Source organism: Vigna angularis, chromosome 5 (assembly GCF_016808095.1).
Source record: "Vigna angularis cultivar LongXiaoDou No.4 chromosome 5, ASM1680809v1, whole genome shotgun sequence".
Taxonomy (NCBI): Eukaryota; Viridiplantae; Streptophyta; class Magnoliopsida; order Fabales; family Fabaceae; genus Vigna; species Vigna angularis.
The window spans coordinates 4155720-4225712 of NC_068974.1; the positions used below are offsets into that span (position 1 = coordinate 4155720).

Here is a 69993-nt window from a genome sequence, read left to right on the forward strand (position 1 = left end):
TTTTTTACTTTTACTATTTTACTATTTTAATTTATTTCAAACCTAATTTTCCTACTTTACTCCCTGCACCCTATCATCTTCCATTTCCGTTTAACAATCTGTCTTTCGTCTTCCATTTTACTGCAACCCTCTTCTCCGTTTCACTTCTCTTCCTCCATTTCTTTCTTCTTCATTTTCCTTAGTGTGGAGGACCGTTTGGTGTGGAGCAGCCGTTGGTGCGGAGGAGGTCGTTCATCTGGCGTGGAGGAGCGTGGATCTGCGGCGTCCAGGTTGGTTCTCCGTTCACCATTCTCGTTTACGTGTTGTGCTTGAGTGGTTGTCGCGCGACTGAACAGTGCCCACGAAAGGCCAAAACGGATGTGGGACATCCGTTGGCCTTCTACGGATGTGAGATATCCGTTGAAGGCCAATCGGATATCCCACATCTGTTTTGGCTCTCGGGATGCTGTATTTTTTTTCTTTAATATTTTAATTATTTTTAGAATTATTATAATTGGAATATATATTTGATATATTTTTTGTTAATTTTTTTTAAATATAGTTATTTGATATATATATATATATATATATATATATATATATATTTTTAGATTTTCTTTAACCTTTTAGATTATTATTTGAATATTTTATAAATTTTTCTATTTGTAGTTTCTAAATGAATTGATTAAGTTTGAATTAGATACGTAAACTTTTATATATTTAAATTATTTTTATTTCTTGAAATAAATATTATTAATTTAATTGTATTTAATATTAGTAAATTTGTATTTGTATTTAATTTATTTATAGTAAATTTGTATTTGTAATAATAATTAATTTAATAATAATTAAATGGAAATGTATTTAAATATATTTTTTTAATTAGTTAGCTAATTGTTTCTTTTGTTTAATTTTTGTTGTAGTTAATAAATTAATTATTATTAGTTTAATTTATTTTGAATTGCATTTTTATAGTTTATTTATGATATTTAAAACAATAATTTTCTTAAGTTTTGAAATTAAACAAACAAATTATTGTTAGAAATGGCAAGAACACGTGGTGCATCTTTTAGTTCTCGAGGTGAGAGTTCTCGAGGAGAGAGTTCGTCGCAGGGCGAAGCTCGGAGAAGACCTACCGTTTCTGCTCGTAGAAGTCGTGCAGCTCCTATCCAGGATGACCCCATAGCTGAGGAGCGAGCCGTTGAGGACCAAACATATGAGGCGTATGAGACTCATGGCGAGGAGAATGCATTTGAGGCCCCTAACGACGATGACGATGAGGAGGAGCACGCGGATGTTCATGACATACAAGAGGATGTCGGTGGATTTCCTAGAGGTCCACGTGATGATTCATTGCTGACGCACTATGTTCAGCATGTAGCTTATACTATTTCACAAAGTCGGGTGAGTGCAAAAATAAAATTTATTTTATTATTTTTTTAATAGAAATTTTATTAAATATTGATGTGTAGGATCGAGGGGACCATGCCACGAGGGAATTCAACACATTGTGTTGAATTCCAGTTTGATGCCTCTTACAGGGATTTGTTATGATTACGTTGATAAGGGGTTACTCCTCGGATTCATAGAGAGGTGGCATTTTGAGACCAGTAGTTTCCCTCTCCCTATAGGGGAGATGTCGATTACTCTTGATGACGTCTCAACATTACTTCACCTGCCCGTGATGGGACAAATGTGTGATTTAGAGGAGTTGGAGTTTGAGGAGGCTCGTACAGCCCTTGTGCAATTGCTCGGCGTTGATGGTGGCACAGTAGGTGCTGAGATGGAGGACGCACGTGGTCCGAAAGTCAGACTCAACTGGCTTAGAGAGATATATGTTCAGAGGTGTGAGTCGCAGCATTGGGACTATGCTGTTATAGCATATTTGTTGCATCTAGTAGGATGCACGATTTTTGCAAATAAGAGTACCAGTTCTATACGCGTGTCTTACTTATTGTTATTTAGAGACGTACACACGTATGGCAGATATGCCTGGGGTGTTGCTGCACTCGCCTATTTGTACGAGCAGCTCGGGAATGCGAGTCTCGCCTCCACGAAGCAGATGGCTGGATATTTGACTCTATTTCAGGTACAATTATAACTTTGACATTTATTTCATGTATTTATTTCCATGTTCGAAGATGGATGAAATTTAATTGAATAATTATTTTTTTAGAGTTGGATATACGAACATTTCCCTAGCATGGGGAGGAGGCGGTTGGTGACTTCTTACGATGATACCACACCACGTGCCATGAGGTGGCAGAGCCCTAGGCAGAGTTCCACTCTCGTAGAGATTCGGTCACAGTTGGATGCGCTGACATACAGTGGAGTTATATGGCATCCGTATGAGGGGCATCGGGACATTCGGCCATTCTTCGGCATCTGTATGTATTCTGGATGGATTCGGATTGGTGACACCCTTTGTCGTCATTTGCCTGAGCGTGTGCTGAGGCAATTTGGGTTTCAGCAAGACATTCCACGATCACCGACTACGGTTCCAGATGTAGATTTAGTGGTCATTGATCATGTTTGGTTGCACTTCAGAGCTCACGTTGTGAGTAATGTCAGACATGCAGCATCCCCTTCTGATTGTGTCGATGGGTACATTCAGTGGTTCAGGAGGGTTTCACATCCTTATATTATTGTTGCTGCAAATGACGCGCGACCGGCTCTTGCGCCTAGACAGCGCCCCGATGTTCCACATGAGGCACGACCCCATTGTAGATCGTCTCCACCTTCACCATCTGGCGCCCTGGTATGTTATTTTTCATTGCTTATATTATTAAATTTTGATCACCTTGTTTATTTAATTGTTTGATATAATTGTAATGCAGGCTAGATTTAGGCGAATGGCGAGAATGTTACAGTCCTTGATATCATGTCGTCATGTGACCGAGGGTACTATTGCACATCAGGTGTCAGTGGACCTGCTTCAGATTGCTAATGAGGGCATCGACGAATATTCCCCGACTAGGAGTGGGCAGAGGCATGTGCGTGGTAGACGGTCGACGTCTAATTGATTGAGTATTTCATTATGTATTACAGGACTTTATATTTCCTTTTTCTCATTATGTATTATTTGACATCATATTTTCTTTGTATTTGTAATAGACATTTATAATTTCTTATAATTTCAATGTTTTCATTTTGAGTTACATGTTCTTTTATATTGGTTATATGGATGATCAAATATTTATATGTTTAAGTGGAAAAAAATAAGAACTTAAATAACAACAACTAATATAAATATCACGAATACTAATAATATAAATATCTTCATACATAAATAAATACTACATAAATATCTTCATACATAAATAATAATATAAATATCACGAATACTGACAATAAGTACTTAAATAACAAAATATAATAGTGTATTTTTACATATCTTCATACATAATATAAATATCACGAATCACCTAAGTCAACATAAGATGTTGTTATGTCCATCAACTGTTCAAATGCGGCATCCTACTAGTATAAATAGATGATCACGCTCGTGCCTCAGGATAATAGTGGGTTGAAGATATGATATTCACCATGGGCAACAGACAACCTTCTTGTAGCTTAACCTGCATTATACAAATTACAATAATTAATTGAGTGATAAGTAATTTTAAAATGAAATCATAAAAAAATGTACTTACCTGTACAAAATGACATCCATGAACATGTCCTATACAAATTAAGCGATGTTGAGTTATATCAGAAGGTGGTGTGGAACATAGTGGGAAGATAGTATAATTTTGAGAGTATGACAAACACACTAAGATAACGTTATATCGGTTAGCAATTGCATAACCAATGTCTGGTAATGTCATCCACTTGTTCATGTTAGCCTGTTATGAATAAAAGAAGTTGTTAGAAAAAAAACAAATGTAATAAATAAACTACATAAAACGGGAAACACTTACCGCCGACAGTGATTGCACCGACAGTGATTGCACCAACAAAGAGTTCCTCCGTTCTTCTAGTCTATCATAGCCTCCTACTAGGCTTGCATATTCATCACGTCATGCACTGAGTTCTTTGTACAACTCATTCCTGATAACGGGCCATGAATCTTCTCCAAGTCCCAACAACGCAACAATGCATCTATACCCACAGTGACCATCAGCCACAACATCAACAACGTCTACAATGAAGGGGTGAGTAGTAGAATGAAACTGGTCTATCATTGGAACTCTCCTTTTCTTCATTGCTTTTGGCTTTGATTGTAATTTACTTCTCACAGATGAAGATTCTATGGTTGAATGAAAGGCGTCCACATACTCAAAATATGATGGATCCCGCGTAGTAGACCTTTCACTTCGTTTAACTTTACTTTTTTGTGCACCCTTTGTCTTGACTTTATGTAATGGAGGGACCATTGATGTCAATGTAGGACAAACAATCTCAAGTAACTTCTGCTTGATGGTGACTTTACCGCCAATGTTAACCTCATTGAATCGTTCTTCTATTTGTTTCAACTCATCTTTAATGGATAACTGAGGCTCGGTTTCATTTAATTCAACATTTGAGAAATGCAATCTTCGCCACATGATATGAAATTCACCTATGGGGATCATCCTAGGATTATATCGTGCTAATTCACATGCACATGGGACACTAAATGTACGTCTCAATACGCATCCACACTTTGAGGAGTCCAATCCTATCTGCTGCACTATTTTCAATTCCTTAGCAATGAGATCCAATGCATATCGAGACACACGCCCAATAAGTTCTCTATATCTGCAGCCTTTAAAATGGTCACTCGTAAGCAACAAACTACTTTCAAATGACGCCTTAATCTTGTTGTGTTGTAGGATAATGACGTTATGAATATTATCCCAACAAGAACACAAATCACCCATACTATTGCCCAGAACTTTCTTCAGGCTCCAATGAGCAGATTCAGCCCTGAAACAAAAAAAAAACCTTCAACAAGTGCAAATAAATATTTATCTACAAAACAAATAAATAAAATAACATTACAACATACCTATTTGTGGTTGTGTTCCCTAAATGCATTACTTTGTTCGCCCAGAACTTTACAAAGTATGTGCTGTACGGAATAATCCAAGTCTGATTCACATATTCAAAGAACAAAGGTCATGAACTGCTTGCGTATTGAAAACCATTCACATACTCAGCAAACAAGCTTTCATCAGCACAATCCATCACATTTTCCCATGCATCCATCAACACTTCCCAAACCTCAGTAGAATGAACTAATATTTTGCATTTAGCTTTAACATTTTTAAGGATGTGGAACCGACATAACATCTGATATGACTCAGGGAATACATTTGCAATGACATTCATCAAAGCCAAGTCTCGGTCAGTGACAATGACTTTAGGACCACCCTCAGATGTTAAAAATAAACATTTCAGCTTTTCCAAAGCCCATGTGAAATTACTCTGCCTTTCAGTAGACAAGAAAGCAAATGTTGTTGAGAAGGTTAACCCTGTAGACGTCATACCCACAATCTCAAGCAACGAAAGTCTATATCTATTTGTTTTATATGTGGAATCCATCAAAAATACAACATTAAATGAGTTTAACAATTTGACCGCATCAGGATGTGTCCAAAACAAGTCAGTAACAACCTCTAAATCATCAGCACACCTACTCTAGTGAATGTACTTATCCCGATCCAACAACATCATAAGTTGTTGTAGTTCAGTTCTGGACCCTCTTAATGATCGTTTATATGCATGCCTTGCGTTGTAGATTTGTTTAATCGTTGTGACATTTCGATCATTATTTTGTTTGAGTGTTAATAAAATATTTGCATGTGTAACTTTACTCTTTGTCATATCAACCAGTAATGACTTCTCACTCGTATTTAACCTGCCAGCATAATGGTGACCAACTAAAGTTTCAGCCAACTCATGGTTGTGATGTCCACACATCACCTTCAACACCCATCCGGCCCCATCTAAACATGGTTTATCCTTTAATCTAAATGGACATTCACATTTACGAGTGCCATATACACTAGCTACTGCATCAGCTTTGTATTTCCTATATTTTCCCCCTCTTTCACATCCAAGTATGACGAACGTTTTTCTTCCCTGTACACCAGTAGCTATGTCAGATCTTACTATTACCACAACAAATCCTAAATCATAAGTCATCCCTCTTACCCATTGAATTAAGTGCTCCCGTGAACGAAATATTTCATTTGTTGTAAATTTATTTGTTAAATCTCTCTATACAACTTTGCTAATTGATGAAGACAAATCAGATTTCAAACTACAACCAATTTGAGAATCCATATGAAGATATTCATCCATTTTAAATAATAATCACCTACAAAATTATAATGAGCCTTATTAACATAATTAATAATTAATCAAACAAATATAAAAATATTAATATAATTAAATTATATATTTGATATAAATAAAGTAATAAGTAATTTTTTATATAATTATAAAATTGTTAAAGAATTAAAGATACAAAAATCATGTATAAAAAATATATATTTTACAAAATTATTACGTTTAAAAACTAATTATATATAACATCCAAAATTAAAAATTAAAATATAAACTAATATAAATATACATTATTAAAATACATTAAAAATATATTCAAAAATAATAAATCAAAATATTTAAATTAAATTATTAAAATATTTAATAAAATAATAAAACAAACCCTAAAATAAAAACGAAACCTTTAACGGATGACATCCTTCAACGGATGTCAACATCCGTTTAAGGTAAAACAATCCAGATTGAAGCTGAGTATAGTATTTGGTGTGAGATGTATCAGAGTTTTTACTTGTAAGACCTTGAGGAATAGGAGAAATATGTCCTTACTAAGATGGTAGGACTACTCCCGATAAGGGTATAGTTACGAGAATTATTAGAGCATTGAGGGAATCTTGATAGGGAATGGTTATATGTATGGTTGATTACTTATTATTTCATGTAATGATTGTTTTATTTGATTACTTAGCTCACCCATACATTTGTTTGCTTTGTTTGTGTTTGTGGCGATGATCATATAATGTATGTGTTATATTGGAGCACAGATAGGGATGCAGATGTTGTTAGAGCTATGTGATTGATGAGAGAAAGGATTTGAATTGGGAGTTCTGAATAAAGTTTATTTTAAGCATCGAATTAGGAATTTTTAATAAAATATTTATTTTTCTTATTGGATTTGGATATTTAATATTTCAAGTTGTAATAAATCTTTTTATTTCGAAAAAAAATTAATTATGTTGTGAAATTTTGTAGTCTTTGATAACCTTAAGTGACTCTTAGACTTGGGACATTACAACTACTTTCCCAATGAAGGATAACCTTATTGCTCTTTACTTTGGAAGGCAAAGCTTCTTATGTTGACTTAAGGTCAACTCTCCCAAAGGTGCCTTTTCTCTCTCCTTCTCTATCGCGAAAATCCTACGCTACATGACCCATAATACAAGGTCCAAATAGAAATCCAAGACTACTTGGCCCATAATAAAAGGCCCAAAATAATCTACTCTAATTTATTAAAGCCCAAAATAATAAAATTTTGGATCCACCTTCCACAGATAACTCCTATTCTTCTTGAATATTTTTTGCAATACTTTTTATGATTGGTCCCTTGGCCAGGAGCTTGCCATCAGTTTCCATGTCTACTAGTGTGAATAAGATGAACACATATTTTAAAAAAGATACAAGCAAATCTTGGAAGATTAAAGACAAGATACATTAAATAAGTTTTTGAGAGATAATAAATTTTATGAAATAAAATTTGAATAGCTAATTTTTTTCTATTTGTAAGTATTTTTAAATTAACTAATAAAATAGGGTTACATATGTTTTTGGTCCGTTAACTTTTAGTGAAAATTGGAAATAATCCTTCTTCTAAACTTTGGCCCAATTTAGTTTTCCAACTTTATAAATGCGTGAATTTAGTCTTTTAACTAAATTTTGTTAGATTTATTTGATGTTTCGAACACGTTTCATGATATCATTTGAGTTGTTTTTCATCCTTTAACACATTACTACTCTAATGTTAACTGAAAAACGCATTTGAAACATTATATAAACTTAACAAAATTTGGTTAGAAAGATTGAATTCATGTCATTCTAAAGATGGAAGACTAAATTGATTCAAAGTTTCGAAAATAAACTAATTCTAATTTTCACAAGTTAAAAGAATAAAAACATATTAAATATATATTTAATACCATTTAAATTATTTCTATTATTAGACACCACGTAAATAACTAAAATTAATTCTAGCGATGACAAAAAAATAAATTAAATTTTAATAGCATATAAAAGATGAAAACTTCATTCAAATGCTTAATTTTAACTTATTTATATATTAAGAATGAATTTCAGCCGTTCAATGATCAAATATATGGTTCTTGCTCCGTAAAATGAGTTTAATTGAGTAAAGTGGGATACCTGAATTGAGTGTTATAATCTGTGGAAGGTCGTCCTTATTGGAAGCCAACACATTGCTTGTGCTGTAACGTGGAAGTCACGATGATGCTAAATAGGGGTTACCTATGATTAACAGAAAGATAATGACTCCACTTAATCCGTCAAATAATGGCAAAAAAAGACAAGAAAACAATCTCGGACGAATCGACTAATTAAATACCACCTTCAATTCCCTCACCATGCATGCTTCTTTCTAGCCTGTATTGCTATTTCATCAATTTTTGCAGTGCCATTGCCTACTAGCATTCATTAATAAGTTCAATTTGGATTATATTAATGTTTTCTCTTTCCAAAACAATTTAGATTATATGAATGATAAAATGAGTCAATTTGATTTATACAAGTTCACTCACCACAAGTTGAACTTACCACAAGTTGAACTTACCACAAGTTGAGTTAAAACAAGTCAACTTAATCTAATTTACTTTTTAGTGAGATAAAAATTTTGTAATATAATTCGACCTACCACAAATTAGTGTTAATGGAATGAGTATATTATGATTGTTTTGTTTCTAAATTTTTTTTATTGTAGTATAATAAAAATATATTAACTCTACTCATTTCTTTATGATAGTCAAATTAAAGTGTTTATCTAATTATCTAAATATTTCACTAGTACAAAATGTGCTTTTAAACTCGCACAATAGATCTCGGTTTACACCAAATCGCTGTCTATTCAGACACGGTGGCAGTTTTGTAATTAACGAGACCTTAAAGGCCTCGGTTCAGACTTGACCGGTGCCAAAAAGGGTTACCACTTCGGTTGTAAAAGCAACCGGTGCCTAATGAGTGGTTTCTGACACGGTTTATGACGCGGTTAAGAGAAACCCGAGGTAAAAGGAGTATACTGCACCGGTTGATAAGAAGAACCGAGGCGTATAAGCCTCTACTACCTCAGGCCCAAAACGACCGAGGCATATAAGCCTCTTATTTCTCCCCAGACATTTTCCCCAAATACGAAGACCTAGCCCCTTCACCCCTCGCGCTCGCCTCCCTCCCCTCACTCTCGCCTCCCTCGCTCTCGCCTCCCTCCCCTCAGTCTCGCCTCCCTCGCTCTGGCCTCCCTCCCCTCGGTCTCGCCTCCCTCGGTCTCGCCTCCCCTCGGTCTCGCCTCCCTCCCCTCGGTCTCGGTCTCGCCTCCCTCGGTCTCGGTCTCGGTCTCGGTCTCGCCTCCCTTGGTCTCGGTCTCGGTCTCGGTCTCGCCTCCCTCGCTCTCGCCTCCCTCCCCTCGCTCTCGCCTCCCTCCCCTCGCTCTAGCCTCCTTCGCTGTCGCCTCCCGTCGCTGTCGCCTCCCTTCGCTCTCGCCTCCCCTCTCTCGGTCTCGCTCCGTCGCTCTCTCGGTCTCGCTCCGTCGCTCTCTCGGTCTCGCTCTCTCCTGCGAGTGCGTCGCCTCTGGAGGGAAGAGCATGCGGTGGTGGTGCGTCAATGGTGGCGGCGGTGATAGTGGTGGTGGTGGTGGTGGTGCTAATCTGAGATTAGGGTTAGATTGGGGTCAGATTAGGGTTTTGCGAATCTGCAAAAGGTAAATGTGTTAATTTGCTTGTGTTAATTTGCCCGAGGCACCAAAATTAAATTCCTGTGTTAATTTGCCATCATTTTCTAAGCAGGCTAATGCGCTCAGATCTGCAAAAGGGGTGAGGGTTGTGGAGAAAAATGAAGAACTCCATGGTTTTGCTGAATCCAGTTCTCTGTTTTTTATTTGTCTGTCTCCTTGATCAAATTCTCTGATTTGTGTAATTTGCAACTGTAAATTCTCTGATTTGTGTAATTTGCAACTGTAAATTCTTCTCTGATTTGTGTAATTTGCAACTGGAAATTCCTTGGGCAAGTTTGTGTGTAATTTGTTAATGAAAATTAACTAGATTATTTGTGTGCATGTTCTCTGGGCAAGTTTGTGTGTAATTTGTTTGAGCATAACGTTTGAGCATAATAACGCTTGCCACTGTAACACGCTTGCCACTGCCAGAATACTAGGAAAATTATAACGAAAAAAAAAGACCCTACTGCCTCGGTTCAGCCTCCAACCGAGGCAGTAGAGGGAGAAGTACAATCTCGGTCCTGTTAACCGAGGCATAAAGTGTATCACCTTTTACATTGGCTGAATATGCCTCGGTTCATGAACCGGTGCCTATTAGTGAAAATAACCGGTGCCATTTCTTTTATTTGTACTAGTGTTTACTAGTAAAAAAAGGAGTTACGAAGGCGCCATATATGCCTCGGTTATGCCAAAACCGAAGCGTAAAAAATTATACGCATCTGTTATATTGTAACCCGTGGTGGAAGGGTGATATTGTCTCGGCTCACATAAGAACCGAAGCCTATACTCTTGCTTCGTGCACCGCAACTCAGACTGACAACTTTTTTAGAAGGCTTTATTGCCTCGGGTGGCCAGCAACCGATGCTTAAAGACATTTGCAAGTCAGAAACTGCTCTGCAAGTTAGGTTGTGTTGGTGACAGCTCTCTAATGCCTCGGTTAGCTAAGCAACCAAAGCCTATACCGTATGGTTGTATTAGCTCGGATTTTTTTGTTCAACCGGTGCCATATATAAATTTCACCTAATGTTCTTCTCTATACTGCATCCAAGATCCAAAAAAGGTTAAAGGTCTCCACTTTCTTCTCTTTGCTGCACGGTTAAAGTCTCCACTTTCTTCTCTCTCACTGCATCCAGATCCAAAAAAGTTCTCCACTTTTCTTCTCTCTCGCCCCTCTCCCTCAACTCCAGCATTCCCTGACCAACCTCTTCTCCTCCGCCATGACAAAGAGAGAGCTCGCGACGGTGCGGCGAGGCAAGGCAAGACAGCTCGCGACGGTGCGGCGAGGCGAGGCGAGACAGCTCGCGACGGTGCGACGAGGCGAGGCGAGATAGCTCGCGACGGTGCGGTGAGAGAGTCCGCGACGGTGCAGCGAGAGCTCGCGACGGTGCGGCAAGACAGCCTGTGACGGTGCAACGAGAGCCCGCGATAGCGGCTGCGATGGCGACTGCGATGGCGGAAACCCTATTCTCATGGAGCAGAAGGGAGGCGGCAGCGGCGAGGATGCGGCGGCGGCATGGTGGCGGAAACCCTTTTTGGTTCTGTTTCTGTGCAGGTGGATGGTGAAACGGATATCTGATTTTGGTTTCTGGTTTGGATCTGTGAGTTTGGTTTTTGGTTTGGATACTAATTCTCTGGTTTTTGGTTTGGATATTGTGTTTCTCTGAAGCTTTGATTGCTTGCTCCGTCAGGGAATAAAGCCTCCTCCTCCTCTCTTCCACCTCCAGTGTCGTGTGCTCTTTCCCCGCTTCCTGTTTCCCTTTCTTAGATTGGAGCAATCATCTAAGTTTGTCAAAGTAATTTTGCCCCAAAAACATGGATGAAAAAAATTGCAAGAAACCAAAACCAACACTGATCTCGGTTGGATGAAAAAAATTGCAGATAATAGAACGAGAAACCAAAACCAACACTGATCTCGGTTGAGAATAAAAGAATTAAAAAATTCTACTGCCTCGGTTGACTGTGAATAGAGGCAGAATCTGAACTCTTCTAATTCGGTCCAGAACCGAGTCAAAAAAACCTACCTTTTTATTTCGGCTGTATATAACCCAATCGCAGAACCGGTGTCTATACTTAAAAATAACCGAGGCCGTTTACATTAATTGCACTAGTGATTATTACAAAGATGGTAGTAAAAAATGAGAGTACTAATGTATATAAATATTTAAATTATTCAAATATTATTGAACAATATTTTAGTACTTAAAAGGATTAAACTGTGAACCTATATAATTAAAAATAGTAAATAATTTTTAAAAAAACTTATAAAAAATGGTAAAAGTACTAATAAGTTGTTGTTAGTAAAGTTATGAGTCATTCAACTTTCAATTTAATTCAAACTCATTTAACTCAGGAGTTAAATAAGACATACTCACTTTAATCCACATATAAAAAAAATAGAAATGTTTTCAATTCAACTCAATTCAAATATATGATAAGTCATATTAGCTGACGAATTAAAATTGATTCTAACATATTTAAAATGAACCTAACTTCACATAATAGATCAACTGATATAATTTAATTTTAAGTTACAATTTTAGTGAAATTTAAACCCTTAACATTAATCTTATTAATATATATATATATATATATATATATATATAACCTTGTGTCCTTTCGTGAGTGTTTGGTAACAAATTACTTTTGATAAATATTCATTTACTTCCTTTGTCTCTTTACAGAGTGTTTTTGAGAAATTTGTTTGTTCAATGCACAATTTTCAAATTATCTTTTGTTTTTTTTCTTTTTTTTTTACTAAAGTACGCTTAATCGTCTCACAATTTTGTAAATGATTAAGATATATTCTTTCACTGGTAAAGTTAGAGAAGATGACTAGCACGAATTAATGACACAAAAATTGTATGACCATTATTCTCTCTATATATTAATTAATTAGAAGCAACGGTAAAAGAAGCAAGATAACTTGTGCCAATAACGTTACGAATAATTTTAAAAAATAACTAAATTTTTTAATAACTTTATTTTTATAGACTAAATTAAAAAAAAATGCCTTATTTATGACTTAGTTAAAAGGGTCTAGTATAAGGATGACTATAGTATTTTTATAATAAAAAGAAGATAAAAAAAAATTATTACTTATTTTTCAATTAGTTTAATATACGCTTATCATTTTAAAATTTGTACAAATTTTTAAGTTGTGGGGACATATATGCCCATGCTTAGGTAAATTGTGAAAAAAGTAAATGAAATATGAGGTCACAATGAAGTAAGCTTGAGGTGTGCAAAATATAACGAATAGATAAAAGAGAAATGATAGGGTAAGACATGTGTGAAGGAAGACACAAATTAGTGTGTGATGACCTCCCCCACATGAGTGTGATCACAAAAAAGAGAGAACCGAAGGAGGGGGACAAAGCCACACGAGAGAGTGAAGAATTATTAAGAAAGAAAGAATACAAAAAAAGGTGAACTACAAACCCAACGATTTTGGATTCTCTCTTTCGTGAAAGCACAAACAAATTAAACAAGAAAAAAAGATACAATAGTGGAAGAAGATTAAGACAAGATGTTAAATTTGATTGGTTGAGGTTCAAATGTCCAATGGTCCATGTGTTTTTCTTAATCCGGCAACGTGTTTGACTTGTTTTGTCTCCATGTCATCTCCAACATACATATTTTAAGCTTTTTCTATTTGAATTTTGCAAAGTCAGCGCAAAATTAACATGCGGTAAATAAGGTATACATTGAAATTGAATAAAGCTAAGATGGAACAAGCACAGTTTCTTGCACGCCAAAGACTTTTCATGATTTGGTTTACTTCTAAATTGAACATCATCATCAAACTCTGTTAACTAGATAACAGATCGGTTAAGGAACCTAATTTGGACACATGTTCTTTAGTTAATAATTTATTAAGTGTTGACTAATTGGGGGTTAAGTTGTTTCAAGTTTCTGTGTTGTGTGCCAGATATTTTCATTGAAATGGAAGGAATTAAGTGTAGGTTGATGTGATAGAATCTTTGTAGTAGTGCTCTTCCAATGGGTCATGATCTCTCATTGTTTGATAAACGTTCAGTCATAAGTCAACATAAAATATTGTACTATAGTACTAACGATTTTGCATAATCCAAGTGACATAATTTCAGAGTTTGACTAACGTTGAGGCGAAGCTTCGCGATCAAAATGGGTGGCCAAGAATCAAAGCCTTTGCCTTCAATTAACTATTATGAATTTTGAAAAATTAAAGCCTTTCTTTCTCAATAAATCCAACAAGAAATACCATTTTATGTTGCATGAATAGTAGAAAATGTGATGATATTTTCAAATATAGATTTATATACTATAAAAAATATGTTATCAATGTATAACAGTTATATTGTATATGAATATTATAATGACACTAATTAGCATAATTATATTATTAGTTATATCATTAGTTGAGAATAAGCATAAAGAAACATATTAGTTTCCAATTCTTTGTGAGAAAATTGTAATTAAATTTTTGGAATATATATAAAACTTATGATCTATACTATGTATATCTAACTAATTACTATTTTTTAAACAAACCATACTACTGTCACTATTGTACATTTTTCTCATCTGAACTATTATCTACTCGCGTATAACATATGATTATAGTCGGTGGATGAACTACAATGACAAAGAATATGGTAAGCTAATGCATTTATCATAAATTAGTTATATAAAATTTCAATCTCAACAAAACATTTTCTTCTTCTAAACTACTCATTCAAGTTCTTAGGGGTGGGCAAACTACACTGTAGTGCACTGTCCTATAGAAGTTTATAGTTAACTATAAACTAGTTCAGGAAAACTGTACTGAACTAAAAAATAGTTCAGAGTAATTGAACTGGACTATTTTCTAGTTAAGAGTAACTGAACTAAAAACCCCAATACAAAACCACATCAATTCTTCTCCCTTGCTAGTGACTTTCAATATCCTTTCCCATGCCCATCTGTTCACATCCCATTCATCAGTTCTGAAATGAATTTCACTAATATAAAAATTCAGTAATCACACACTCCAGAACAGAAAAAAAAAGTCACCAAACTTCCAAAATCAGAAAACTCTGGTGTCCCATTAGCTAAATAGTCACCAATGAGTATATACTACAGTCAGAATAGAGATGAATTCCATGAGTGAAACCATAACTTGACCTCTGATAAAGCAAAAGTCAGAATTATCAAATGCTCATAGAAAAAGTGGGTCAGAATTATTCATCTTTCCATTACCTAACATCACTGCACAAAGAATTGATACTAGACACAAGCTTCTAATCATGGGTCAGATTTTCCTAAAAGCATGATATAGAGTTCATACAATCAAGCAACATTGATTTAATCATTTTTCAATAATTACCCATGAAGAAACATACAATTTTCTATAATAAACTATAATCCCGTTCATATATCAATGTTCACGTTTTCAAACATACTTAGATGCAGAGCTAACATGTTTGGACAGAGTATAACAAAATTAGAATGCTCACAGGTTCTTTTCACATTTACTATAGAACTATCATGCTTCTAAAGTAAAATTCCTGATTCGATACATACAAACCACATTGTTATACTATTTAATCTATTTGGTTATTTTAGATAACATTTTATTTATCATTAGTAGATTGCTCAGACCCACAAATATCTTCAGAAAATCCAACAACCAACAAAATTAGATTTTACCCGAACAATGACAGTTATAATTTTTAATAGAACCCAATATATTTTTAATAAGCCGAATATATCAACATTCCAGTTCCTAACATTCATCAAATTACAACTAATTCAACACAGTTTTCAAAACTTCCCAAGAGTATATAAATAAACTTCTCCTTTTGAACGAAGATTTGAAGAATTTTAGATGAAAAAGGATAACAAACCATGACACTTATAGTTGAAGAAAAATCTACATATTGAAACAAATATTTAGTCTATACATGAAAATATAACTTCAACATAAATGTAAAATATTAATTGTTACCCAATAAATACAAGATGAAGAGAGCACAAATAAGTCCATTTCCAAGAAAGAAACAAATTCCCTTTTTATCCTGGAAAGCAAAACCACACTAGTGCAGAAAAGACTTTTAACGTTTGTTATTTAGGGATTTTAACGTCTGATCACTCCCCGACGTCTTATTGGGAGACGTCAATGGGACGTCAAACCCCACGGTCAGACGTCTATATAGACATCAGACTGTATAAGTCAGACTTCTATGTAGACGTCAGACTGTACAAGTCGGACGTCTATATAGACATCACCGAACGTCTATATAGACGTCACCGGACGTCTATATAGACGTCTGTTTGTGGGGCAGCCGACGTCTCATCCCTTGGTACGAATTTTGCCACTGTAATCCATTAGACGTCTGCATGTGCACTAACAGACGTTAATAAACATCGGGCAGTACCATAACAGACGTCTACTAGTGTTTTTTTTTTCAAAATTAATTTACTTTTACAATAAAAGCACACCTGAGAAACAAAAATTTGTCCCAGAACAGGATAATATAATATATGTTATGCGTTTCAAGTTAACAAAGTACTAAAAAACAATCCAAAACCTAAATTATCAAAAGTTAAAGTTAAACTAAATGTAAATGTTGAACAACAATAGCAAATCTTCCTATGTCCATCTTTGGAGAAGATAAGTTGTCCACTCTTGTCTTATCTTCTTAATTGCGTCCTCTGGTATAGAAGATGTACTCTTGAAGCGCTAGAAATGAAGAAAGATTAATTATGTTTGCATATGTTCAAAGATAAATTTGATTTGTAATGTATTGAAATTAAGCATCATTACCTCAATCCAGTCATCTGTAATGGCAGCTCGAATGATGGTCTTAATCCAAGACATGACATAGTAGCCACTTTCCCATGAATATAGATGCTTGTTACACTAAAATGACAAACTAAATAGTCAAGCATTTATATCACTCAATAACATAGAAAATGAATTAGAACTATAAATGACTTATAATCTTTGGATACAGGATTTGAACTAGCTGACCTCAGACTTTACCCACAACTCTATGTACATTGAAAACTCAAGGTAATATTAATATAAGTATATTTATCATAAAAATTGAAGGTCAACATGAATTTGAAACATAAAAAGAGAAACACTTACCATTGAAGCATGTTTTTCAAGTTAGTTTTCATCTTCATGTGTAGCAATATAATTTTGCATTGTCTGGGAATGATGACCATCAGCTGCCAGTGAGAGCTATCATGAATCATAAATATTTAGTAAACTAATTAAGTAAACTTTAATGAACTTTTACATAAAACAACCAATACCCATCAATGTATGGCACAAAGTATACGTCTCTATTTGACTTAGTCATCCATGTTTGCAAATAATTTTGTTTGCTCTCAATTGTGTTACCAGAAGGTTGAATGGTCTGAGGTTCAACAAATTCGTACATGGAAGACCGACCTTGGTTCACAATGACTATCTCCATGTACCTAAAACAACAAAGTTAAGTTGTTAGAAATTAAGAATCTAAATATAACTAATATGGAAGACAAAATTAACTATCTTACATGCACCACAGTTGAAGGATGGAAATATTCAACATCATGTCTCCCCCAATGACCTCCAGTGCATCATTGGATGTGATATATACTGGCACATCGCAAGGGAGGTCAAATACTCTCAAATTCAGTGCATTTCTACTAGTCCTCTAGACAACCTGGGTAATTTTGTCATGATCTTTGCTAGAGGATCATCCTCCGCTTCAGCCATCTCATCATCTTCATCTATGATTGGCTCATGCATCGGCTGCTTCTAAGGACGTATGAACTAAAGATAAAATTTTCAAAGTTATCAATCAATGTTTGTAAATTTAACATAGAAATATTAATAATAAAATATTATACATGTGGTGTAGCAATGTGTGACATGATCAATGCTCTAGGCCAGGTTATAAATGTTCCTATGGCCTCCTCTCAAACTAAATTTCTGAAGTGGGTACAGGCACCTGAGCCTAGGGATCTCGAACCTCATCCGAATAATCTGGCCTTCCTCAAGTACTCGTCCGACAGCCACAATGCGTGGAGGATTCCCATCAACCAACAACTCATATTGATCACTATACTCAGTAGGGTCTACAACAGAGCATGATCCTCTAGTGCTGACTCGAGGTGTTGTGGGAGCTTCAGTGGGCAATCCTATGGTGCTCTGTGTCATTGAATGCAGCTTCTCTTCAAGCGCTCTTTGGATTTCTTTTTGTTCTCGGAGCTGCTTCATAGATCTCATGCTTTGGTTGAGTCTTTCCTCCCACTAAAGATCCATCTTCCTCATTGCCTCCTGACTCATGGATTGAGTGCTTTTTTGTGTAGGACCAAAGTAGTCACGAAGACCAATCGCCCCACCAATTCCACGTACACGTCCTAAGTGTTCGAGCTTTCCAATAGTCGTTGTTAGAATGTCGTCCCTACCTTGGCCGAGAAATGTTCCCTGAGTCTGCTGCTCAACTAACTCATCCTGCATATAAAAAACTTTGTTACATAAAATACATGCGATGATATATACACAATCAAACAATGTTTAGAATTTGAACTTACAATTCTTTATGAGATCAAGGCAGTTGAGGAAGATGTCATGTTCCCATCAGACTTAGTCCGAGCAGCCTTCCACATCTCGTACCTAGCAGGTGCAAGTGCTAGGTCAGGGGACTCAAGTCCTAAGGCCTCCGCTCGACTCTTTCTCATCTTCTTCTCAAGTAATGCATAACCACCTCGTGATAACACGTATGGTGCATCATTTAGCCTTTGTCTTTCTTGGGCGGCTAACCTTTTACCCTATGAAACCATGTATATTCATAAGTGTAAAATCATAATAAAATGCATTAATTAACTAAAGAAATATGTTAAGAAACAAACCTGTCAGTCCTCAGACTCTCTAGATGCACGAAACTACATCCACTCCTCCTCTATTATTTTGTACTTATCACATAGAGACTCATGTTGTCTATCTCCAAAGACATATAGACGTGTCAGTCTTGTCTTGAAATCCCTCCATCTGATCGCTACATGGGATAACATTTTCCTTCTAATTTGACCAGTGTTTGGAATATCATAATGTTGATGTTGAAAACAAAGAACATGTTAATGACATAATAAGAACAAAGAAAAAAGTATATCAAATTTCTTTTAAGTAAACATACATGAATGTCCTGCCATAAGCGGTTCTTGTCGACCTCTGGGACGTCATCTCAAGATGCAAGAACGATAAAAACATGGGTTTTTGCTAACACACCCAAATAACTCCTAAATCTATCAGCATTTGGCCTTGAAGGCAAACCTGATCTCGAGTCAATGTCAACATGTATCCTCTCCTCCGCAACGTGTCGGGATGTCACATCGGGCAATAGTGTGACAGATCGACCACGTCCAGTGTTTCCTGATGTTGAGGTCCACATACCTGAAAAATATATACAAGGTTAGTACTACATCAAATATCATAAATAAAACAACATTTAAAGTCACTAAAAAAAATATCACAAAACCTATTAAGATATTGTTTTCTCTCAGATCCATTCATTGTGATCACTCCGAATTGCGTGGATGTCATTGGCTACGCCATCAACCTTGTCATCAATGGGTCTTGATGCAAAAGGTGTTGTCTCAAGTATATCAAGAGAATCTTCATCATCATATCCGTGCATGTTTTTTCCTTCCAATACCACTGACCATTTTTTATTTGATGGATCATTTATGTAGAATATTTGTCTTGCTTGACTAGCCATAATAAATGGTTCATCAGTGTAATTCATCTTGTTAAGGTCCACCAATGTGAAACCAAAGTCATTTGTCTTGACACCGGAATTTATATCAACCCATTTACACTTGAAACAGGAACTCTAAAACTGACATAATCGACTTCCCATATTTCTTTTATTATTCCAAAATAACTCATGGATGTTGTGATTGGATTTTTGTCTTTAGAACTAGAAAACTACATAGTCTTAGCTTGTAGTGTAACCCCATTATTTTGAACTCTACTTTTGTCATCTTCTAGCTTTGTCTGAAAAGAAATATTCTTTATATAGTACACACCATATGTAATCACATACGTGTTCGGCCCACGAGATAGCCTCAATAGACTTTCAGAAACATTTGGAGTCGCATAAATCTTTTTCTTAAACCATTGTAAGAAGATTTTTATATGTTGATTAAAAGTCCATTTTTTACTCATTCTTGGGTGTGCTGCCTTTATTTCATTAATGTGTTCAGAAATGTAAAGAATCACATCAATAGTGTTGTTTAAGACGTACAAATGAGCTTAATCAACTTCTTTTCTACTAACACTTTCAATTTTCACACCTCGAAGACCCTTACCTTCACATTTTCCTTCATGTTTGCTCTTAGGAAGTCCCACTGATTCACAACTTGGCATATAACTTGACCAAAATTCAATGGCTTCTTCTACAATGTATTGCTCTATGATTGAAGCTTCTGGTCGATACTGATTCTTGACATATCCCTTTAAGATCTTCATGTATCTCTAATAGGGTACATCCACCTTAAGAAATTCGGCCTACATATTCCAATTTTCTCTAACTAGATGAACAATCAAATGAACCATGATATCAAAAAAAGAAGGTTTAAAATACATCTCCAATTCACACAGTAGTCTTATTCCTTCATTTTCCAATTGATCTAAAACTCGAGGGTCAACAACTTTCTTGGAAATGACATTAAAGAAAAAACTCAGATGTGTCAGAATACCTCTAACAGAAGCAGGTAATATACCTCGAATAACAACTGGTAACAATTGTTGCATCAATACATGACAATCGTGAGACTTTAAACCAACTAACTTGAACTCTTGCATAGAAACACAGTTACTAATATTTGAAGAATAACCTCTTAAAGACTTACAAAAACTTTGTTTTTCTTTTTTAGAAAGAGTGTGACAAGCTGGGGGTAGATAGGTGCGTCTTCCAATTGACTGTGGATGTATCTCAGAACAGATTCCCATGTCAGCCAAATCTTGTCGTGCTTTTATTCCGTCTTTGGTCTTTCCTTTCACGTTTAATAAAGTTTCGATGACACTGTCACAAATATTTTCTCAACGTGCATCACATCTATACAATGTCGTACATCAAGTTTACACCAGTATGGAAGATTAAAAAATATTAATTGTTTCATCCAAATGTTTGTCGCAAAAGGTCTTTCTCTAATGTTTTCCGAAGACAATGTCAATGTTTTTGACTTCGTTGTACACTTTTTCACCATTGCTTGGTCTGGAAACAACCTCATCCTCAGCACTTCCATTAAATGCTGTTTTCAATCTATGGTAATGGTGATTACGAGGAAGAAATTTTCGATGTCTTGTATATACCGTCTTTTGACCATGCTTCAATTGAAGGTAACTAGTATTTTCTTCACAAATGGAACATGCAAAATGACCTTTAACACTATAACCGCTCAAGTTTCCATATGCTGGGAAATCATTTATAGTGAAAAACAACATTTCACGCAAACGGAAAGTTTCTTGAACATCTGAATCGAACACTTTGACCCCTGCTTCCCACAACATTTTCAAATAATCAATTAAAGGTTTCAAGTAAACATCAATGTCATTTCTAGGTTGTCTAGGACCCGATATCATCATGGACAACATCACATATTTTCTCTTCATGCACAACAAAGGAGAAAGATTGTATATCATCAACATAACTGGCCATGAACTATGTTTGCTACTTAAGTTCCCATAAGGATTCATACCATCAGTTGCAAGTACAAGTCTTAAATTTCTTAGATCTACACCAAATTCTGGAAATGTTTCATCAATCTTCTTCCATTGTGGTGAATCAGCTGAGTGTCGAAGAAGATTATCGCACTTTCTTCCTACAACGTGTCATTTAAGGTTCTTTGCATCTTCTTTAACAAAAAACATATGTTTCAACCTAGGTATTATAGGCAAATACCACATCACCTTAGTAGGTGCACCATCATTACCTTCATCACCAATGTTTCTGTCATTTTTCTTTTTAAACCATGATAAACCACATGTTGGACAATACTTTAGCGAAGCAAATTCCTTTATGTACAAAACACAATCGTTCGGACAAGCATGTATCTTTCGATATTCGAGACCCATTGGACATAAAATTTTCTTTGCCTCGTAATTACGAATAGGTAGAGTATTATTTTCTAGAAACATCTCTTTCAACAATTCCAATAACTTAGTGAAACTTTTGTCGGTCCATCTATTCCTTGTTTTTAAACTAAACAACTTCAAAGTTGTAGATAGATGTGTAAAGTTCGAGCATCCTAGGTACAACGGTTGCTCTGAATCTTTTATAAGAGAATCATAAAAATTAGCTCTTCTAAAATTATCTTCAGCAACATCACGTATCATGTCCTCTAAATGATAACTCAATCATTCTTCCACATACTCCGTTCCTCGTGACGTGGTAGGCTGGTCCAGTACTTCTCCATGCAAGTCCAAACAGTATAAGTTCTCATTATGCCGAACATGAATAAATGGTCACACATATTGCCTAAGTCTTGGAGTATTTGATTAAGACAACGAACACAAGGACAAAAATATGTCTCGTTCACAGACTTTGCATTTTGTTCAACATATTGCAACAACTCTGAAACACCATTTTCATTTTCTTCACTGATGCGACGTTCATTCATCCAGCTTCGATCCATACTATGTTCGTAACATACTTCATCAGTTTCAATTTTTGAACTCTCACAAAGTTAGGCTCTACCCATTCAGAAAAATTATTTTTCATAATTTGCTAAGACACGTGCAAAGAAGTGTAACATGATAAATTTGATAAGATTTCGAAAGCATTGGTCTCCGAAATACATGAAATGAGAGTGGTTAGGGATGACCACAATCAAATATCCATTCGGAGAACATAAATAATCTGAACCGAAATTTTATCAATCTTATCCATAAACTCCAACGTACATGTTATTGCAAATTATGAAAAATAATTTTCCCAAAATTTCCAATCGGACAATTCAAAATTTAATACAGACAATTAAAAGATTAATCATTTGTCTTAAATTTTAAACGGGAACTAAGTTTCACTCAATGATTTGATACTTATAATCTAACATACCAATCATAATAACACAACAAACTTTATCACATGCATATTCAAAAGCCAATAACATGCATACCCAAAAGCTAATAACATGCATACCCAAAAGCCAATAACATGCATACCCAAAAGCCAATAACATGCATACACAAAAAGTTTTCAACAAGAAAGCTAACCTTCTTAGAAGATTAGAAACTCACTGGAGGGAAATGGAGGAGTGCAAGTTCAAAAACGCAAGAATTCTCAGGCCAAAAACGGTCAAAATCGCCGCTCAATAACACGTGAGAAATTACATCAAAACGCAATGAAAACACATTTTAATCGGTTCAAATGGAAGATAATTCATCAAAAAGTAATTTAATCGAAGTAAAACTAAGTTTAAACGGTCCAAAAGAGAGAAAACGCACTTGAAAATGTAAAGCCGTAGAGAGAAAACACGAGGAGGAAGATGATGAACAGTGCACGTAACTGCCCCCGAGTTCGCGGTTTGGGTAATAAACGAAATTTAAAAATCCAACGTGTAATTTCGTTTACACATCGGGGCCCCTACCAAGCCGACGTGTAAATCATTTAAAAAGTTAATTTTGGCAGAGCCTTTTGGCGTCCGACCTTAGGAGGGCCGACGTCTAAGGGCTATTTAGACGTCAGGGTTGACAAGCCAACATATAAAGGCAATGGAACAATCACTTTTTACCTACCTCTGCAAGTCATTTGGCGTTCGACATGAGGGGGGCCGACGTCTAAATACGAATTAGACATCGGGGTGGCGGGATCGGACGTCTAAATGGCGTCAAAAAATGACTTTTGAGATTCTAGAGCGACCATTTTGGCGTCCAATGGGGTAATCTGACTTCTAAATAGCCCTTAGACATCGAGGGCTCTCAAGTCTACCTCTAAGACCAATAAAAAATTATTTTTTGGCGTCCATTAGGGGGAGCAGACGAGTTCGTGAGTATAAACGTCGGTGTCCTCCTCAATCTGACGTCTGAATAGTTATTTTATTTATGGAAATTGCACCGGTCATTTTTGACGTTGGATATTTGGGTAGCCAACATTTAATAGGTGATGTTAAAGACCTTTTCTGCACTAGTTCCAATTCCCTTCAGGTAATTCCTAGAAAACAACACTGGTTAACAATTACATGTATTAATTAAAACAAACATATAAATAAACTAGAGAAGAAAACAAGTATACAACACTTCTATGTTCATTTTGGAATGAACAAGTATAAAACATTTAATTCATCGAGAGTATTTAATAACAAGTATTCAATCCATATATTAGCCAATAGTGGAATGAAAATTCAGCAAACAAATGTGAGGTGTGTAAACACTACAACTAACCATCTTTCGAAATCATCCGAAAGAAAAAGTACATCTGATATTGCACATGCTCTCGGCTATAGAATAATGTCATGGCTTATGGCTTTAACTTCTTCAATGTATTTCAAGAAAGAAAAGTGAATAAACAGAAACTTGAAAGTGATTACAGAAGAAACTACAGAGTTTATACAAACTAGAGAAAAAATTCTCGGCATCAACTATGATTCATACTGAAATGGTGAGACAGGGAAGTAATAAGTTTATACAAAATTAATGTGGATGAGAATATAAACAAACCAAAATAAATAACTTCCTTGGGGTGAATTGAATTTAAAATTAAAGTATTGAACAAAAAATTGAAATGAAGACCCACTTGAAACAAAGACCAAGAGATTGCTCCTCATCGTCAAAAACATGCTTAAAAGAGTCCTTGAAGACTGAATGACCAAAAATTTCAGAAAGGACAACAAGGCCACCAGTTTTTTCAACTACAACTTTGATTTCTGCTACTCCAACCTATTAATTCAAATTTCAAAACAATAATGTCCATCAAACAAAAGAAGATGGAAACGAGCAGACTTTATAATCCCTCACAAAAATATAAATTCCTTTTACCCCATTTGAAATAAAATCTATTATCACCAATGACCCTATTTGAAAGCAATATAGCGAAGAACATAAATTCATTTACCGAATTAGGTCCTTCAGTGTAGGGACCACCAACCAAAGCAATGATCCTAGCCCTAATCTTGGGATTACAAGCACGTAGCAACTGTTGCATCGCTCAATGCCACGCCGGTACACTGTGCAGGGCACTTCTCGATCGAAATCGGTCACTAGTTAACTATACTAAAAATATAATAGGTTTAGTTTTTTTAAACTGAACTAAAAATATAATATTTAGTTTTTAGTAAAAATAGATTAGGTTTTTTTAAGTATAATACACTATAGTTAACTATAATTCAGTATAGTACAATTATTTTTGCCCAGCCCTACAAGTTCTCATTAATATATCATCATCATAACTGATTTAACACATCAATAATCAATCTTCACGATTCAACAATCACTACAAGAAAAATGTCAATTACCTATTATCGAAATTTGAAGGTTATGACCAAAATTTGTAGGTAAATTGAAGTTACCTACGAATTACCTACACTAGTGCATAGAAGGATTTTGGCACTAGTTTTTTTTTTGACATTATACTTCAGTTTTGATGGAAAACTCATAGCCAAGGGTCCTGTCACTAGAAGTATGGCCAAGCTCCTACAAGAAGAATCATCATTAGAAGGAGAAACAAAGCTTTGCTTCACTTGGGCCATCATGGAGGATGAAGGAGTAGCATAGGAGCTTCTTCATAATAAAGATGATTGTTAGATTTGAGGACAAATCTTTTTCAAGAGGGAGGGATTGATGGAATACTGTTCAGAAAACCTTCCTTAACATCCTTTATTTGAATTTTTTTATCTTCTTTGTATGATATTTTTAGCTTGCATGGAGTATGGGTTACTAGAAATACTCAGCTCCACCACTGTATTGTCACTTTTAAGAATAATGATAATTGAATTTTTAAAACCCAGAATCAATTCCCCCTTGAAAGTCAAGGCTAGAGAATCCTAGAGATCCTCCTCTAGCCACCTTCCAAGCACACTTCATCACTTTCATTTTTCCATTATGCTCCGTAGAATTTTCTCTCTCCTCTACGACACATTCCATCATCAATCCACATAAGCTTCTCGTGCTTACATAAGCTCTTTACTAGCCACATCTTCATCCTGTGTAGCTTACGTCATTGCATCATCAACCACATCTTCGAGCCATTTCTCTCTCGAAGCATCATTCTCGAGTTTTCCTCATTCGCTAAACCACATCTCATTTTCTCCCAAGGCTTCACATTTCGCAAGCCTCATTTTTGCCTTCGACATCTCCTAATTAGGTTTTGTACCTCACAAAGTAACATTATCCTCTCAAATCTTCATTTCTTCCTTCTATTTCACTTTTATACACCGAACCACCTCCAAATCTTAGGGTTTCTTCCTCCTTGCCCCTTTTCCTTCCATTTTGACCGATTAAATCCACCTCTGCTTCAATTAAACCTCTTTCAACAATCATTCTCGTATTTCAACTGTTTAATCAATTCACCTAGAGTTTTCTTCATGATCTAGGGTTTCCGTGAGTTCGATCTTAGGTTTTGGTACGTTCACCCTCGGTTTCGTATTTCTCCTTTGATCCGCACATTGTTTCACATCTTCGTCTTCAATAATATCCATTTAAGTTGCATTCATTGTCGAGAAAGTTCGAAATTCTTAAGTTCAGTCACTTCCTCAATCATGCTTCCATCACCCACTCTAAAAAAGCAAGTGGATTGTGTTGAAGTGGTATTGCGCAACGAAACATTTAAAGAGCGTGAAATTGGACACAAACCAAGAGGGGAGGGATGAATTGGTTCTTTTCAAAATTTAACTTTCTTTTAAAAGTTTCTTCGAACAATTTATAACAAAGAAATCCAGAGATAGAGAAAAGCACACACAAAATTTTTATCCTGGTTCGAATCAAAAGATTGTACGTCCAACTGTTAATCACTATAAAAGAGTGACTAACTTTTCACTAAAAATACCTTTAAGATTACAATATGAGTAATGAAATAATAAGAGCAGAAAACACCTTCCTTCGACAAACGAGGGAATGTACACCAGCTTAATCAACTTGGTAAAGAACCACTTGAACCTTTAGACACACTAAAATCAAGCTTCTCCTTTTTCAAGACTTTGATCAAGCTCACACTTAAACTTAAGAACTTCCTTAGAACCAATTATGTGCTCTCATAGTTTAGGTAACCTTAAAAAGGTTTAGGAGACTTCTATTTATAGGCCAAAGGTCACAAAATGAAAAGATAACTCCCAACTGCCAGAGATAATCGATTATGAAAACTGATAATCGATTATTTCAAGCAGTTATGGGTTTTGAAACACGCGATAATCGATTATCTTTAGTGATAATTGATTGTTGCCAAACCCTAGACAATTTAAAACTTATAGAGATAATCGATTATCCCCTATAATAATCGATTATTACCGAGACGAAACTTTTTCTACTTTTGCTTATGATAATCGATTATCTCCTATGATAATCAATTATTGCCGCAAGAAATCAATAAATAAGAGTAAGTTATCACACTTCTAAGTACATACAAATGAAGGATAACTCTAATACCAATTATTTCTACAAAAAGTGCTTTTAACAATTGATGTATTTGTTTCTTCAAGTCTTCAAGTGTATCATCATCAAAATCTCTTTAAAGCATCAATGTTTCTCTTTGATAAAATTTATTTGATATTGCTGTTGATACATGTATATTTTATTCTCTTAAAATATTTAAATTATTGAATGCTTAACTAATCAATACGTGTTTTTGTCTGTGTGCATGTACAATTATGTTTATACAATCAAAATAAACATACAGTTTATAAATATTTATTTAATCTTTAGTTTGAATGGAATCGATTTAAATAAGAAATTCTCTTCTGAATTAAATAATTAGATTTTAAGTTGTGATAACTATATATTTGGAAAGGTTTATTTATGAGGGAATTCGAAAACAAAAAATTAGCCATTAACGCTTTTAGTGACAACGAAATTAGGAACGTTACTGCTGGCGTAGCGGTAGGTGGTCGCGTGAGATGAGAGGGGGAGAAGGAACCCTAGTTTGGTTGATTTGGGACGAAGAAATTAGGATGGGCTGAACCTACTTGCACCCCACTTTTTTACCTATACCTCCGTTCTACCTTTATTATTATTATTATTGGGCTTTCTTGTGCACTCCTCTATATAATAATTCCACACCTATTATTTCCTTGGGGTTGGACTTTATTGTTTGCATTCATTTTCAATTTTTGCACCACACATTATTTTCGCACATTTTTTCTTTATCTTCTACATGGGTTGGGCCATTTAATTACTTCGTTTTACAAGATACATTTCATTAATATTTTGGGCTATCGTTTTCTGTATCTATCAAATTTCTCCAGCACCCTATTATTCTGGATTTCATTTTCGGAAACATTACAATAAATCTTTTTTTTTTCGGAAGACAATCACCAAACTGCTATAATGGAATTTTTTTTTCGGAACCTTTTGATATGATGGAGGAAGCAATAACTTCATTTTTTTATTTCACATTATAATAAAAATGTATTCTTAATGAAAATAATAAAGATATTTTTGAAAATAATTAAAAATATTTTAATAATCTTTTTAATGATAAATATAATAATATTAATAATTAAAATAAAAACTTTTGTCATGGACAAGATCTTATTTTTACCGAATTTGTAACATTCTTTGGGATGTCAGTAAGTAAAAATTTTAAAATTGTAATACCATAAAATAATTTCCATTTATTACAAAAGAAAATTTCAAATAGAATAATTAATTCAAAATAATCCATAAATTTCCTAACACTCAATTATCTCGTCACACTGTATATAGTTGTCTGTATTATAATATACTCCATATAATGACATGAATTATACAATCATCACATAAATACAACAAACAGACACATGGATGAGTTAATTAAGAATCAAAATAACATAACCTACAAGTGTTAAATATTTTTCACAATATTAACACAGTAACATGCCAAGAACTCAAACAAGGTTACACTATATTAACCCAAACTAGGAATCTATCTTCCTCCACCTTTTTAACATAATTAATTTGTTCGAGTCATAAAACTTAGTTATTAGAATATCTTTGAGATAATATTTAATTTTAGTACAATATAATTAATTTACTAGAATTTATGAGGGTGAAGTAAAAGTCTTGTTTTCAGGTAATATATAATGAGTATATATCAATGGTTTGCATTAAAAATATATAAAATATGATGTATTAAAAATATATAAAATATGATGATTGCAAAATAAAAATTAGTTAAAATAATATTACATAGTTATAAAAATAATGATTTGAGTTTGGTGGTATGTGTTGAGTGTTGTCTGCGTTTGAGTGCTGAGATCAATAGTACTGTGTTGTGTTATGTTTTTCGTTGTTGGTTTTTTTTTTGCACAGAATTGGGCTTCTTTTGGTTGGGTCACGAAACCCATTTGTCTTACCACGAGAGCGGGAGAGGAGGCGAAGGTGAGAGTCTCCGAGAGAGGAACATTGGAGCAAACCCCAATCCTCTTCTTCCTCAATTTTCGTCTGCTCTTCAAACTCGAATGAAAACCACCACCATTCTTCCCACTTTGTTTTCTCTTTTGCTTCAAAACCCGTAAACCCTAGGATAAAGGGGGAAGCAACCCAGAGTGTAGAGCATCGGAAAACAAAGGCGAATCGTGAGCAATCGAGAGCGTGGAAGTGGAGAGCGAGAGGTGTTCAAAGAGTTTCGCGTCGAGGGTTTTAGCGTGAGGAGAATTCTTACCAGGTATGGGGAGCTAGTCTGTTTTGTTGTTTAGATAAAATTTATCTGTGAAATTGGTGTTTATCTGCGAAATTGGTGCTTGTTGTTTGTTACTTGTCTCCTTATGTTGGGTTGTTCTAGAACTACGCACTTTTTTAGTTCAAAATGAAAGAGAAAGGTGATGAGGAAAAATTGGGTTTACACTTCTGAACATGGTTGGGTTTGTTTTTCTGCTGTAGGTTGAGGGTGTTATAGAATAAAAATGAGCCTCAAAACTGAATGTGTCTATTTCGGTGTTCTTGCTCTTCACTCTTGTCTGGCGAGTAGGATTTGTGTTATTTTTATTAAGTGGTTAAATTATGAAATTTGTGATTCTGGAAAATAGGAGTTCTAGGTGTTTTTTTTTTATTGTTCACTTGGACACATCTTTTTGATGTCTTTGACCATGCTATTGGAATGATAACACTCCCTGGTTGTCTGATTCATTGTTTCTAATTCATGTACACGTTAGGAAACAAGGGGAATCATATTTTTCAGATTTATTTATGTTACTAGTCTTGAAAATATTAGGTGCATAATTTTCTGCAGTAGTTCAATTCATAATTGAGATAAAGTGTACAACTAGCCTTCTTTTAGTTTGGCAAACTGATATGAGCCTGAGTAGGACCTTGTGTTGCTTTTTTAATATGTTTTTATGAATGTTTTTGGTGAAAACTTTTATTAAGTATATAATATAAACAATATAAATATTAGAGAGATTTAAACTTCTATCCACATCCACCAACCCTCTAACTCAAATACAAAACTCAACAGGCAACAATAAGTTTAATCGTACATTATCAAGCATCCAACTAAACATATCCAATCAGTTTAATCGTTCATTATCAATTCCAGAATAATGATATCCTAACAATCTGAACTCTTACACTAGTTCAAACAGCATTGTGCCTCATTTTATTTTATTATTTATTTATTTTTTATAAATCATACAACGTCAATTGACAATCTACATGCACACTACCAATATTGAGGTACACACAAATCAAAATATATTCTCATGGTATTAGCTTAATCTACAACAGTTCTAATCACCCAATCACCACATAATAGCAAGCATATATTTCTGGTATCATTTGGATCACATATGACACTCTTTCAAAAATAAAGTAAATTCTACAAGGCTTCTAAGACTATAGGCAATGTCAAACAGTTTGAGTTTATATTTCACGTCATGTGTACCCACATGTCATTAATTATTAGTCTAAAAGAACTCTAATTAACTTAAACATAGCAACACATAAAGTCTTAACCCTTAAAAAGTTCCAAACAGCAAAGTACACAAGGTTTCCCGTCATTACTAGACATTGTATTTATAGAGTATACAGTTTAAATTTTACAGGACAGCCATTCTAGTTCTATCAGCTAAAACATGCATATAACGATTACAGTGATGCACTTAGGTTCCTTCAACTAGTAGCAATCAGATTTTAAATCACCGAACTCAACGAAAAAACACAAGTAATTACTTCATCCAAGTTGTTGTTCCATATTTACACTAAGAATTAGTCTCACTCATGCATAACAGAGCCACCAACCCAAATGTTCATGCAGAATAGAGTCACCAAACTCAAATGTTCACGCAACCCATATGCTTAAATAAAATAGCTAAAGCTATAACACAACTGTTGAATATAGTGAAAAACTATATTTAAATTAATCCCTCTTGTGTAAAATACACACATAGGGTTCTCTATTTATAATAGAAGAAATATGGGCTAAGCCCAAAATACAAATGAGAAATAATAACAAACCAACTAAAAGATAAAAGATAATATATCTAACACTCCCCCTCAAGCTGGAGCATACAAATTGTATGAACTAAGCTTGGAATAGATGAACTCAGTGTTAAACTAGATGATTTGTCTTCAAGAGTGTGAGGCAAACATAGATGAACTAACAACAGCTTGTGAAACTTCAACTTCAAAAGTAGATGAAGGAAAGCAGTGGTGGACAATGACAATCTGCAAGGACTGATTCCCAATCAATGATGGATGAGTGACGGGATCAACAGTGGTAACTGAAAGCTAAGAGCTACAAAACTGCAGGGACTACACTAAATTCTCATCAATGATGGATGGGTGACGGGATCAACAGTAGTAGCTGAAAGCTAAGAGCTACAAAACTGTAGGGACTACACTAAATTTTCATCAATGATGGATGGGTGACGGGATCAACAGTAGTAGCTGAAATCTACAAAACTGCAGGGACTACACTCATATATATGTGACTTGACTTGCAGTGTCTTGGAAACGTACTCCCCCTCAGTGTGAACGGCGGAAATGTGGAATATCACAGTTGCTGGACCACTAAAACAAAACAAAATATTAAGCTACAATGCTGAAACAAAGACATCAAAGATCTAAAGATACGTTGGAGATCCAAAATTCTTTGCTGGACAACTCCCAAGTGGTGATACTTAGCCGTGTATCACAAGAAGATCGGTCTAAACTCTAGCCCAAGAAGAACTGACGCAGTTGTGTCTGTCTGAGGCAGTAGCGACTACAGCGGCGGTTGACTGCTATAAAACTGTAGGGACTAAATTGCCATCACTGACTGATGGGGCCTGTAGTGGCTGGAAGCGACAAAACTACAGGGACTGCCATCACTAACTGATGAGGTGATGGGGGCCTACAGTTGTTGGAAGCATACGGCGCCTGGACAACGGCAAACAGCGCCTGGACAGCGGCAAACGGCGCCGAATAGCGGCAAACGGTGCCGAATAGCGGCAAACGGTGCCGAACAGCGGCAAACGGTGCCGAACAGCGGCAAACGGTGCCGAACAGCGGCAAACAGTGCCGAACAGCGCCAAACAGTGCCGAACAGCGCCAAACAGTGCCGAACAGCGGCAAACAGTGCCGAACAGCGGCAAACAGTGCCGAACAGCGGCAAACAGTGCCGAACAGCGGCAAACAGTGCCGAACAGCGGCAAACAATGCCGAATAGCGGCAAAAGACGCCTGGACAGCGGAAAAACGGCGTCGGACAGCGGCAAAACGGCGCTGGAAAAACGAAGATGGCAGCAATGGCTGCTCTGAGGGTCTGAACAGAGAGAGGAGGTCCAGACGACGGCTATGGAGGTGTCGCGGAGACTTTCCGGTGGCCAGAGGGCGGCGCGTGAGCTGTACGCGCCTGTTTGCAGCGAACATAGAAGCGGCGCGTGGCGGAGCGTGGGGAAGAATCAGACGCCGGCACCGGTGGGGTTGGTCGTCGCGTGAAGAGGCGAACCAGATCCAGTGGTCGCCGGACGGAACTGTGACGGTGGCCGGCGACAAGGCGGCGGCGGACTGGTCGGAAAGAAGCGCTGCGTGGCGGCGCGTGACTGAGAGGTGGCTCTCGAAACCGGCGTGGTTGGCCGTCGCTCGAAGAGACGGTCCAGATCCGCAGGTCACCCGTCGAATCTGTGACGGTGGCCGGCGGCGGCAGCGGCGGCGACGGTGGCCGGAGTTAGCAGTGACGGCAGCGGAAAGTGGCGGCGACAGCAGTGGCACACTGGGTCTGGACTGGTGCTGACTGTGGCAGAGATTTAAGAAGAAAAATGGACTGCCCACTGAAATTTTAGGGGCTGCCGGCCGCCATGGCCGCCGGCAGACAGCAGAGACCACCAGAAGAGGATCAGAGAACTTGCTCTGATACCATGTTGAATATAGTGAAAAACTATATTTAAATTAATCCCTCTTGTGTAAAATACACACATAGGGTTCTCTATTTATAATAGAAGAAATATGGGCTAAGCCCAAAATACAAATGAGAAATAATAACAAACCAACTAAAAGATAAAAGATAATATATCTAACAACAACCAACCCAAAGCATCCCTTAGAACACCAAAATCCATTCATCAGCAACATTATACACATAAGATACATTCATCCCCTAACAGATTACACAACAGGTTTTATCACAGATTTACCCTACAACCATATTATACTAGAGCACTACAGCACATAATTTACACCGTCACACATTTCAGATTGAAAATAAGGTTTTGATATGCATAATATTGGTAGTGTGCATGTAGATTGTCAGGTTTTATCACAGATTTACCCTACAACCATATTATACTAGAGCACTACAGCACATAATTTACACCGTCACACATTTCAGATTGAAAATAAGGTTTTGATATGCATAATATTGGTAGTGTGCATGTAGATTGTCAATTGACGTTGTATGGTTTATAAAAAATAAATAAATAATAAAATGAGGCACAATGCTGTTTGAACAGTATAAAAGTTCAGATTGTTAGGATATCATTATTCTGGAGTTGATAATGAACGATTAAACTGATTGGATATGTTTAGTTGATAAGAATTGATGGGGTAGGACCGATGCTATTCACATTATGGGTGCCATTATTATTGTTATCCTGGATGGGTGATTAGTCTTGCACATGATATGAAATCAACTGCCACCATAATCCCTGAATCTGTTGAGCTTAATTAGAAGTATTGGTTGCTGTCATGTGGGCATATGGGAAAGGGTTAAAATGATTGAACTTACTTAAATATCTACCTATTGATTTTATCCGTTGCTTCTGAATGGGTGCTATTGGTGCGAAAATAACACTGTTTGAAATTGGTTAAAAATATAGTAGTTGTTGTATAGTTGCAGTATTGCCATAATCTAGTGGTTATAAAAATATAGTGGTTATAATCTAGTGGAATATATATGTATAAAATTGTACTGGACGCTGGTTTGTTATGATTGGTGTAGAGATGAATGATTTATAGTTGTTATACATGCTTTACTACTGTCTGAATTAAGTTCAGATTTGGTCTGTTGTGATACCATGAAATTTAATCTAATGGTGATGGTAGCGTATGGATGTGTGATGATTTGATGTTGAACCGTTTACCATGGCACAGTGATGTTTTCAAATTGTTTTAGAGAGTTGATGGTTGTTTTAAATCTCTCTGATGTGCATTACTTGTGCTATATATATATTGGTTGATGTTGGTATGACTGTTATGGCACGTTGAGTACTATTTTGTACTTAAATAGAGTGATTGTTTGGCCTTATATTAGTTGATGTTGACTGTTGCTTGTTAGCCTTTTTATCGAGTTAGCTGTCTCTAGTTAGGTTGAATGGTATGTTTGGATATTGAGAAATTAGACAGGTTTGTCTATAAGACACACTGTTGATTTGAGAGATACCTAGAGAGCTAACCTTGGTTGGTATAAACGTAAGAAGTGGTCTAGAGAGTTGGGTATGAAACCCTTATTTATGTGTAATACTGTTTTAGGTTTGTTCTAACCTAACTAAAGGTTCCTTGAATAATGGGTTGCTGATATATGAGTAAAGTTGACTTGGGAATGTACTTAAAGTTAAATTGAATTATATTTTAAGTTGTATTGATGTATCAATTTAGGTAATGGGTGTTGAATTATGTTTTAACTGTAACCAGGGCATAAATGTTGGTTTGGGACCTTTATTTGGTTAATATATTTAAAAAAAAAATCTGTTCACTATTGTTAGTTGTATTTTAAATTGTATAAGGGGGAGGAAAGCTGAACTAGGCGCTGGTTCAATGGAAATATAGTACATAAATTCTAGTTGAGACAATATAAGTTGTTTCAATGTATTGTAATTATAAGAGATTGAATTATCTAGAGTCTGGGTGCTGATTAGTTAGTAAATTTTACAAGAAATTAGGTTGGTTTGTGTCTTAATGTAAATGGAAAAATTTTATGGCAGGCTAGGTGCATTAAATATAGCTATGTGTAATGGATCATGGTTGTGTGAATGAATTACAAGTTGTCAAATTGTTTGATATTACTTATCTGTTTAAATTGTAAAGAGTACTATGTGATCATAAGTTGGTAGGTTTGAATTGGATATTAAATGAATGTCTCAGCTCACCCATACTTGTTTGTTTGCTTGTTTATGTATGTGCCTATGCAATGATCGTATAACGTTTGTTTGCTCAAATAGGAATGCAAATGATTCTAGAGTCGCTATTTGACGAGAGAGAGGATCTACGATGTAAATTTTATAATGAGTTTTAAAAATTTATAGGAATAATGTATAAGTCGTAATCAACATTTTACTTATTTGAGATATGAACAATTATATTTAAAGTTATAATAAATTAAGTTTCTTTGAAATCCTCAAACTTTATCTTTGCTGCAATTTCTTTAGTACTGGATACACTTTACTTAAACTGTAATAAGTTTTCTTGTAATAAATTTTTCAATTTATTATCGATCTTTTCAAATTTTAATTTTTCCGCATTTTCGTGACATTCAAATTAGGGGTGTTATAGTTACAACTTTCTTGGTTAGTCTTGGGTCACCTCTGATCATAACCTCTTTCTCCCCATGGCCAAAACTCATGGTTAAGTTTCTCGAGTTGATTTTAACTTCCCTAATGATGCCAGCTAGGTTACCCCTAAAATCAAATCCACACCGCCTAGTTCAAACAAATAAAATTTCTCTTTCATCTCCAAACCTTCCAACATCAATGGAATGTTGTGACAACATCCACTTGTGATCTTCTTAAAGCCATCTCCTAAATAAACTTTATAGGGAGGTGTTTCTCCCACCACCAAGCTTAGCTCAGCCACCAGATTATCGATCAACACTAACACGCGTCTCCCTTTCACCCACCCTTTCAACTTCATTGTATTGGACTGTGTCAGGCCCCTTGCCGAGAAAATAGAAAGTTCCATTTGCCTCTGTTCCATCTCTTTTTCCTCTTGCCCTTCATCTTCCTCCTCATCCTCAGCCATGATCAAAATCCTAATATTCTTTTCTGGACACTTGTGGCCTGGACTGTAAGGTCCACCATAGTGAAAACATCTTCTTTCTTCCCTTCTTCGGATGTATTCTCGGTATGGCAGATTCCTTATCCACCTGCTTCTATTATCTCCTGCTGAATTACTTCCTATCTTGGAACTCACTATGGCATTAGCACCTTCTTTCCTTGCAATGATTGTTACTCGTAGTGCCCTATCCACTCCTTGCTCCTCTGTACACTTCTGTTCTGGACACAGCCCCAGTCCCTCCTTGATAACCAAGTTACTCTCCACATTGCATCGAATCCAGTGTTTCATGAGAGAACTAAACATATAGAAATTGATTGTCATTTTGTTCATGAAAAGTTGTTGACAAAAGAAATATATACCGAGTTTGTTGGATCAAATGACCAACTCGCAGATTTGTTGACGAAGTCATTTATGGGACCTCAGATTTAGTTTATTTGTTCTACGCTTGGTACATACAATTTGTATACTCCAACTTGAGGGAGGAGTGTTAGAATAATTATATCTATGTATCATCATTAAGCCTAGGCAAGGTGTACTCTATTAGATCATTTATTAGATGTACCTAGTTCTGTACCTAGGAGTCTAGTGTAGTCCCTTACTATTCCATGTACTCTTGTATTTTCATTATAAATAGAAGACAGTGAGAGGGATTTCTTAAGCCCTCTAGATATATATTTTCTATTCCAATCTCAAGTATAAGTGTACTCGAATTACACATATAGGCAAACTTTCGATTTAATGTTGAACTGTAATGATATTTGTTTTTTCTTTATTTAACTAAAAACCTATTTTAAAGGACTCTGTTGTGTTGTGGAATTGTAATCAACGAAAAACCTGAGTTACCTCCATCTTTGATACATCACTATTGACTGCCACTGTGAATCCTGCTGACGCTGTCCGTCCTCCACACTTGCAGCCGCAAAACTCTTGTGAGAGATGCTGCGTTTTTCTCTCCAAACTAAACCAAAATGGAGTGTAGCTACCATTTCTAATTACCAAAACCTTATCATTGATATTAATAATTTTGTTATTATCATTATTTGTGCAGTGAAAGAGACGAAGGATAGAAATGGATCTTCTGTGGAATGCTTATTCTAATGTCTCAGATGACGAAGAACAACCCAAACGGCAAAGACTATCATCCTCTTCCTCTAATCTGCCAAAACGACATCTTCCTTTGCTGTCTCCTCCTTTATTTCACCGAACGCAATCTCCCATTCCGGGAAGTTATATATCAAAACGACAACGCGCTCTGATGGGTCCCACCCCTGTCCCTCTTCTTGATCCCGTTCCTGTTCCATCTCCCGTCATGCTACCAGGTATTCATCACTTTTTCTTTAACCTTTTTGCGTAGTCCAAATTGAACTGTTTTTTTTTTTATTGACCTTTTTTCTAATTAGCATACTGTTTGAGTGCTACTTCATTCTCATTAAAATTTCATGGAATTTCATTCAATTATTGAATTATGATCGGAGTAGTCAATTCCAAATAGCTGCGCTGTAAGAGTGATATAGCGTGATAGTGGTATAACGATATTATAAACCTTAAACCCTTAACATAGTTTATGCCGCTGAAAGATAAAGTAGAAAAAAAAATTTAGCAAGAACTGAAGAGAATTCACTGTTGTTTAAACTCTTTTAGAGAGATTCTACACAGAACAGAGAAAAAAGAAGTAGAAAATTAGTTGAAGTATGCAAACTGGCTGGAGAAGAGATGGGTCTTTGTAAACTGCGGAGAAGCAGTGCATGGATGCTAGAAATTGGATGGAAAAAGCAACGATGTGGTCATGTGTAGCAGTGAGTGGTGCTAGAAATGGGTGGGTGCTAGATAGTACTGAATATAAATTATGTGCATCTTATTTCTATAAGTATAACAGCTATATTTTGTGATATGTCTGTACTATAATTATAAGAGTAGTCAATTGCATCCTAAGGTGTTGCATGTTTTAATGGTTGTATATTAATCTTTGATATAGACAACTGCTCTGACCTTTTCTTGTTCGCACAACTTAGGTAGTATCTCAGTTACTGATGTACACCATAATATTTTGTCATTGTTGAAAAGTAAAGCAAAGGATCATCAAAGCCAAAACCTGATATCTGAAAAGCTATCTGCAACTTTATCCGGGCATACTAGTGCAGTCAATGCTATACATTGGTCATCAACTCATGGTATGCTCTCTTTGTTGACAAACTCTTCCCTTGTATTGTATGTGTTATATGCTACGGTCTTAATAAGGAATGATTTTCCTCAGTTGTTTCTTGTTGATTGTTATAAATAGAGAAGATTAGGAGAAATCTCCCTTGTGTTCTTTGCATACACATAGGGTAGTTTATTTATAATGTAAGATATGGGCCAAGGCCCTTAATACAGAATGGGCTGAGCCCAATTAACATAAACACACATCTTAACATCTAACACTCCCCCTCAAGCTGGAGCATATAAATCATATGTTCCAAGCTTGTTACAAAGATAGTTAATTCTAGGTCCTCGTAAGGATTTAGTGAATATGTCTGCCAACTGGTTACTTAAGTTAACAAACTCAGTCTTGATATCTCCGGATATGATTTTTTCTCGAATAAAATGACAATCAACTTCAATGTGCTTGGTTCTTTCATGGAAGACAGGGTTAGAGCTAATATGGAGAGCAGCTTGATCATCACATATAAGTGTGATGTGAGTGACATCTCCAAATTTCAATTCACTAAGTAATTGTTTAAGCCACACAAGCTCGCAAGTAGCTGATGCCATAGCTCTATATTCTGCTTCTGCGCTGGACCTTGCCACAACACTTTGTTTCTTACTTTTCCAAGATATCAGGTTGCCACCAATAGAGACACAATATCCAAAAGTAGACCTCCTATCAGAAGGAGAACCAGCCCAATCAGCATCTGAATAGCAAACGATTTTTGTATCGTTGTTAGGACCATATAGCAAACCTTTTCCAGGTGATCCTTTAATATACTTCAGTATGCGAACAACAGCATCCCAATGGTTTTCACATGGGGAGTTTAGGAATTGGCTCACCATGCTAACTGCGAAGGAAATGTCAGGACGCGTAACAATAAGATAGTTTAATTTACCAACTAATCTTCTGTACCGTTCAGGATCTGAGAAAGGCTCCCCCTGATTTGGTAGGAGTTTGATGTTAGGATCCATAGGTGTCTCAACAGATTTAGAGTTCATTAACCCTGTTTCCTCCAAGATGTCTAAAGCATTCTTCCTCTTAGATATGACAATACCAGTGTTGGATTGTGCTACTTCAATACCAAAAAAGTACCGGAGTTTGCCAAGATCTTTGGTTTGAAAATGATGACAAAGGTGCTGTTTCATCTAAAAGATGCCAAGATAGTCACTTCCTGTGAGAACAATGTCATCGACATACACTATTAAGTAGATACATCCAGCACTTGAGTGGCGATAAAACACTGAATGATCCGTTTCATTGCGAGACATACCAAATTGTTGAACAACACAACTGAATTTACCAAACCAGGCCCGAGGAGACTGTTTTAGGCCATATAAGGATTTGCGAAGACGACATACCAATCGAGATGACTCCCCCTGAGCAACAAAGCCGGGCGGTTGCTCCATATAAATTTCTTCATCCAAATCACCATTAAGGAAAGCATTTTTGACATCAAGTTGGTAAAGAGGCCATTGTCGAAGAGCGGCCATGGCAATGAAAAGGCGAACAGAGGTCATTTTTGCCACTGGAGAAAAAGTATCACCATAATCCAAACCAAAAATCTATGTGTAGCCTTTGGCAACCAGTCGAGCTTTCAGACGATCAATTGTGCCATCAGGGTCAACCTTGATAGCATACACCCACCTGCAACCAACAACAGACTTTCCAGATGGCAATTGGACAAGCTCCCAAGTTCCACTTTTCTGTAAAGCACTTAATTCATCCAGCATGGCTTGACGCCAGCCAGGATGAGTTAAGGCATCACCCACAGACTTGGGAATTGACACAGAAGAAATGGATGAGAGACATGTGTAAAAAGATGGAGATAATATGTGGTAACTAAGAACAGTATAATGGGGGGAAGGGTTACGGGTAGAGCGTATACCTTTACGAAGGGCAATGGGCAGGTCAGACTCATTTGCTGGAGCCGGAGGAGACACAGGAAACGACATTGGAAGTGAGTCATGAGAGAGACGATTGCGACGACTATACCCCTGAAGTGGTGGTGGTGAAGGACGATCCTGTGGTGAATGAGAGTCTAAAGAAGGAAGAGGCAAAATGGATGGAGCATCACGGGGAGGATCACAAAAAATAGGAATATCAACAGTAGCAAGTGGAGGTACAGAACTAGAAGATAAATGTGAAAATTAAAAAAAAGATTCATCAAAAGTGACATCAGCAGAGATAAAATGACGATTGAGGGAAGGGGAAAACACTTATAGCCCTTTTGTGACCGTGGAAATCCTAAGAAGACACATTTGTGAGATCTAGGAGACAACTTATCAAGACCAGGACTAAAATCATGAACAAAACATGTAGACCCAAAAACTCTAAGAGGTAATGGATATAGAGGGTCTTGAGGAAATAAGATAGAATGAGGGATTTTGTTATCTAGGATTGAAGATGGCATGCGGTTTATAAGATAACATGCAGTGAGAATTGCATCACCCCAAAAACGCGAGGGTACTTGACCATGAATTAAAAGTGTACGAGTTGTTTCAATAAGGTGTCTATTCTTGCGCTCAGCCACCCCATTTTGTTGAGGAGTATAAGCACACGAGGTCTGGTGAAGAATGCCATGAGAAGCCATAAAATGTTTAAACGATTGAGAAAGGTATTCACGGCCATTATCACTGCATAAAGTTCGAATAGAAACCCCAAACTGTGTTTTTATTTCATTGAAAAATGATTGGAAAATAGGAAACAACTCAGAACGATTCTTCATTAAAAACAACCAAGTACATCTGGAATAGTCATCAATAAAGGTAACAAAATACTGAAAACCTAAAGTGGACTTAACACGACTAGGTCCCCAAATATCAGAATGAACCAATGAAAAGGGAGACGACGCTCATTGTGAGACACTACGAGGAAAGGAACTACGAGTATGCTTTCCTAACTGACAAGACTCACACGGCAAACTTGATAATTTCGACAACCTCGGAACAAGTTGCTGTAGTCTGGCAAGACTAGGATGACCGAACTGAGCATGAAGAAGGGATGGTGACTCCATGATTACGCCAACATGTGGAGAAGGGCGGAGATGATATAGGCCATAAGACTCACATCCTGGGCCAATCATGTGTTTCGAACTCCGGTCTTGCAACCAAACAGAATCTTTGGTAAATGAAATACAATTAAGGGTACGAGTTAGACGACTTATGGACAATAAGTTGAAGGGAGACCCAAGGACATAAAGTACATTATCAATGGATATAGACGGAAAAATATGAATAGTACCAACACCATGAGATGAGACTCTAGACCCATCCGCCATTGTTACCGAGGGTAAATTATTCGGACATGACAAGGAAGAAAACAAAGACTTGTTACCAGTGATATGATCGGTGGGGCCTGAGTCAAGAACCCAAGGTCCGAGGGAGTGAGAGTGAGTCAGACCAACAAAAGGTGTACCTGTACGTGCAACAGATGCAGATGTAGTGGAACTAGAGTGCTGACGATCCTCATACCATCTGAGAAATTCGTGAAAGATTGCAGGGTTTTCTACGGTATTAAATGAAGTAGGATGGTCTGCAGACGATGATCGGAGAGGTGGATCAGAATTAGCCATTGCTACAGGTCGAGGAGGACGTCCATGAAGCGCATAACATCTATCAATTTTGTGGCCTAACTTGCCACAGTGGTTACATTTTGGACGTCCTTTACCTGGCTTGCGAGACCGACTTCGATCATCACGTTGGGCAGCCATAACTGAGGAATCATCAGTATGAGAAGGTGTCTCAGTGACTGGTTTGCTCGGTATACGCAAGAGAGCAGAACAAGTAGAAGTAAAGTTGGGTATGACAGGAGAACCCAAAATCTAATCACGGACATGAGAGAAATCATCAGAGAGTCCGTATAATGCCAACAACATGAAGAACTTTGATCGTTGTTCCAGTTCTTCAGCAGGAGTGGAAGTAGGAGGTAATAGCTCATTAAAATCATGAAGAAAGGCATGAACTTTACCCAAATATTCTGCCATGGGACCAGGACTGCGCGGACCAATAACAGTGAATAGGTCCTGACAAACACCATAAAGACGCTGAGTGTCATTTGTGTATAATAACTTCGCTTGTGTCCATACTTTTGAACATGTTTCATATGATCGAAACATTTGTTTCAGTGAGGAGTGAATGGTGGACTTTATGACAATGCATAATTGGGCATCAATTTTCATCCAGCGGGAAGTGTCATCTGTGGTAGCAGTAGTCACATTTTGAGTAAGGTGATTTACGTATCCCTGACTCTTCAACCAAAGTTTGATGTCGGATGCCCAATTGCATAATTTGTGCCATCTAACTTGTCAATGGACAAGTGTACATTCACATAATTGGTGTATATTGAGGGATCAGAAGATGAGCCACCAACAGAGGTGTTTGTAGACGAGGAAGACGCCATGGAGAGGGAGAAACCCTAAAAATCCAAAGTGCTTCGATTGACGCAACGACCACAAATCCAGAAAGAGGGCGAGGAGGCGATTACGACGGTCCTGATCGGCGGCGGAACTCTCCGGCAACGCTCCGGCACGTGCGGCGGCACCAGCGACTGTTGCGGCGGCGCGTGGCGGCGCTCGGGTGGTCCGTTCGCCGCGATCTTTGCACCACGGTGGTCGCCCGGCCGAGACGATTCCGATGGTGTGGTCGTCGGTCGATTCTGGAACTCCGTCGGCGGCGGCAACTAATGTTGATAAAGGTAAAGCAATTCCAAAATTACGCTCCAATATCTTTCTGTCATTTAGAATTATCCCCACACTTTTCTTTCATTTCCAAATAGAAATTAGATCATTTTTTTGAAATGAAAGAAAGAGACCAATATACTGAAATAGAAAAAAATAAGTTTTCCAAAGGAACTTGCTCTTGTACTGAAAATTTGTCGTTGATAACAAAGATCAGGCCATTTTTTCTTTTTCATTTAATATGATTCTTTATTATGTTTATTTTATTATACAAAATAAAGTGACCGAAAATGAATATGACTTTAAGAATCATTATTTTAGAAATTCTTAAATCCTAGATTATTTTGATGTGTCACGTAAATTCTTTTCTTTTTTTTGTTTCCGAGGTAATCTTGTTATATTGCCTTTGCTTTGAACGGTATATTATTCTTTTGAATCCAGTACCAACTAGCATCATCCCCCTAAAACAATGTTTTCCTTTAGACCTTTCAACAAATCTATGCGACCCCGGAGAGCACCTTTTGATAAATCTCTAGCAGTTTCTTGAAAACTTGCTTCAGATAAAACTGTATTCAAAGATGTTTTTGTGATTATTTTTAATTTAATTTTGATGTGTAAAGCGTTCACAGCTAGAATAAATTTAAAATTGAAGTATTGAAAAGTGTTGTCTATATATATGTGTATGAGAGAAAGTGTAAGAGAGATATACTTATTATATATACACTAGGGTTTATTGTTCATCAGTGTTAGCTTACAGCTCACCTACTTGCATCTGCTGGGATGGATCACACAATTTTCATATGGAATGTATGGAGCAGAAATCAGAAGAAAGCGTGTATGCTAAACTTCCACAATGCTGCAGTCAAAGATGTGAAATGGTCTCCGCAAGGCCACTTTCTACTTTCTTGTGGATATGATTGCACGACAAGATTGGTCGACGTTGAAAAGGGATTGGAGACTCAGGTTTTCAGAGAAGATCAAATTGTTGCAGTTATAAAGTTCCATCCAGACAATTCAAATATCTTCCTTTCTGGAGGTTCAAATGGCCATATCAAATTGTGGGATGTCAGAACGGGCAAAGTAGTTCATAATTATAATCGAAATTTAGGTCCAATTCTCGATCTTGAGTTCACAATGAATGGGAAGCAATTCATTTCTTCTTGTGATGTATCTCAAAGTAATATCAGTGAGAACGCTATTATTGTTTGGGATGTTTCAAGGGAGGTACCATTGTCTAACCAGGTGAGAGAATTCTATGTACTATCTTTCATATCGTGTTGTTACTGTTCATGTTATTACCAAATTGCTGTGAAGTGTGTGTATTGTTAGTTTAATCAGCGTTACTTGTATTGATTATAACTCTTGAATCAATAAGTCATCCTAGAGGGAATAGAATAACACAGATAGTCTCGTAAAAGTTATAGCCTGCAAGTTCTATGTTCTAAAACCAGCCCGTGATTGAGTCATTTATATTTTTAATGATTCAACTATGGCCAAATTGTAGTCAAACTGTAATTAATATTTAATTTATGCACACTTTTATGTCTTTTAATATTAATAATATTGACATTAATTATGAAACTTTTAACGTTTTAGCACTCCTATATTTTTAAACCTATAGGTAATCCTGGTGAGTTTTACAAAGTAGGTTTAGTCTAACTCAATTTTACAAAATTAGTTTGTCATATACTATATTAGACAATATCTAGTTGATGTGAGATTTGGATTTTTCCGACGGTGAGAATTTGGGATAGGGCTGTTGTTCTTGCTGTGCATTATCATCTAAAAATTGGAAATTAGATATAAGTGACTGCATGTTCAGAGAAAAACACATTTCATATCAACTATTTTTGTCATGAATAGTATGATTTATTACCAAATTTGTTTGGGATAGGTAACCAACACAATATATATTTGGTAAAAATTATAGGAGCAGAACAAGGCATAAAAACAGCCTTTCTAACAACTGAATCAGCAGATTCATATTTTACTTTAACTAAGTTTTCCCAAAGGGGGATATGATATATGTCTAAGAAACCTTGCTAGGATAGAATCTTTGATAGGATATGGAGAGTCTATGAGAGAAAGAGGAGAGGGAATAAGGAGGTTAGGAGCGTTAATGAAACATAACTGTAATAAAAGTTAGTGGCGGGAAAAGAGCTCTTATAAAATAGTTGGTGTATTCTTGTATGTTAGTTTTTTATATTTGGATTCTTTGTATAGACAGGACACATTTATCCTGTGGAGGGGGAACTTGGCTCCCTTGGAGGTTTTGGGTTGTAGAGATTGAAGAGTTAATAACAGAATTACTTTGTTTTACTATCTTTCTTCTTGTTTAGTGTGTGTTAGTGTGGATTTTAGATAGGTTTCCTACTCAGAATCCTATCAATCTTAATACCATATTATAGAAGTGGGGTTAATGGCTAACTAATCTTACTAGAAGAGGCTCTTGATAAGATCTGATACCATCTTATGAAATGGATTTAAAGCCTAACTTGATCTTATAAAATCAGTTTGTAAGGTTAGGTTCACACATCATTTATATATTATAATTTGATTATACTCTAGTTGATGTGAGGTATCCAATTGTCAATTGATTTTATTGCCCTATTCAAATGTGTATTAGCCTGATGTAAACTTTCTATCAATTATGGATTATGTGTGAAGGATTAGTGACAAAATAGGTCACGGAAGATGGTATCACTTCAATACAATGTTGAGAAAGAGAGAAACTAAGATGGAATATAATGAATTTTGTGTAGGGTACACACTTGTGTATTCTTATTTATAATGGAGAAGGGATACAATAATATGAACATAATCAATATCTTATAATGGGAAATATTTATGAATCTTTAAGGTACCAACCAAGTTGGGATGTCAGTGTTTCATTAGAGGGATGTCTAACATGAATTTTTAAAATAATAATAATGGGAATTATTGATATTTCCCTATCAAATCATATCTTATATCTCTATTTAATGTAATGAAATCATATCTCTAACACAATCAACTCATATCTCTAATACTCCCCTTAAGTTAGAGTATATGTATCATATGGGACAAACTTGTAACAAATCTCATCTACACTAGACCTCTTGAGAGACTAAGTAAACATGTGAACCAGTTGGTTGTTGAAGCTGACAAAGTAAGACAATGCTAGTAGATATTTTCAGAGATGACTTTCTCTTAGAGACAATCAATCTTCAATATGTTTTGTCCTTTTAATCATATATTTAACACTCCCACAAGTTGAAACACATGAATCATTTGAGTCAAGTTTGTTAAAAATGGTCAAAGGGTATGGCGATTGTGTAGTTGACTTGGTGGTTGTCAAAAAGCAAAAAATATCAAAGAACACAACCGCAATTGGAAATAAAAAGTGATCAAAGGACATGATAGTTGTCAAAAAGCATAAATTTCTGCCAGAAAGAAAAAATTGCTAAATGAAGATAGTGGCTACTGGAAAGGAAAAAAATGCTCAAGAGAGTGAGTCATGGCTTGGAAGCAAAAGTTCTTAGAAGGTATGGTGACTATTGGAGAGCAAAAATAGTTCTCACATAGCAAGGTGATGCCAACAACAATGATAATTTTCGTTGGTAGGAAAAACTCTAGAAGAAAAAAAAAAGTGAAAATAACTGAATAACGTCCATGGTTAAAAGTAATGACAGTTGGAAAAGGTATAGTGGAAAAGCAACTCACTGGTAAAACGGTGGTAAATATAATATTTGTAGGAAATCATTAGTTGTAAATAGTAGTTGTAGGAAAAATGTCGACAATAAACAATAACATTGATTGTAAATGGCTCATCCAAAAGTCGCTGTGAACAAATAAGCAGGCGTTTAACTGTGTGGTGGCAAAGAGCGTTGTATCTGGCATGAAAAGTTACAATAGGAAAAAACAGAAACCAGAAAACATATATGATTTCTAAAATATTTACTCCTACAACTAGTGGGTCCAAAAGGAATGCACAAATTTGAGTTTCCTTCTCATTAGAGTTGATACCCTCTTAAAAATTAGATTCTAAACCTAATCTATGGTCAAAATCAACTTGTCAGGTGCAATTTGTACATTTTTATGTACTATAATTTGGCCATATCAATAGTTGATAGGGAAGCTCCAATACACCCCCAATGTTTAGGACTATACATCTCCAAGTAGTATTACATATCCATCCCATCGGATCAACCCCTTCAAACGTAGGCATAAATGTGTGATACAGATGACATAAATAGACACTTTAGAAGAGTACAACAAATCAAGATCCTAATTAGAGATAGTAAATGTCCTAATTTACAGAACAGAGTGAAATAAAAACTGCTATGTACTCGGAGATTGTACTTCCTTAATTACATTAATCAGAATATTTTCTCCATAATTTAGCAAACAGCTGGATATAGGCTTTTCTATTCTTGTCTCGATACCCGATGGTATGAATACTCATACTCGGAATTTAATTCCTAAAAACATTTGAGTTTAAATGGAAGGCTCGAAAACTGCTAAGGAACATGTATTTCTACTCTCAAATCACTTAAGAAAACTAAGTTTTGTTAAGAGTCTTCTACTACTCTATAGCTGATGCATCTATTTGTTTATCGTGTTGCTTTCATTTTTTGAAATAATTAAGTTTAAATTGTTATTATATTTTCAAGTGAAGTGCTCATGTTTATATTGCAGGAAACAAAAAACTTAACATTGTCCTTGCATATTGGATTAAATTACGTTATCTACATTTTACTCATTTAAACTTGTCTCGCAGGGGTATCCTGACATTTTGTTAAATAATTAGATTTGTTGATGGTTGTTAAATATTAGGTGATAGCAGTAATGCAGCAAAGAAGCATGATTTTCACTGGTAACACTTCACAAATAGCTTAAAAAACCACTCTTTAATTTTCTTCCGATGACTTTCCATGATATAGTAAATCTGTGATCAAACTCAGGCCACTCTTTAATATCTATGATGCTTGCCACCTTTTGGTCGTTTGTGCTTATATGCATTTTTGGAGTATGCAATTCATCTCTATATATCATTTTGACCGTTTTTACATATAAACTTTGTTATGACTTGATGAATTTTAGACTTTAATTAGCTTATTATGCTCCTGAATCAGGTTTATGCAGAAGCTTATACATGTCCTTGCGTGAGGCTGCACCCATTTGATTCAATTTTTGTTGCCCAGTCAAATGGAAATTATGTTGCAATCTTTACTTCCACCCCACCTTACAGGCTCAACAAATATAAGCGATATGAGGGCCATGTGATCTCTGGGTTCCCAATCAAGTGTAATTTCAGCTTGGATGGGAAAAAACTTGCTTCTGGCTCTTCAGATGGTTCTATCTTCCTTTATGATTATCAGTCATCCAAAGTTGTGAAGAAAATCAAGGCCCATGATCAAGCATGCATAGATGTTGCCTTCCACCCCATTATACCTAATATTATTGCTTCATGCTCGTGGGATGGAAGTATTTTGGTATTTGAGTAGTGATACCTATTATCATCCCATTCCAGGGTAATCTTTAATTTTCCCAAAAGTCAATGGGCATGCATTTGGTTACTTCTAGAAAATGATTTGCTAGGAGAGTGGAAAACTCTAGCTTTCTCTTAGTCTAGGCAGCTGTTTCTTGTTTATTAGATACTGTGTGAATAATGAAACCTCTCACAAGTCAATGTTTTCTTAAATGTGTGCCTTTTACTGTTATACTGTGGATTTAATGTTTGATGCACTTATGTTACAACTACAGTGAATCATGGTGTAAATTGTTTAAAAAACAGTTTAAAGTATTCACCAGAAGTGAGAAATATTGGTAAACTATAATTAATGATGTGACAGATCATTTCGGAACTGTGTAGAAAGTTACTAACAATTGATGAAAATATAAATGCTGCTTCATTATCGGCCTTTAATTTTGTTGGTGAAGAACTGTTTTGGATAATTCAGTTACGATGTGTAAAGCTGCACAGAGATTTGTGTCGCCATTAGCATCTAAATTGGCTGAAGAGTCAACCTGCTTCCACCACTATGGAATAAAAAGCACCGAAATTAAAATAGGCGTCATGACTATCGAGATTCTCAAAAACCTATTAGCTTTCCAAAAGATTGATATATGGTCAAAGGATGCCATCATAGATTGTATTTTTGTCGCAACAAATATCACTGCAAGTTGTATGATTCTATCTCGAATATTCAAGGTCTCAGACCAAAATTTGATCACTTTTAAAAGTTTCAACTATCGTTGTCAGACAAACGCAGTGAATTATGCTTTTTAGCTATGCAACAAACATGTGATATGTACTCTGGCAGATTTTGACAAGCCTGTTGTGAAACTGAAAATGCTTACACGTATTTGCATGTCCTTCACACCCTAATGCCGGACAGGGCTATTTGCTCCTCTTATTGGTAGTGAAATAAAACGAAACAAAAGGTAGCATTGGGCAGTGGTGCAGCTCAGGAAGCGTTTACCAACCACCATGGAAGGAATCCCAAATGTGACTTAATCGAAGAGGGATTGGTGGGGGCAAACTCAGCTGTTCTTTTGTTCAGCCACTTCTTCCCCTCAAGGAAGAGAGCTGGAGGGGGGCCTAACAAGGTCTAAACATGACATTATAATTATGTAAACACCCTTTCCACTCTTCATGGGCGTGAAATTCAATTGTAGGGGGACAAGACACACCACTCTTTCTTTCTTTCGCTCTTTTTAGATGCATTTGCTGATGGGACCAGCTTCCCCAACACACCCTAATTTTCCACACAAATTTCAATTCTGTAAAACGTTGGTGTTATATCTGACATATCATACAGCACTATCTAGAGAAACTAGCATCCCTTCCAAAGTTTGATGGTCCACAAGTACAAGTACCTCTCTCTTATAACTGTTTATATTGGAAAATATGGGTAATGTAATCTCAAATCCTATTTAAAGCAAGAAACGCACACCCCTTAGGTCTTATACAGCCTACTATGCTTTGAACATAATTTATTTTCAACGTCTATATGAATATGTTCCCCACCTTACATGGTCTTAAGCACTCCCTCTATATTATCCCAATATTTATCTCTTTGTTTGTCCCACTAGTCTTTCCCCCAAAAACAAACTCAAAAGGCAAAAAGGGAACAAGAAAGATGGAACTTAGAGAGTGAGGAAAGCATGCCCCTACTCCACAGTCCATATGACTGCAATCATCATCTAAAAGAGAGATACTTTTGTAGCAGCGTACTTGAGGTCAAGAGGGCATTCGCGTTTTAAGGTCCCACACGCTAACCTATGGGGTGACAAGAAACGATGGGCTGAAAGGTTTTCAAGCTAAGCCAGTTAAAAGCTCTAAGATTTGACATGAACTTCCTTCTTCGTTCTTAATCACTTTAGTACATGATATTGCATTTAATTGGGCGTGAGGAGCCAAAATTTACAATTATTACCAAGTAAAGTTTGTGCTTTGCAATAAACATCGTTGCTTTGGAATCACAAAACCACCTATCCTAGCCATTTTCACTGAATACTTACTTTGCTAATCACATTGTCTCTTTCTTTTGATTCATCCTGTCATCTATGCTTTCCAACTTTTGGATTAATGTTTATCCTCTGCTACATGCTAGACCATAATCAAAATGTTTGTGCCTTGCTCACAGTGTTATCACTAGCCTCCCAATCCATGCCCTGAAAAGTAGCCGACAAACTCATTTTATTGGCTCGGCCATGTGATTTGTGGCCTCAACCAAGTCACCCATTTGGTTGGTTCTTCTTTATTAGGGGCCAAAGAATTTAGAAAACAGAGAAAGCCAATCATGGTTTTATTAAATGAACCTTGCTCTCAATTTCCCAAATTTGGAAGGATGCCTAATAAGGTGTTTGTTTTCTATTATAGTCTACGTGGCCACTACTCACTAATCAACTGCTTGCATTTATGTTTCATAAATAGCTATTTATATGATATGGAGTAATATGCCTCATCACCTGACATGAATCATTATAATCTAAACTCCCTGCTTATGAAAATGTTTAAGAGATTATGTTTTATCGTTGCCTTCAGTTGACACTAAGTTCTAGAAAGCTGAGTCCAGCCAGAAGATAAAGTAGATCAATTAGATTCTGTCTTCTCAATCCTTTCTGATCATAATTATTTTCAATATTTTATTTCACCTTTAACAGAGGTTGTTCTCACTTTCACTGACCATGTTTAACACTAGTGAATGTCATTATTTTCAAAACGAAGGCAATTATTTTATGTTTTGGATTAATGATTGCATAATGTTTCATAGATATTTAGGCTGTAACATCCTTTTCTCTTGTCATATTTACTTTGTTTTTGTTTCAAGGAAGATGCCGTCCTGTACTGTTTTGTATTCATTGCAAACATATTTTGGCTTGAAGCCTACTTTATGCAATTTCATAGACTAGATACAATTGCCTTTTCTCCTTCACTTTTTCTTATTTATTTTTCTTACGATGCATAAACTGAATTAAGTCCTCTCAATGCTGTCATTGCCTTACATACTGTGTTCTTGTCAATGATTAGAAAAAGAAAAACAGAAAAATGAAGAGCCCCTTCTTTAAACTTCGGTCATTCTAATATATATTAGTGTTTTCTTGTCATGTCAGTCATTTGAGTGTGATAATACGTGTATGTCATTACTTCAAAAAAAAAAAACTATTGTGCGGATAATTAACAGAGTCAAAAGTAAGACAGTGAAAGGGTATGCAATGTGATTTAAATAATTTTCTTTAAGAAATAAAGTATGACTTAGTGAAGTGATGTGTGGATTAAAATATATATATTTTTTGGAACCAAGTGAGTCTAACATGGGATAGAAATGAAAAAATAAAGTATTATACAAAGATGAAAGACTCGTTAATTCATTATCTTAAAGTTTTTGGAGGAGAGTGATATCAATTCCTTATATGATTAGGTTGAAATGTTATTGATGGTTGTGTCTCTGATAAACCTCCTTCTCCTCTACGATAAACTTAACAATATTTATATTTATATATATGAGGCTGTTCCTGCTTCCAATATTGTGCAATATATCTGGATTCTTCTAGTAGAATATGGATTAACCTGCATAAGCATTCATGAACACAATCCTTATTCTGGTGACATTTGACCAACAAGATGGCTTCCACAGTGAGTGGAGGGTGAAGGCCCCTATCAACCTCCATGATCACAGGCCAAGAATGAAGTAAACGTTATCCTTTCTCTATTGCAAAGGAAAACAATATGAAAGCGAAAGCAACATGGTATGAGACAGAAAAAAAGAAGTAAAAGCATAGAATAGGAGGGAAAAATATAACGTATTTTGAAGTACAAAATTATTGACAAACGGTTTGATTCAAATGGGTACATATGCTATTATTGACAAGGACTTTGATGACCTTCCCAATAATGTTGTGCATGAAGTCTCAACTCAACACACAAAAAGGATAAAGGGTCCTTCAATTTTTTCTCTCATATTTTATAGCCCTGGCAATTGTGTAATATACATTGTGATTGACAGTTCGTTGCTGAAATCAGAATTGGACAGCAAATTTTGCTTTTGTAGTAATGGTGTACTGCGTTATCTATTTGTTGCATGAAGTGGTGGACAAGGTATCATAATACTTATCAACCATTGAGCTAGGTGAACTTTGCCTTTATGCAAATATTCCTTTCCTTTAATTTTTTTTCCCTTTTATTCTTTTTCAACTTTTGTCTTTTTAGCTATTTCCTTTCCCCTTTTTCTTTCCTTTTCTTCTTCTTCTTTTAAATTGAAGCATGCAAGGACACGTCCTGGTTGAGGTACAAACATTGTACTGACCCCTTTCGTAGATATACACAGTGTTATCACTTTCATCTCGCAGCATATTATGATGATCTTGTTGTCGGTCCAATGATGCTCGCTGTGAGTCGGTGAAAAAGGTTAAAAGAAAAAGTGCAGTGGAAATGAACATTTTATCTTCTTTGGTTATGTTACACGAAGTTACCACCCATTTGGAAATCAAGAAAATGTGGTGCAGATATTTTATTAAAGGCAGAGTGGCGGATTGTGATGTACAAATTTTCATACCTAAAACTTAACCAAGATATATAAACAAAAGGCATCGATTCAAGGCATTAAACTATGATCTCAATGAATGCAACCAAACCGGGTAAATGATAAAAATTAAAGATTTGAGGTTGTGTTGATTCATCTTTTGACTGATTCCTACATTGAGAGTCTCAAATCGCCACGTTTGAGTACTGTTGAAGTCACTTAGAATATGGACAGCTTAGTAGGACCACACGTTTTGATTGAGAAAAGGGTTTATGTCATTAGTAATACAAGAACAAGAATTCTCCGTAAGAATCCAACTACGAGTCTAAGTCCCACTTTGAATAGTAATGAGAAAGTAAAATATTATATAAAAATGAAAGACCCGTTAATTTATTACTTTAAAGTTTTTGGTATAAAGTACTATCAATCAACTTTATGATTGGACTCAAATCTCATTTGTTGTTTGTGTCTCTCCGGTGAATCTTGTCTTTGATAGATCCAACACAGTGTTAATTGTCTAGAATGTCATTTTTTTAGTATGTGTTTGTGTTTTTCTTCTCTAAATTGAAAAGAAAAAGAAATGTTCATCATTCTGTTACTTTTTCATCTGAAGATGATAAAAAGATTCACGCAATAATGCAACAAGGTGGGGGATGCTGAACTAGTACCTTTGTTCAAGGGTCTTTAGAACCATCATTGCATGAATTTGTAGCAGACCTGGGTAAAGCCTAATGCAAAGAATACCCTTTCAAAACCATCATCGTTTTTTCCATCTCAAAGTAATCAAATTTTTTACAAGATTCAATGCCCTTTTGATCTCTTCATATAAAATAAACACATACATAAACAAAAATAAAGTAAAATCACCTTTTACCATTGACTATGCTATGTTTTATACAAGCAAAAAGGTGTCATGTGATGAACAAATACTTTAAAATTTTACTTCCCTGGATCTCTAAGAGCCAATTAGCATTGAGTCAGAAACATGTACACTTTGCTTTATTTTGCTAAATTTTATCCAAATTTTTAGGCATTCCTAGCTTACCGACGGGGTGATGATGATTTCCTTATAGATTCATATTCAAATGTTCCTCCATGTTACTGCTGTCACTGACATTTTTCTCCCTTGTTACCCCCAAATGGAAGCATGATATTAGGGACCACATAATTTGTTTCATAAAGTTAATCATGCCTTAGGAAGATGTTCACATCTTTAATCATCAATTAGCATTACCAATGAACTTATATGCTGGATTTTGGCTGTAACCATATTGTAAAACTCAATTTCTTCCCTCTTTTTAGTTCCTCGAGCCACTAGTATCAACGTTTTCAAAAATAATTTCACCCTACTCTTTCATTATTGCTCCCAACCCTAACCTAGGATATAATGCTACTTCTACAATCCTTTTCTACATAATTTCAAGCATAGGGTATGTTACCTTTTATGCTTACACAAAAATCACACGGGATACACGCAGTAAAGTTGGATAATTTTTTATTTCTAAATTCCACCAATAATGCTATAAACCTGCTTTTTATTTTTCTTTTCCATTATGTCTCCTAATAGTCGTAGTGATTAAACTAAGGTAATGTTAAGAAATTTGAAAAAAAAAAACAAGAAAAATACTTTTTTTTTTCATTATTTCTTTTTATATATGTAGAAAAGAAAATATTCTCTTAACGTGTTAAGAAGTTGACATCATCTTGAGCGTGAAGAACATGTCCAATAAATAACAAATATCGTTATAATAGGTAAATCATGTTAAGAAGTGAACTTTAAACCTAACTCAATTTCACAAAATCATTTTGTAAGGTAAAGTTTGCACCCACTTATATATTATAAATTGGTCTTATCTTTAGTTGATGTGTGACTTTCAATATAACCTATTAATCAAATTTTTTAACAAATAATGCTACTATTTATGCCAGCATTGGTGCTCCAAGTTAAATTAATACTCCTATCTTTGTTGCAACCCAACAACCGAGACATGTATGAAAATTAGTAAAAACTTGAGCCAAAGTATACAAACATAAACTATTTAACTCGTAGACAAGATGCTGGCTAGATGTGCATTATATCCATATATTAATTTACTTTAGAGATGTGTCTTATTCCTTGTACCTTAGTACCTAGTTACTTGTATTAAACTCATTTATCACACTTTAGTAACTCTTATTGAAATTGTCCTGCTTTCAACATAAAAGGACATAGAGATGCGTATATTATTGTGTCCAATAACTTAGTTTGTTGTTAGCAACACAATTATATGCCATCTTATGCTGCATTGCCTTCTGCTCCTACTTTGTCGTTTAATCATCCTACACACAATCACTGTCATTTTTTACATTATTGATCAATGCTTATTACTAATGGTTTTCCACTCACTAATAATCTTGTTCTCATTAATTAGTACTTATAATTTCTTTCTCATTAGATACATGTATCTGTCACTAAATTGCTATATATGCTTCTGCTTTTGCTTACTGCCATTTGAACACCAACAAAAGCGATTATCACCTTTTCTCATACAAGAAGACAAATTAAGACGCAAGTCATTTTTAGAACTTTCAATATTTATCTCCATTTAAATTATATCATATCTTGCAAAAACTATTTTCTTTGGATACTCATATATCACATGGAAGAAAATTAAACACTATACATAATATAATTATGTATTAACAATGATCTGGTGCCCTTTTGGTAGAAAGGTTGTATTTTATTGAATTAAAAGATGTTTGAAATGTCCAAGGGTGATTCTTAATTTCCCACAAGAAAACCTTTTCCCTCACTCAATCTCACATTGCTTTTTGACTTGAAGCCTAGATAGTAACCCTAGGCTAGTAGCTAGTAAGGAAAATCCGGTGAGGGAGGGTCCATAGAGAGACATATAAAACTGATATTTTGACCAGAAAAAAGGGAATAAAGTAAAGAAATAGTTTTTGCAGAAGAAACAGGCAATTATATAAATGGTTGTGCATACAATATAGATAAGAAGGGAAGAAATAGTGGCGAATTGGGTAATGGGAGACACAGACACACACAGTGGAGAATTTGAGGCAATATAAAAACATGAGACACCCTTCTCACCATATTTGCATCACATAATAATTTAATCCCAATCTAAATATTAGATCTCAGCATTTTTCTCGAGATGTTCAATGGAGGATAATAAAAGATGGATATATATATATATATATAACTATAAATATGCAATGTGAAAAGTCAACGGTCAAAGATTTGCATTACTGTCTCTGTCTCCCACACAAATGTGCACATAACACACTTTTAACTCACATTCTGTCACTCACACACAGATGACATTCCCCAAAACCCTCATAACACAATGACTCCCACTTCCCTATGGCCCTACTTCCCACCTTCCTGCACTCGCCTCACCATCCTCAGATAAAACATTTTCGTCTTTTCATATTTTACACTTGATCAAATAATTTCTTTCGGAAACTTCCAATCTTCAAAATGCAAACTTATCATGGATTTCTTTAATTTATTTATGTATATCTATCGATTACTAAGTTTATAGTATGTTTGAGGAACTAAACATAATAATAATAATAATTTTAAAATTTGTATTAAGAATACGTTTTATTCATTAACACTTAAAATGCGAGATCTCTCATCTGTTTAAGTTTAGATAATAAATTTTAAATTAAATAGAAAATAAAAATATTTTTTGAAAAAATTTAAATGAGTTTAACACGATTCATTTAACACAATTAAATGGAACATAAAATTATAAAATTTCTATAGTTGAGAAATTTAAATGGTCATTACTTATGGAAAATCCTCTCCATTACTAGAGTGACATGTTTCCATTATTTATGATAGATCCTCTCTAATGAAAGCATGACACATGACCACATTCATCAAAGCTCACACTCTTGTTCACCAAGCTAGGTTAAAACTTTGACCACATGGTTAACGCATGCTAATGCACGTCCATTTGGGTCAACATTAGGTGTTGACCTTTATTGGCCTTAGTTGACCAAAACCCTTACACTACTTAACTCAAAATACAAGGCTCAAAACGAAATCCTAGACTACTTAGCCCATAATACAAGGCCTATATTTTTCTACTCTACTATTTGTTCCATGATGGCCTAAGAGAAGAAGAGCTTAGCTTCACCTTTCACTGATGACTCTTCTTAAATTTACTTGGCCATGTTTTTAGTGATTAGACCATTGGCTAGGCATTTTCCATCACCCTCTTTCGTGAGAAGGATTTGACCTCAAATCTAGAGGCTTTCCATCTTCATCTTGTTCCAAATCTCTTACAAAAGAGGTTAGGTCACAAACATTGAAAGTAGCACGCACATCATATTCACATGGCAACTCTTGCCTATATCTGTTGTTAATCTTTGGAAGCACTTTAAAGGATCCATCACCACGAGAATTGAATGTGGACTTCCTTTGCTTTGGAAATCTATCATTCCTCAAATGGATCCAAACCCAACAACCTTCTTCAAAAACCACTTCCCTCTTTTCTTTGTTATTGTGTTTGGCATATCTCTCGGTTTGGTGTTGTAGTTGTGACTTCACCTTCACGGCTTCAATCTGCAGTCTATAGCTGCAACTGTGGCATCAGAGCTTTCCTCTATTTTTTGTTCGTGTTGTTGCGCTTTCTGAGTGTGCATTCTACCTCTAGATCAAACAATAAAACTTGTTATTCTCTTATCCTTTTCATACACAACAACTTAAGTAGTGGTGAGCAGCATTGAAGCACAAAGATTAATGTAGAATTGAGTGTAAAATCAGTAATCAATAAAAGCGTAAAAATGAAAGTAAGTAAATGAGTTAGCTTATCTACACATAAATACAAATTTGTACAATAATCAATCTGGTTTAAATGAATATTTTCTTGACTCAAATCCACGGCAGCGATGCCAAAAACTTGTTTGTGTGCATTTTGCAACCTAAAATATACCAGCAAGTATATTGGGTTGTTGTAGTAAACAAGTGTCATTGATCGAGGTCGTGTCCGAATCAAATTAATATGCAATTAAGTGCATTATAGACTAGGAAGTGACTCCAAGGTCATCTCTCAAGGACCAAACTTTTTGGTTCAGGCAATAGGTCGAACACATGGTGGAAGGTGGTTTTGTGGACAGTTTATGACTTGAAATTAATAAACTAAAGCACGAATTCAAACACTAATTGAGAACGGTTGATCACCAGCTCAGTTACATTGTTCCAATAAAAGATTAACAACAATTATCCACTCCTCTAACCCCTAATCCAACACAAGTTAATCAACTGACTAACCATGTTTTCATAAAAGCGAATTAAGCAAACGTCATGCTCATATTCAATCAATTTTGCACCACACATTTTCATCAACTAAGCGAAGATTAAACACCAATTAGGAAACTAAGCGTGTACCCAATTGCAAGTGCACAAACAAATTTAATATCAGCATAGTCAGAGCAGCAAAAACACAATTACGGTTGAAAATCATTCAAGCAATTGAAAACATGGCAAAATAATCAATTAGCTCAAAAGGTGAATCAAAAGCAACGAAATCTCACAGATGCATTATTGTTATATCTCTCAAGTGTCTAGGGTAAACAATTTCAATTCAATACACTCAAGAAAGCAAGCAACAAACAGACTTGGCAAGCCTCTAATATCAACACTCACAACATAAGCATGTTCAAATCAAAAGGTCTTTCCATGGTTGTAATGGAGCCAAGGACAATAGAGGATAAAATATAGATAAGAAGCTACAAACCAAAAAGAATAGAGGAGGAATGGGGAACAAGTGAAAATACAATCAAATCACACCCAAAACCTCTAATTCAATCCTCATCTTGACTCCACTTACTGAAAAAATTTTAATTTTATGATTTTTTTCTATTTTTGTGATTTTTTCTATCTTTTCTTGTCTTGTCTCTTTTCTTTTCTTTCTTTTTTTAGAACACAACTATAAGAGACAAGATACACAACATATTTACACAACAAGCATTAGAGGAGCCAAGAAAACCAACTAGCCAATTCATAAGAATCCCATGAATACCACACTTATTCCCAAAACAATTCCAAAGCCCAACAATTCCCTAAGGTTCAGGTAATCATGGTTTTTCTCTTAAGGCTAATGTATGAGCTTCAAAACAAAGAAAAGGGGAAAACAAAGGCTCAAAGGGGTTATCAAAGGATTAAAACAAGGTAGGCTCATTTGGCTAGAGAGGCTCAAGAACAAAATTGCCTTTATCACTTCCAAACATGCATATCAGTCAAGAATTAGCAACAAAAGTCAAGCCAAGGCACATGTGCAAGCAATCAAGAGGTATATCACACATAAGAAAGAACATCAAGTGGCTCAAATCTCACAAGGGTACTTATGTCACAATCAATCAACCTCTCAAACATCATAATTCTCTTCCAATCAGAGAAAAGCAAGGTTTTCAAAACAATCAGTATCAATCAAGTGAAGTGAAGGACGATTCTACAACCTAAACAAAGTCCAAAAATCAAGAGAAACATGCAAAAATATACACAAACACAAGCTTAAAACAGAACAAAAAATAATAAAAATAACAAAAACAACCTAGAACTACAAAAACCTTGAACGAGAAAAGCCTAAATAAAGAAAAGCCTAAACAAAGAAAAAACTAAACAAAGAGAAAGTTAAACAAAGAAAAATGGAAAATCTCCCCAATAGACCACACTTAAACCACACAACGTCCTTAGTGTGTCACAAACATAAGATCAACAATCAAAACAATCAAAAGATGTAGACAAAGTGCAATAAAAGTGTGAAAGGAAGGAGAAAAGAAAACTCCCCTGAGTTAGGGTGGAAGATGCCAAACTTGATTTAGTAGAGAACTGTCTTCCACAACTGGATTGAGGAAGGAACTACTTCTGAGGAATTGCTTCATCAGCCAAATATGATCGAGCAGAGAAATGTCTTCCACAACTGGATCAAGGAAGGAAGGATTGTTGATGAACGGGTTCAGCCGGTGGTGCATATTGATCTTCAAGCTTTTGCGAATGTATGCACCTATGTTCTCAACTATGGGTGTTTGTTGGTCAAATTCATGCGTACCTCCTGTAGTAGGGTTAGTGCATTGTGGCTCCAAAGAATTTATATGCAGGGGTACAACACCCAATCCCCATGTATCATACTGAACATCGTATATACTCCCAGAACATGAATGAGGTTCAAATTTAGAAGCAATATCAACAACAGTCTCAAGTTCATGTTCAGTGCATGGAAAAGAAGCATTCACATGTGATAGGAATAAGTGGTTATTATCATGCAAAGAGTGAAAATTAGAGACATGCTTATCAACAACATAATCAATTTGAGGTACGTTTACCTCCACTTCCCTAAAGGTTGCTAGAGTCTCCATCCTCTTGCTTTGAATAGGAGACTACAACAAATCATAATTAGTGGTGGAAGACAAAGAGGGTCTACCTGACTCAAAATTCCTGCTTATATCTGCTTGGTCCTCAAGCTTAGAATGGAGATCAAAATCTTTATCAGTATCAGCCTCCTCATGTACAAGAGTAGGAACATATGAATGTGAGAAAGTAGGTGGCATAATGAGCACATGATTTTGCTTTCCAAATCCTAGGTTGATGCTACAAACATTTTCAGGAATAAGAACAACTTGAGATGGTAATTTCTCTTAATCTTGAGATTGTTCTTGATTGAGCTGAGTGGTCATCTGTCCCATCTGATTAGTCAAGCTTTGAATTGACGCTTTGGTCTCTTGTTGGAACTGAATGTTCTGCATGGTCATTTGCTTTAGCAATTCCTCTGATATAGGCTTAGAAGTAGAAGGTTGAGGAGTTGTGTGGGCAGGCATATCTTGATGCAACTGTTGTGTCTGATATTGCTAGACTGGTGGAATACAAGAATTCTGAAATGATGGTTCTTGACATTGATGTTGTTGTTGTGGAGCATCATACCATCTTAGATCAGGTTCATTCATCCATCTTGGATTGTTGCTATAACCATAGAAATCAAAATGATGTTAAGCAGGAAAGAATTCGTCCACAAACATTTGCTTAAAATCTTCCCAAACAGTGATGGACCCTGGAGGAAGACAATACAACCAGTCCTTTGCTACTCCTTGTAATGAGTGTGGAAATGCCATAAAGAAAATGTGATCATCCTAGACACGTGGACGTTTCATTGTATAACAAATGATATGGAACTCCTCCAAATTTTTATGTGGGCATTCACCTGCAAAACCATGAAACTCAGGCAACAAATGTATCAGTCCAGTGTTGAGAACGCAATGAACATCATCCTCATTAGGTGGAACCGGCTCCCAAGGAGCGCTCTCACAAGTTAGAGGATGAGTCATATTGTTCTTAGCATAGAAATCAACAACATATAAATGAGACTCATAATCAGAGGTAGATGCATAAGGAGAATCATAATCAGAGGCACTGGCAGAATAAGCAGTATGCTCATAACCAGAATAGGTAGACATGTGGTAGGAGAATGTAGTGAATTATGCAACTAAGGCTATCTAAATGCAAAGACTACAAATTCCTAGACTGCCTAACTAATCTATGAAAATCCTATCAATTTCAAGACCAAAGGGTGGTCAAGGCCCAGGATTGCCCCTAATCATACACTGAGTCAACTCTATCAGCAAAAGTCAACACAAACAAACATAGGGGGGTAGAACTGCAAGTATATGCAAACCCTATCCAAATAAGCTGAAATTTGGTGAGCAACGCCCTACAATCATGAAATTATAGCACAAAAGTTGGCAAAGCAAAATTCAAAGAATAACTATATTTACAAATTTAAGAAAGTTTGGAAGGATGGGGAAATTAAACTTCAAAAATAAAAAATAAATAGAAAAATGCCTCTTTTGAAAATCTGAATTAATCCGTATACCATAGCCGCCTAAAACGGATCCAAAATTTTTTTCTATGCAAAATAAAAAAACTACTCGTCCAATTATGATAAAAGCATCAAAACTTCGTCCAGTTTGAAGTTTTGACAGTTTCTATTTTTAAAAAAAATTGTAACTCCAAACCGGGACTACCACAACTGTTTCTATGATTTTTCATTTAAAACATGGACCATACAAAGTGCACAAAAAGATTTCAAAGAAAAATAATACTCCTAGTACCAAAACAAAAATCATCAATTAAAATAGGAAAATCGGGTATTATTCATGACACTATTCACACACTATTCATTTTCGTGCTCATCGCGAGCATCGCGTTTTCTGCGAAAACATGGCAAACAATACCCAATTCTCCAAATATTGTCTTAAAACAACCTAAAAATAAAATGCACACACTCAAACACACAAGACAGAACACAACACACTAACCTAAAACTGAATCGTTAGTCCCCGGCAACGGCGCCAAAATTTGATCAAGGTCGTACCCGAATACAATTAATATTCAATTAAGTGCAGTATAGACTAAGAAGTGACTCCTAGGTCATCTCTCAAGGACCAACCTTTGGTTCAGGTAATAGGTCGAACACATGGTGGAGGGTGGTTTTGTGGACAGTTTGTGACTTGAAATTAACAAACTAAAGCACGAATTCAAACACTAATTGAAAATGGTTGATCACCAGCTCAAATACATTGTTCCACTCAATGATTAACAACAATTACCTACTCCTCTAACCCCTAATCCAACACAAGTTAACCAACTAAGCGAAAACTAACCATGTTTCATAAAAGTGAATTAAGCAAACGCCATGCTCATATTCAATCAATTATGTACCACACAGTTTCATCAACTAAGCAAAGATTAAACACCAATTAGGAAACTAAGCATGTACCCAATTACAAGTGCACAAACAAATTTAATATCAGCCAAGTTAGAGCAGCAAAAACACAATTATGGTTCATAAATCTCATGGAAATGATGCAATTTCACTAATGACCAACCAAGCACACTTAAGCTACCATTAAAACGAGGTTAAAACACCAAAACATAATTGAATTCATGAAACCTAGTAACAGCAGAACAATAAAACGCAATTCTGGAATGAAAATGCAAAACTAAACGCAACTAGAAAACATAAATCAATTGAAAAACATAAATAGGCAGCAAGGAAAGTGGGAAAAACGAAAGTGCAGAGAAGAGCATGTAATTAAAAACGAGAATAAAGGAAGAACAGAAAACGGAAATGAAATTGCAATTAAAAATAGGATTCAATACAATAAAGGAGAATGAAAGAAGGAACCTAAACCCCCAAGGGGTGAGAGGGGCTAGAAAAACGCAAATGGAGAGGGAGGAAGAATTGAAATATGAATCAAGGGTTTAATAACCCCCAAAAGAAAAAAATGCCCTCATATGAGCTTCTCCTAAATTGACCAAAAATAATAGCCCAAATGTAATTCTGGTCCAAAAATACAATAATTAAAATTACAAACGAAATTAAATGATGTGGCAGCCCTCTTGAAGTCCTAATTATAATTCCAAAATTATCCTGCAATTAATAATGAGAATAATTAGACTCAGATAATTCAAATTAATTAAAAATATGAATTACTGATCAAATTAAGCCCAAATAGTGAAAATGAGACAATAATGGAGAGTTAAACACAATTCACTAATAAGATTTAGTGCAGAAAGCTAAGTACATAGTACAAAATAGTGATTCATCACATATCCACAGAGATTTGGCAGAAAACACAATGTTTTAACTATTTTGATCCTTTGAAAAATAGTTGGTGTGTAGAAAACAAGTTTGTATTAGTGAAAATGTTGCAAAATTAGTTGGAAATCAGTTTAAGTTACTAAATGAGTGACTTTTGAATGATTGAACGTGTTGAAGCTTAACTTCACAAAATTTCCCTCTCTTGCATCAACTCTACCTCCAAACATGTAGCTTCAAATGATCAAGGCCTAAGAGTTCGCTTAGGTGTAACTATAGGTCCATTCCTAAAATCTAGAGCCTAGGATCGCCATCCTTCAGTATGATTCCTTAGTGACTGCTTGAACAGTTCACCTACATTAAGATCAAGATTTTATCTCTAGTTGCACACCCTAGATATATTCCTAGCATCTAGAAGCCTAAAGGATAACTGATTGGACCAACTTAAGACCAGTTATCATTCAATCTTAAGCCAATTAGATAAGACGGGGGATTAATTCATCCAATATTAAATATAAATCAATTAACAAACTTTAGATCAAAAGAATTCATACATAAATGGAAGGTATTACCAAATACAAGAGAGTTCAAATCTATTTACATCTTGCTTAAACACTTAGAGATTTAGCTCCTCATAAATAATAAAAAGAAGTACAAGCAATGAAGAGAATCCATCTTCTAAAGATGTTCTATTACTTACAAAGGATGTGGATGGAAAGACTCTCTAACATTTCTCTCTAAAAGTGCTCTCAAAAGTGTCTAAAACCGTAGTCCTCAAAGTCTCTGAAATTTGTGCAGAATGTTGATATTTATAGACTTTGACAGCATGGCGCAAGTAGTGATCCATGGCTCCAGCCATGAGGTTTCCTCCCCTATGTAGGTTTCTCTAATGGTTTAAGCAGTGAGTAGTTAGGCTAGAGTTGTCTGTTATACCTCATGATGAAGGATTCTCCATGGCTTGATCCTTAGGCCAATGCTTGAGGAAACCTTCTTTGTTGGGTTTTCTTCATGGTTCAAGCCCTAAAAAATGGCATTGTAGTTGTGATGTGACAGTTTTAAAAGTGTTTGAATTCTTCTTCTTTCATTCAAAATGCATATTTGACACCCTAGATTCTTTTAATCTTAAGGCTTTGGTCTTAAGTAGAGTTTTATTCATAAGGCTTTTAGGAACCAGAGGAAATAGGTCCTCACCGAAAGATTTTGGGCTTAGGCAGAGTTTACTTGTAAGGCTTATGGAACCAGGTAGGATGACTCTAATCATAAGGCTTTGGTCTTAAACAGAGTTTTACTCATAAGACTAATGGAAGTAGGCAGAGTAATAATATGTTATGTGAAAAAGACATATTGTTTGGGTATTACTTGGTAGTAATACGACTTGGTGAATTTCATGGATGTGGTTTTGTTTTCATGGATTGGAATATTTTATTTGAGTAGTGTGGGTGAGTATGAGTGTGGTATATTCATCTTATGTTTTGTTTTCAAGTTGGGTCACCCTTTCTTGTTCTTTTATGCGATGATCGTATAACTCGTGTTGTTATATGGAAGCAAATGTTGTTACAGATGATGCCAGAGATGTTGAGAGTAAGGAGACGTGTTGGGAAGTCGTTTGGGTTTAGAATGTTTTTGGAATGTGTTGTTTTTAATTGTATTTTCCTACAACGTCTTAAGTTTTGGAATTGGAATAAATTATTGTTAGGGATGGTAGTAACTTTGTTTATGATGAAGTTTTTTTTTCAAGATCACTATTTAGTAGTTGCATCAGAGTTTGTTTTTCTTAAAGTTATGAATGTTTTATAAAATACAAGTGGAATCCTGAAAGGGGTGTTACATATTTTATTAAGACAACGAACACAAGTACAAAAATATGTCACATTCATAGAAATTACATTTTCTAGAGCATATTTCAAGAACTCAGAAACCCATTTTTCATATTCTTCACTTATGCAAAGTTAATTCATCCAACTTCAATCCATACTACGTTTGTAACAAACTCCATCAATCTCAAATTTTTAACTCTCAGAAAGTAAGGCTATACACATTTGGAAAAATATTTTTTCATAATTTGCTAACATGTATACAAAGAAGTCAAACATCATAAATTTGACTAAAACTTGAGCAGTATTTCGCATTGGTCTTTGAAGTACACAAAAGGAAAGTAATCACACATGACCACAATCAAGTATGCGTATGGAGAACAACACAAAATGGTTTCAATAGAAATTTAATCAAGTATAGCATAAACTTCAATGCACATGTTATAACGAATTATGAAAAATATTTTTTTTCTAACTGTTTGATTGAACATTTCAAGATTTAATATAATTGATTAAAAGTTTAGTCATTTATACTAAATCTCAAATGGAAAACTAAGGTTCGCTCGATGTTTAACTAAAACTATAGTAAATCTTAATATAAAAAATAACAATGCATCGACAATATTAAAAAATCCAATAAAATTAAAATTATTTAAACATGCAACATCTAATAATAAATATAAACTTCATACCAAATATTTTAAATTTTTAAATAAAAGAAAAATGCCAAAAAAAAACGACTAAAAAATTGTTTAAGATAAAAACAATAATGGGAAAGACAAAATATGACGAATACCACATACATTCAACAAGAGACAAAGTGCAATGGGAGAAAATTAAAACTAACCTTCTAGTGAAACCGAGAACGAAGTAGGATGAAGGGTGGCTCCATGGTCTTAGTCGTCGCTGTAGGTGGAATGTGAAATGCATTATGCAATGAAATGAAGATGAAAAGGAAAACCAATTGGTGTAAAATGCAATAGTAAATCCATAAATGAAAATAACAAGTGCAATGGTGGGAAATGAAGAAAAATTGACCCATGGAGTTCATCGTTGTTACTGTTGATGAATGTTCGAAGATCACGCGAAATAACAATGAAAGGCAAAATGAGTTAGTGTTGTTTTAAAAATTCCTTTGATGTTGGATGTAGGCTGGACCGACATTCAATGACATCAGATTTTGAATGAGTTAATTTCATTCTCTATTTTGACATCGAAGATGAGACGACCAACATCTGATGACATTGGATTTTGTTTGGATTAACATCAAATTTGATATCTTAATTACAAAAAGGGGTTACCCTTCTTTGTATCCTGTTAGACCAATTGTTCAAACTGGGACAGCTACAAGTGGTTTACAACAGGGTTGGAGTGTTTGACATGGTTGGAGAAGCACCAAGATGGTTCAGTTTTGTATGTTTGTTTTGGGAGTGGTGGAACACTATCACAAGAGCAAATGAACGAGCTGGCACATAGTTTGGAATTGAGCAAGCACAAGTTCTTGTGGGTTGTGAGAGCGCCAAGCGATGAGGCCAACGCAGGTTCTCTCGGTTGAGAAAAAGATGCATACCCATTAGAGTTATTGCCAAGTGGGTTCTTGGAGAGGACCAAAGAGCAAGCTATGTTGCACGTGTTTGTGCTCAAGGTCACCAGGTTGAAAAATTTTTGAATTTTGGAAGAATTTTCCTTGAACTAGTTTCTTATTACAATAAGCTGAACAAAGTGTAGCCAGAAAAAAAAAAGTAAAAATCACTCTATTGCCTCGGTTCAGGTCCCAACCAAGGCAGTAGAGTCTGAGATACTAACTCGGTTCAGTAGGAATCGAGGCGAAATCCTACCCCTTTTTGTCTCGGTTCACAACCGAGGCAAAAAGGGGTAGACTTTTTATCTCGCTAGTATATGCCTCGGTTGAGGAACCGCTGCTTATGGGCGAAAATAACCATTGTCGTTTTGCTTGACTGCACTAATGACGTGACAAATTGTGGATATATGTTCTTAGGGATTGTCCAACATTCACTTTATTCATTTTTCCCATCGTAAAAACACTTCATCTTTTTTCATTACTTCTTTCTAATTTCTTTCTCTCGTCCTTCTTTTTATCCATTCTGATTTATACTTCATTGCCCACCATTTATAGTTTCAAATTAAAGATCTCCACACTTCCAAAATCACATTTTCAATGTCTAATAATTCATCACATTTTTCTCATGTAATTTAGCTTTAGTATAATTCAAAACATCTAAATATAGTGTTTGAAATCTAACATCGACTAGAGATAAGATTAATTTAGAATGTATATGAGGATGCAAACTTCACCTTATAAATCAGTTTTGTAAGAGTTAGATTTAAAGTTCACTTTTAACATGTTATCAGAGTTATGACTATCTATCCTAACAAGATTTATATTTGTTGATTAAAGTATATATATATATATATATATATATATATATATATATATATATATATATATATTTGTTTATCACAAGTTTATAAAAGTTCCTTCAGGTTTATTCCTTTTACTTGTATCATTTTATCTTACTTTCTTTTTCTTATTTTTCCTTGAAAAAACATTGTGAAATTTAAGTATATATATTTAATTACTCGATAGATTTTGCTTAATGGAAGTAAAAAAAGAGAAGTTATTTGGGTATTTTATTTTCAAATGACGAAGAATATCCAAGATGCAAACAATTTCAAGATGTTAAACAGTGCAAGCAAAGAATTTATATGTTTTAAAACAACATCAATCTAAAGAAAAAAAAAAACGATTTGAAAAATCCCGAAGAAGAAAATGCATTTTTTTTTCTTAGGGGATACACTAGAAGTGAAAATTGGAGAGATTGATTCTTGCCAACTAGCTAATACAAATAACAAGTTGACAGCTTCGAAATAATGAACTTTGGATTCTTGGTTCAATGTCAAAGCCCTTATCATTCATACAATACACGTACTTCATTAAATTCATCGAACTCACATTTGATTATAAAAACAAATGAACATTTTTTGTTAACAATATTTTATATTTTTGTAGCCTTCTTCGAATATGGCTGAGCTGCAACTTGCGAGTAGTGGTCAATACATGCGAATATAATTTAAACAGTTTTCCACTTTCAAGCAAGAAATTGTGGGCAAGTGTTTCGTTTATGTGTTGAATACGAGAAAAATCATGTAATTTCCAACAAGGAAAAGGTCAAATTATTGTGCAAGTGCATGTGTTGAACTCAAGATCATAGCTATAGGTTTTTGAAGGGCGAATCAACCACACTTTTGGGAAACATGAAAAACTGAAAAACCATGATGTTGGAGTCCAACATTGGAGGTTAGGAAAAAAAATGGTCAAATTAACAAACCGTGTAGTATTTAGGACATTAATTAAGCTCGTGGGATTAATATAGTATGTGTGCGTGAAGCATATAAATTGTGTGGTTGACTCTTAATATATATAACCTTATTGAACTTCTAAAGGATATGTTAGGTACCGAAATTGTGGAAAAATAATGGAGGTTCATGAGTTACCTCCTCAATCTTCGATCACCAACATGTGTGTGTGTGTTTTTTTTTCTATTTTCTTAGGAATGAGATATGATATGATACGCTTTTATATCATTATCATGCAAATTCTTTTACCCTTCTCGAGACCCCGAATACTAAGCAGAGTAACAATGTCCACTTGTATCTCCTATTTTAATTTTTAATCACTATAAATTTAGGTATTAACTTCATTAATTTCAAATCCATTATCATTTCCTTGCTAATTATTATTACTAGTCCTATCTATTTGTATAATAAAATTTGACTTCAATTCATCAAATCTTATATTATAAGGCTTGTTGGAGTTAACATTTCTCAATATTGTCATTATTTGAATAATATGATTTTGTTCTTTTTACAATCAAATTCATGTCCAAAATTGTATCTTTGACTATTAATTGAATATGCAATTTTCCAGTTGAGATAGTTTATAGAAATCTATTTTTTTGGTAATAATGGATTAAGGATATACTTATTATTGTTGTAGTATAATAGACTCATCTATTTCACATGTTTTTCTTTCATCTCGTAGAGAAGGTGTCTAAGAGGTGATAATTTTTTTGTTTTTTGTTTTTTTTTTCTTATTTTCTTGTTATT

The 69993-nt window shown here is 35.4% G+C and overlaps 3 protein-coding genes and 1 long non-coding RNA gene across 5 annotated transcripts; 3 read left to right on the forward strand and 1 right to left on the reverse strand.

Moving 5' to 3' along the window:
* The first annotated feature begins 1023 nt into the window (after window positions 1-1023).
* LOC108346399 (protein MAINTENANCE OF MERISTEMS-like) lies at window positions 1024-3002 on the forward strand. The gene is made up of 4 exons (XM_052878079.1): window positions 1024-1383; window positions 1547-2068; window positions 2156-2737; window positions 2817-3002. Exons 1-4 carry the CDS (start codon window positions 1024-1026, stop codon window positions 3000-3002), a joined length of 1650 nt encoding a protein of 549 aa, XP_052734039.1.
* Window positions 3003-3998: 996 nt separating this feature from the next.
* On the reverse strand, window positions 3999-6108 carry LOC128196599 (uncharacterized). The gene is made up of 4 exons (XM_052878080.1): window positions 5778-6108; window positions 5117-5435; window positions 4970-5032; window positions 3999-4887 (listed from the first exon to the last, which is right to left on the reverse strand). Exons 1-4 carry the CDS (start codon window positions 6106-6108, stop codon window positions 3999-4001), a joined length of 1602 nt encoding a protein of 533 aa, XP_052734040.1.
* Window positions 6109-9764: 3656 nt separating this feature from the next.
* LOC128196567 (uncharacterized) lies at window positions 9765-10226 on the forward strand. Its single transcript, XR_008249008.1, has 2 exons — window positions 9765-9946; window positions 10032-10226. It is a non-coding gene; the product is annotated as an uncharacterized LOC128196567 (long non-coding RNA).
* Window positions 10227-29370: 19144 nt separating this feature from the next.
* LOC108340404 (uncharacterized) lies at window positions 29371-49117 on the forward strand. 2 transcript variants are annotated; one of them, XM_017577768.2, is made up of 5 exons: window positions 29371-29772; window positions 37620-37890; window positions 38641-38742; window positions 44192-44676; window positions 48549-49117. In XM_017577768.2, the coding sequence occupies exons 2-5, from the start codon at window positions 37641-37643 to the stop codon at window positions 48918-48920; spliced, it is 1209 nt and encodes a 402-aa protein (XP_017433257.1). In that variant the 5' UTR covers window positions 29371-29772; window positions 37620-37640; the 3' UTR covers window positions 48921-49117. The 2 variants fall into 2 exon arrangements, with proteins under 2 accessions (XP_017433257.1, XP_017433255.1); XM_017577766.2 differs by having other exon boundaries at window positions 29373-29772; window positions 38584-38742.
* Window positions 49118-69993: the final 20876 nt, after the last annotated feature.

Excerpts from the sequence above, each read along its gene's own strand:
- LOC108346399 (XM_052878079.1), top strand. The coding sequence starts at position 1,024 with ATGGCAAGAACACGTGGTGCATCTTTTAGTTCTCGAGGTGAGAGTTCT. Across the intron at positions 1,384-1,546 it reads ATACTATTTCACAAAGTCGG|GGGTTACTCCTCGGATTCAT; the intron begins GTGAGTGCAAAA and ends TACGTTGATAAG. Across the intron at positions 2,069-2,155 it reads GATATTTGACTCTATTTCAG|AGTTGGATATACGAACATTT; the intron begins GTACAATTATAA and ends TTATTTTTTTAG.
- LOC128196599 (XM_052878080.1), bottom strand. The coding sequence starts at position 6,108 with ATGACTTATGATTTAGGATTTGTTGTGGTAATAGTAAGATCTGACATA. Across the intron at positions 5,436-5,777 it reads ACTGGTTGATATGACAAAGA|GGTTAACCTTCTCAACAACA; the intron begins GTAAAGTTACAC and ends TGACGTCTACAG. Across the intron at positions 4,888-4,969 it reads GGGAACACAACCACAAATAG|GGCTGAATCTGCTCATTGGA; the intron begins GTATGTTGTAAT and ends TTTTTGTTTCAG.
- LOC108340404 (XM_017577766.2), top strand. The coding sequence starts at position 37,641 with ATGGATCTTCTGTGGAATGCTTATTCTAATGTCTCAGATGACGAAGAA. Across the intron at positions 37,891-38,583 it reads ATCTCCCGTCATGCTACCAG|GTAGTATCTCAGTTACTGAT; the intron begins GTATTCATCACT and ends CGCACAACTTAG. Across the intron at positions 44,677-48,548 it reads AGGTACCATTGTCTAACCAG|GTTTATGCAGAAGCTTATAC; the intron begins GTGAGAGAATTC and ends CTCCTGAATCAG.